The sequence below is a fragment of the Heptranchias perlo genome, chromosome 33 (assembly GCF_035084215.1).
Source record: "Heptranchias perlo isolate sHepPer1 chromosome 33, sHepPer1.hap1, whole genome shotgun sequence".
Classification (NCBI taxonomy): Eukaryota; Metazoa; Chordata; class Chondrichthyes; order Hexanchiformes; family Hexanchidae; genus Heptranchias; species Heptranchias perlo.
The window spans coordinates 25,081,851-25,142,798 of record NC_090357.1 but is presented as its reverse complement, the minus strand read 5'-3'; the positions used below and the strand labels follow the sequence as shown (position 1 = coordinate 25,142,798).

The 60,948-nt window shown below is 44.6% G+C and overlaps 2 protein-coding genes across 6 annotated transcripts; both read right to left on the bottom strand.

Moving 5' to 3' along the window:
* Positions 1-1,055: 1,055 nt before the first annotated feature.
* On the bottom strand, positions 1,056-24,022 carry LOC137301536 (plectin-like). 3 transcript variants are annotated; one of them, XM_067971073.1, is made up of 12 exons: positions 23,902-24,022; positions 22,839-23,023; positions 20,994-21,188; positions 20,233-20,374; positions 16,422-16,676; positions 13,746-13,789; positions 11,767-11,902; positions 8,305-8,561; positions 6,674-6,836; positions 4,295-4,378; positions 3,014-3,124; positions 1,056-1,328 (listed from the first exon to the last, which is right to left on the bottom strand). In XM_067971073.1, the coding sequence occupies exons 5-12, from the start codon at positions 16,596-16,598 to the stop codon at positions 1,206-1,208; spliced, it is 1,095 nt and encodes a 364-aa protein (XP_067827174.1). In that variant the 5' UTR covers positions 16,599-16,676; positions 20,233-20,374; positions 20,994-21,188; positions 22,839-23,023; positions 23,902-24,022; the 3' UTR covers positions 1,056-1,205. The 3 variants fall into 3 exon arrangements, with proteins under 3 accessions (XP_067827174.1, XP_067827176.1, XP_067827175.1); XM_067971075.1 differs by lacking the exons at positions 16,422-16,676; positions 20,233-20,374 and having other exon boundaries at positions 23,902-23,997; XM_067971074.1 differs by lacking the exons at positions 20,233-20,374; positions 20,994-21,188; positions 22,839-23,023; positions 23,902-24,022 and adding an exon at positions 17,564-17,699.
* A 96-nt stretch (positions 24,023-24,118) lies between these two features.
* Positions 24,119-57,115, bottom strand: chek1 (checkpoint kinase 1). Of its 3 annotated transcripts, none has more exons than XM_067971070.1 (13): positions 57,020-57,115; positions 54,984-55,068; positions 54,495-54,718; positions 52,816-52,880; positions 51,927-51,996; positions 48,214-48,402; positions 44,798-44,902; positions 41,014-41,109; positions 38,572-38,683; positions 35,863-36,040; positions 33,596-33,727; positions 32,397-32,498; positions 24,119-28,535 (listed from the first exon to the last, which is right to left on the bottom strand). In XM_067971070.1, exons 2-13 carry the CDS (start codon positions 55,046-55,048, stop codon positions 28,440-28,442), a joined length of 1,434 nt encoding a protein of 477 aa, XP_067827171.1. In that variant the 5' UTR covers positions 55,049-55,068; positions 57,020-57,115; the 3' UTR covers positions 24,119-28,439. The 3 variants fall into 3 exon arrangements, with proteins under 3 accessions (XP_067827171.1, XP_067827172.1, XP_067827173.1); XM_067971071.1 differs by having other exon boundaries at positions 57,016-57,113; XM_067971072.1 differs by having other exon boundaries at positions 57,010-57,109.
* Between the last annotated feature and the right edge of the window lie 3,833 nt (positions 57,116-60,948).

The following is a 60,948-nucleotide window of genomic DNA, read 5'->3' as shown; positions in this document are numbered from 1 at the left end:
CTCACTGCGGGGGAATCGCGGACCCTCACCCCCTCACTGCGGGGGAATCGCGGACCCTCACCCCCTCACTGCGGGGGAATCGCGGACCCTCACCCCCTCACTGCGGGGGAATCGCGGACCCTCACCCCCTCACTGCGGGGGAATCGCGGACCCTCACCCCCTCACTGCGGGGGAATCGCGGACCCTCACCCCCTCACTGCGGGGGAATCGCGGACCCTCACCCCCTCACTGCGGGGGAATCGCGGACCCTCACCCCCTCACTGCGGGGGAATCGCGGACCCTCACCCCCTCACTGCGGGGGAATCGCGGACCCTCACCCCCTCACTGCGGGGGAATCGCGGACCCTCACCCCCTCACTGCGGGGGAAATCACAGACAGAGACCCCCTCACTGCGGGGGAAATCACAGACAGAGACCCCCTCACTGCGGGGGAAATCACAGACAGAGACCCCCTCACTGTGGGGAAATCACAGACAGAGACCCCCTCACTGTGGGGAAATCACAGACAGAGACCCCCTCACTGTGGGGAAATCACAGACAGAGACCCCCTCACTGTGGGGAAATCACAGACAGAGACCCCCTCACTGTGGGGAAATCACAGACAGAGACCCCCTCACTGTGGGGAAATCACAGACAGAGACCCCCTCACTGTGGGGAAATCACAGACAGAGACCCCCTCACTGTGGGGAAATCACAGACACAGACCCCCTCACTGTGGGGAAATCACAGACACAGACCCCCTCACTGTGGGGAAATCACAGACACAGACCCCCTCACTGTGGGGGAATCACAGACACAGACCCCCTCACTGTGGGGAAATCACAGACACAGACTATAATGGGATTTGCTTCCTTTTTCCATTTCTGATGAACAGCTTTCCACAGAATCATTAACCTCTCTTTCCCCTCTCCAGATGCTGACTGCCCTGCAGAATTTTTCTCTATCTGTATTCCTGTTGTGCCACACCTTCCGAGGGAAATTGTGTCTGCTCTGCGGCTGCATTTAACTCGTATTGTCTCGATGATGGGATTTGTTGTCTGTCTTATTTGCAAACTCTTTGAAAATGAACCAAAATTTTATTATAAAGTGCAGTACAGTGTTTCACAGCTGGGGGGCACAGTCGCGCTGCAGAATCCATGGATGGAGCTCTGGTCCCAGGAGCCTCTCTCAGAGGAGAGCTGTCAGTCCCACTCTCTGTCTCTGACGCTAAGGATTCCTCATGGTGAAGGGACACCGTCTGCGCCTCATCCTCAGCAGGTCCCGCAGGTGCGTCACAAAGCACCGTGTTAGTCTCACCAGGATGATGAATCGCTGCCTCAAATCAGTAAACTGCAGGCAACGAGCACAACAAAGTCACACGTCAGACACCGACAACCATAAAGAAAGAACTTGCATTTATATAGCGCCTTTCACGACCTCAGGACATCAAAGCCCTTTACATCCAATGAAGTACAGTCACTATTGTAATGTAGGAAACACAACAGCCAAATTGGGCACAGCAAGATCCCACCAACTGCAATGTGATAATGACCAGATAATCTGTTTTAGTGATGCTGGTTGAGGGATAAATATTGGCCAAGACGCTGGGGAGAACTCCCCTGCTCTTCTTCGAATAATGCCATGGGATCATTTACGTCAACCCGAGAGGACAAATGGGGCCTCGGTTTAAAGTCTCATCTGAAAGACGGCACCTCTGACAGTGCAGCACTCCCTCAGTACTGCTCTGGAATATCAGCTTAGATTTTGTGCTCAAGCCTCTGGCGTGGGGCTCGGACCCACAACCTTCTGAATCGGAGGCTGGAATGCTACCAACTGAGCCACGGCTGACATACAGGTCAAGATGAGACATAAGATGGAAGAAGGACATCATTGCAGCCCATGCAGCTCACGGCATCAATCACCTCCACAAAGGCCCCACTCAGACCATTCCTGCCTCTGTCCTGCCCCAATATTCAGTCTCTTTCCCTTTACTCATGGTGGATGTCTCTTTGTTCACAGGTTCCACGGGCACCAGACACCCTCTGGTATCTCACCCGAGCGACCATTCAGAATCGCAGCCGATGACAGTCCTGTCCTCATGGGAGCTCCACACACAGGCACTTTCCACCAGGGGTCAGTACAGAGCAACCAGGGACAGGAAGCCTGGTTTCTTCATCTGCCCGGCCCAGGGTCACTGAAACCAGCCCTAGGGCCTCAACCATGGGCCTGCTGGGATGAGCTAACACCGAGGTCCTTGCTGGAGAGCCGAGAGATTTTAGCTGGTGAAACTCTGGCTGTATCTGGCACACATTCTAGTTTGGTTTGGAGACCGGAACGTGGAGATGGATTTACACGTGTCAGACACTCAGTGAATCCCCCCCAAAAATCTGAGGCTGGAGGTTTAGGCGCATAGAACCTTACAGCACAGATGGAGGCCATTCGGCCCATCGTGCCTGTGCTGGCTCTTTGAAAGAGTTGTCCATTTAGTCCCACTCCCCCTGCTCTTTCCCCATCGCCCTGCAATTTTTTTCCTTTTCAAGTATTTATCCAATTCCCTTTTGAAAGTTATTATTGAATCCGCTTCCACCGCCCTTTCAGGCCGTGCATTCTAGATCATAACAACTCGCTGCATAAAAAAGATTCTCCTCATCTCCCCTCTGGTTCTTTTACCAATCGTATTAAATCCGTGTCCTCTGGTTACCGACCCTCCTGCCAGTGGAAACAGTTTCTCCTTATTTACTCTATCAAAACACTTCATAATTTTGAACACCTCTATTAAATCTCCCCTTAACCTTCTCTGCTCTAAGGAGAACAATCCCAGCTTCTCTGCCCATTGAGAACAGTCATCTTTCCAATGGTAACCCGTGCTGCACCTGCCCCATGTGCTTGACGCTGACACTGGCTGTCAAAAGAAGGTAAGCAGCCCACTCCCCAGTGCTGATATCCCTCGCCGTGAATAACACACAAAACAAAAATCATCTAAAAGAATTTAAATTTAAGAACAGAAGAGAAACTGAGAGGGTGGTGAAAGTTACCTCCTGGTGTAGGGAGCTGGGGAAGGTGCTGGGCTGCGTCAGCTCCACCTCAGGGAGATGCTCGTCCGGTTTGAGGTTCGGTTTAAACGAGGCAGCCTGAAGCTCGATTTGCTGCAATGAAAGAATTAGAATGTAAAGCAACTAAAGGAAGCATCAAATAAAGGAAGCTCTGAACCTGGGGCATAGGGGGATTACACAGAGGGGAGGGGAGAGAGGTTAAAGCGGGGGAGGGAGGGGAAAGAGATTGAACTGTGGATAAGTAGGGAATTGAACCAGTGAGGGCCGGGGGTGGGTGAGGGGGTAGGTTGCACTGAAAAAAGAGGGAATTGAACCTGGTGCAGTCGGAGCCCAAACCAGGAGCAGTTTAGTCATAAAAATGTTGTTGTTTGGACACTTTTCTGACACACCCCAAATTCAGCATTAGACATCCCGGGCTCGAGTGAAACAACATCCTTTATTCCCCCCTTACTCTCCAATAGGTGTCACTCAGACTGGGATACAGTTCCTCACCCGAGTGGCCATCATGCACACAGGGGCCGAGATAATGAGCGTCAGCAGACTATGCGACAATCACCTGCATCATGTGCCTGATTTGCCTCTCCCTACCCTGCACACTGAGGCTGACTGTACTGCCCCAGAGTTGCTCTAAGAGCAGTTAACTTCTTACGAACCAGGGATTGAACCCGACGCCTTTTCCAGAGACTCCACTCCCAGCAGGGAGTCTCACTCAAGGGGAGCACTGAGTGAAGAATCAATGCCCACGATTCGAGCTGCTCCCGATTTTTCCAGTCATCAATGGATTTGGTTATTAACACAGCATCTAAAAAAAATGGTAGGAAGCAGCTTAGGACTAACCACAGGTTCAGGCTCCAAGCCCAGGCCCCAGGCCCAGTAAAGCCTTCAAATAAAAGCTGTCAATTGGAATTGGAATCCTGGTAGGGAGGGGGAGGTAATCAGTGGTCAGCCAACCTTACAGCTCCGGAGTTGGATGCGTTTCCCAAGAGTAGGGACCCTACTCCCCCCTCACTCCTCTACGTTACCCCCTCCTCCTTTGGTAGGAGATGCTGTAGGCCATAGGGCACCTTAAGGAGGAAAACAACTAGGGAGGAGGAACGCAGATAAAAACACTTAATTATGTCAAATAAACGACTTAAAATCTCCATGAGATCAGACTGCCTCAGACACACCCTGCCTGCACTGGTACCTGTGATATTAGGGCAGCTTCACTCTGAGTGTAGAAAGCTTGGACCCCTCCTTCACCCCACCCACACCATTTCTTACCTTGAAGACCCTGAGGCATTCGCTCACGATCCTCTGACAGTGGCCCAGGTGAGGGACTCTCTCTTCAATTTCCTCCACTATTCTCTAAAGATGAGAAAAAACAAGTGGTTCAAAATTACTGTACCCAAACCAAATAATTTTACACAGCATTACTGATCTAGAACACTGCACTACGCTGTAAGGCACCACGCTGATCAACAACTGTATATTACCTTGTACGGTGTCACACTGATCTGAACAGTTTGCTATGCTGCAATGCATCACAGCGATCTAGAATAGACGTTACATTGTACAGCAAGACACTGATCTAGAACAGTGCCACACTATATCGCATCATGCTGACCTAGAATGGTGTAGTACACTGTGCAGTGCCACATTGATCTAGAACAGTATGTAATACCATGCAGTGGTGCTCTAGAACGGGACACTGCACTGTGCAACATCACACTGATCTAGAACAGTATGTAACACCATGCCGCATTACTGATCTAGAACAGTTCATTACAATGTTGGCAGCACACTTACCTGGAACAATTTGTTAATAATTCATTGATTTTGCACTTTTGTTTCAGTGAGCCCAGTTTACAAGAACAGAAAGAAAGTGAGATTGTTTTCTCTCACTCTGTCTGCCTTCCTCTCTCTTGTCTATCCGTTAAATCGATGGTCCAAAATCAATAAACTATTAACAAAGGAGACGACTTTAGGACAGGCGACCAAAAGCTTGGTCAAAGAGGTAGGTTTTATGGAGCATCTTAAAGGAGGAGAGAGAGGTAGAGAGGTTTAGGGAGGGAATTCCAGAATTTAGGGCCTAGGCAGCTGAAGGCACGGCCGCCAATGGTGGGGCGAAGGAAATCGGGGATGCGCAAGAGGCCAAAATTGGAGGAGCGCAGAGATCTCAGAGGGTCGTGGGGCTAGAGGAGGTTACAGAGATGGGGGGGGGGGGCGCATGGAGGGATTTGAAAACAAGGACGAGAATTTTGAAATCATTGGTGGATTCAACAAAACAATAAATAAATCAATAAAACAAAATGCTAGAAATCTGAAATAAAAACACAAAATTGTTGGAAAGACTCTGTGGGTCAGTCGGTATTTGTGGCGATACCACCTGAACTGCTGACATTTTCTGTTCTTATAATAAATGTGACTGTTGGCAACACTGAAATTAGCACCAAGTGCTCACTGCACCATGTTCCCAACACAAACATTCATGGAACTCTCCCCTTGTAAAGACATCTCCAGGCACTTTATAAAGGAGGGAGGTGGGCACAGGGAGCAGGGAGCGAGGGAATTGGGGAGCAGATCATCAAGATGGGGGTTTTGAGGAGTCCTTTTGAAGGTGGTTGGTTGGAAGACGCATGCGAGTGAATTTGGGTGAGGGAGAGAGAAGGGGGGTGCGCGGGGACTTGGTGTAGGAGCAGACGTGGACTACGGAGTTCTGGAGTAGCTGGAGCTTAAGAGGAGTGAGGGCAGGGAGGCTGGTGAGGAGCACTTTAGAGAAAAGGCACTGACTGGTGCTGGGAGGGTGGGTACCATTCCCAAGGGCCCATTTGTTGAATGTGAACCTAATGGCCCCCCGTCCAATGTACCTCCAAGTCCCCTCTTGCTGTCAGGGTTCTGAGACCCCACCCTCACCCCAAGTGTGTGATGTGCTCTTGGGCCGTCTCCAAACCCACACTGTGCTGCCACGTTCTCCCCATCCTGCCTCCCAGATATCCCATCAAGTGTCCGGTCACTGCTGCCTGGGGTCACAATGTGGAGCCGTTCCTTCCTGTTCGGACAACAAGGCGGCGACACCCCAGCTTCTGAAACTCTGAAACTGGCCCATTGTCACCCAAGGTTTGGGACTGGGGCCAGCATGGGTATACCTGCCCTGGTGCAGGACTGGGGCCAGCATGGGTATACCTGCCCTGGTGCAGGACTGGGGCCAGCATGGGTATACCTGCCCTGGTGCAGGACTGGGGCCAGCATGGGTATACCTGCCCTGGTGCAGGACTGGGGCCAGCATGGGTATACCTGCCCTGGTGCAGGACTGGGGCCAGCATGGGTATACCTGCCCTGGTGCAGGACTGGGGCCAGCATGGGTATACCTGCCCTGGTGCAGGACTGGGGCCAGCATGGGTATACCTGCCCTGGTGCAGGACTGGGGCCAGCATGGGTATACCTGCCCTGGTGCAGGACTGGGGCCAGCATGGGTATACCTGCCCTGGTGCAGGACTGGGGCCAGCATGGGTATACCTGCCTCAGGTTCCTGGTTTATGGGGTGTTTATATGCTCGGTATATGTTCTACATGTAAGAACCCTGTGACAGAGGAGGCCATGACTAAAACCTCAGGCTGTCCCTCACCTTCTGCAGGTGACTGCTTCGGAAAGGATCCTCACCTTCTGGTGACTGAGGTTCTTTATGATCAGAGACTCGTTGTCGCACTCCACTGAGTGAATCCATTCCTGGAACTTGCTGGTCTTTACCACCCACTTGTGGAGCTGATAGTACGATACTTGGTAAGATTCATAACAACGTGCAAAGCTGTTCAATAACTGCAGCCTGAAATTCAGAACAGTGGGATAGAATGAACGGGGCCGGGAGCAGCCAGTCAGGGCCAGGGTTACTCTGAACAAGCAGGGTTGAAGCAGTCAGTCACAGTGAACAAGTCCAGAGCAGCGAGTAATCATTCACATTGTAGGAAGTCAACTGAGAGAAAATTGGTCCAGAATTTACTTTGGATCAATTCATACTGGCTCCTCGAAATCCTAATCTTACTTTCAGGGTTTAAACATCGATGGTGACTGCTGGTGTGAGTGTGTCATTACGTGTACATGATGGCAAAACGATGCACAGATTCAGGACAGTCAATTATATTTCCCAGTAATTGAAAAGAGTTTTTTTTATTAGTTCCGTGAGGGAAAGTCATCGCTACTGAGCTTTATCCTTCAATGTCCATTTTCTCCTGCCTTACTAGTAAACTTCCAGCCTTGCTCTCACACTACTCTGCACCTCTGAATCCAAACCGCACAATGTGATAAATGACCAGACGATCTGTTTTTGTGACATTGGTTGAGGGATAAATATTGGCCAGGACACCGGGGAGGACTCCCCTGCTCTTTGAAATAGTGCCATGTGATCTTTTACATCCACCCGAGATGCCCTGAGCTGAGCTCTGTGCCCTGCAACAGTAACATCCCAAGACCCACATCTGCCACATGCCAGCGATTAGGAGCAGGAGTCCTGATTGATTTCCCTTCTCCCCCCCTCCCCACTTCCTTTGCAAAGGGGACTGAGATTAATTGTAGAATCGTAACCCCAAGCCCGCTCAGTATTCACCACGGGGCAACACAGTTACAGCCAGAGATAGACGGAAGATTTAGCTCTTAAGCAGCAAGCTTCAGTCCATGAAATTATTCACAGAGGAAAGCCTCTGCCCCAGACCGGCTCAGCCCACTCAGCACAGACCGAGTGAAAACCCCTGCCCCAGACCGGCTCAGCCCACTCAGCACAGACCAAGTGAAAACCCCTGCCCCAGACCGGCTCAGCCCACTCAGCACAGACCGAGTGAAAACCCCTGCCCCAGACCGGCTCAGCCCACTCAGCACAGACCGAGTGAAAACCCCTGCCCCAGACCGGCTCAGCCCACTCAGCACAGACTGGGGACAGAACCTGCCTCAGCAAAAGCGAAATACTGCGGATGCTGGAATCTGCAATAAAAACAGAAAATGCTAGAAATCACTCAGCAGGTCAGGCAGCATCTGTGGAGAGAGAAACTCAGTTCACGTTTCAGGTCGATGACCTTTCATCAAAACTGCCTCGTCTGCTCGTCTAAGAGGGATTCAATCTCAGAAAGGAATTTCCCCCAACATTTGCTATAGGTGAGGTGTTGAGTCAGTAAAAGCTGCAGCAGTTACAAATGGCTTAAACACAGCAGCAAAAAGTAAATTGGATATGGAGCAAAAAAGATGAGGGTTTTTTCTTCCATTTGCCTTGCCAGGGCTGGAGAGAGACCCACAAATAGACGCACCTTTCCTCCGTGTATATTTTCATGGACTGAAGTTTGCTGCTTAAGAGCTGAATCTTCCGTCTGTCTCTGGCTGTTATCATATCGCCCAGCCTAGTGTTATTCTGTTGTGTGTTGCCCCCTGGTGAATACTGAAGGCCCTTGGTGCCTGTGTTTAATTCACAGTTTAGGGGAGTGTCGCAGTCTTCCTCGGCCACAGTGCACTGACTCCCAAGTCTCTGCAGCACGTGATCCACTTGCTTAATCGCTCGGTGCAGCTTCTGAAAATAAAGATGACAAGGGGTTTGTCCCGTGAGCTGGCGTCACACTCGTGAAATGTTAAACCACGGCATTGAACAACGGTTTCAGAGCAACTGGAGGAGGCCATTCAGCCCCTCGAGCCTCCTCCATCTTTCACTGCCTGAAAGGGTGGTACAGACAGAAACAGTCATCGCAATTAAAAAGTACTTGGATGTGCACTTGAAGTGTCATAACCTACAGGGCTACGGACCAAGTGCTGGAAAGTGGGATCAAGCTGGGTGGCTCTTTTTCAGCCGGCACGGACACGCTGGGCCGAATGGCCTCCTTCTGTGCTGCAAATTTCTACAATTGTATGATTCTATAATCAGATTGTAGCTGATCTGTACCTCAACCCTCTCTACCCACCTTTGCTCCATAGCCTTGATATCCTTACCCAACAAAATTCTACCGATCTCAGTCTTGAAAATTTCAATTGTCCTCCAGCACCCTCAGCCTTTTGGGGGAGAGAATTCCAGATTTCCACTACCCTTTGCGTGAAAAAGAGCTTCCTGATTTTGCTCCTGAATGACCTGGCTGTTGTTCTGGAATCTCCCACCAGAGGAAATCGTTTCTCTGTATCTACCCTCCCAATTAGCAATGATTTGTTACTGTAGTGACCTTGATCGCCCATTGGCAGGCCATGGTATGTGGCACTGGAGGTCCCTCGGGGAAAGCAGTGTATGAGGCAATGGAAATTCATCCAAATATCTACAGCTGGTTGGGTTGTCAGAGAAAAAAAAAATTGTGTTCCTCAAGGTGAGGGATGTTAGTGCTGAGGAATGGAACCGTTCCCCATTTCAGCATCAAGCACACTCAGGACAGGTGCAGCAGAGCCAGGAGTAGAGTAAAGCTCCATCTTCTCTGCCCCCAACAACATGGCTCAGTGCCTACCTTGGAAAAGGACCATGTGGCACTTTTCCCCATTTCCTACACTTACCATCCTGTGGCCTCTCTGAGTGAAAGTGCCAATTAGTACCAAATTAAGGATCGTTTTGTGCTGTAAGCCACTTGGAGCTGAATTGAGACTGTCCCAGACTCATTTCCCATAGAACCCTTACAGCCAGCAGATGGAGGAGATTTGGATTTGAACTCCAGGATCAGAGGTGAAAGGTCATTAACCTATTAGGCCCTCCAATATCAATTTCTTTACACAGTCCTGAAATATCATCTCTAGTTCAGTCCCCTCTTCCCAGAAATACACGGATCACTCAGCATCTAGCCAACACTTTGGATGTAAACATTCAACAAAATTAGCCAGAAAATTAACTTGTCTTTTTTCCAACAACAAATTGCCTTTAAGGTGGCAAAACATCCCAAGACGCTTCACAGGAGTATATTCAGATAAAAACTGACACCAAGACAAGGAAAGAGATACTAAGACAGGTGACTAGAAGCTTGGTCAAAGAGATAGGTTTTAAGGAGCGTTTTAAAAGTCGGGAGAGAGGCAGAGAGGTTTAAGGAAGGAATTCCAGAGCTTAGGGCCTAGACGGCTGAAGGCACGGCCGCCAATCGTGGGGCGAAGGAAGTGGGGGATGCACAAGAGGCCAGAGTTGGAGGAACGCAAAGACCTCGGAGGGCTATAGGCCTGGAGAAGGTTAGAGACGGAGAGGGCCGAGGCCACGAGGGATTTGAACGCGAGGATGCTGATTATTTCCAATGTTTTCTCTTATTTTAGATTTCTGTTTTTTTTTCTTCTTTTACCTTAGTTTCTGCTCATTTTAAGTTCTGGTTGAACGTTGCTGTATCATTACAACAATTATTTTACTAAAATTGTTACTGAATTCCATTTGTTTGTGGGGGAGGGGGTGGGGTGGTTAAGCTGCTTCCAAAAATGTTAAAGGCACCATTAATGGTGAACGCGGAGGTATGGGTCAGGGTAGCAGAGTGCTACAGGAAGCTGGCTTGTACCTGCAGTCCCCCACGTGGTGACTTTCACCACCCTCACCGGGTGAGGTAGCGAGACTCTCAGAGAGAGAAAGGTCGTCGGAGGCCAGTCCCCTCGGCCTACTCTCATACATTAGGGGAGCCTCGGCCCAGGTTTCCAGCCAGTTCTCTCCATCAGAGAAGGAGCCAGAATGGGAAAACAGCAAGGCAAAGAAAGCCCAAAGAATAATCAACTTACGTTAACCTCACACATTCAGAACGGATAGTGGGGCTCCTGAGAGATGCACAAGGCAAGTGATATGTTATCCCTTAGATTCGCTCAGAACCCAGGACATTTGATGCAAAACTGTGTTGAGTGGCAAATCCAGCGTGGGGATTTATTGTGGTACATTGGACCAAATCACTTGCCATGGAGATAGATACTTGTTTTTTTATTCATTCTCGAGATGTGGCCGTCGCTGGCAAGGCCAGCATTTGTTGCCCATTCCTATTTGCCACAACTGAGGGGCTTGCTAGGCCACTACAGAGGGCTGTTAAGAGTCAACCACGTTGGTGTGGGGACTGGAGTCACATATAGGCCTAGACCAGGTAAGGACGGCAGGTTTCCTTCCCTAAAGGGCATTCGTGAACCAATTGGGTTTTTATGACAATCTGACAACTTCTCGGTCACTTTTATTGATACCAGATATTCAAATTCTCAAACTCTCATTACAGGAAACCGAAATGCAATTGGGACTGTCCCAGGTCCACTGAACAGCCTTTTGTTGCAGGTTTCAAACGTTGATATTGTCATCAATATACTGAAGCATTCTGCTTTTAGCCCCTGCCTATCTCTGTAACCTCCTCCAGCCCTACACCCCTCCGAGATCTCTAAATTCCTCCAATTCTCGGCTCTTGCGCATCCCCGATTTTTATCGCTCCACCATCGGCAGCCGTGCCTTCAGCTGTCTAGGCCCCAAGCTCTGGAATTCCCTCCCTAAACCTCTTCCATCTCTCTCCCTTCCTTTAAGAAGCTCCTTAAAACCTACCTCTTTGACCAAAGTTTTGGTCACCTGTCCTAATAACTATGTGGCTCGTTGTTAAATTTTATCTGATAACTCTCTTGTGAAGTGCCTTGGGATGTTTTACTATGTTAAAGCCGCTATATAAATGAAGTTACATTTGAAGGAAAGGGGAACAACCAACCACCAGGTTAGTCAGAATGAGATCACTCAAAACCTCAACAAGAAAACACACTGTAGCACTAAGGTAGTTTTCAGGGTATCAGGGTGATTTGAAGAGATACAAATCTCACTAACTTACCTCAAAAGACTTTCTATATAGAGGATCGTTACAGTGATCAGTGTCATCTGTGTACAGATCAGACTCCAGCAGCATCACCCTCTCTGCAGCTGAGCAAAGAGTTTTGACGGGACCCTCCCTCTTGGCATCAGAGTAACTAGGAAACAGAAGAAGACTCAGCAAAGCAACTGCAGAAAAAAAAGTTTCAAAGAAACGCACATTTGATGCAAGATCAAATCTCCCACCCGTTTCTGTTTCTTGACCCAGTTTAAAGAAACTAAGCCTGTTCTTTGGGGTTGTAGGAGTCATAGTTTTCAGTTCACGTAGCAATCAAGGCTTTCACTGCTGATCAAGCCCCGCTTCTGTCTCCCTTTAATATCCACAAAAGTGATTTCCTATCATTGTCTAATATTGCATGTTACACGGTAGAGCTAGAGAATCACAATCAATTTATGAGTGAAAATACTTGTAAAATATCAGGGCTGGCTACAGTAGATTCTGTTTATCTTCTACTGTCTGCAATGGGTTTTCAAATTTAAAAATTAAAACAATATGAAGGAGTTTTGTTCCAGTTATTTTACAGCTCAATAAATCATTTCAAATTAGTTTAGTGACATCACTTTTTCTCCGCTCTGCTCCTCTCCTCTTCTGAACGAGTTAACTCCTTATTGAGATATGGATAGGTCAGCAGCCCTTTAGTACCTTTTCCCAAAGTAGTACTTGTGGGTGACTCGCGACAGTCCCAGTAGGCTATTCGACTGAGGGGGTGTCGCTGCACAGCACTATTCTGTCCTCGTCTGGCGTGCAGACAAGGGCTGCTCCACAGCCGTCACAAAAATTATCCCCCTCCCTAACCTGCTCCGGCCAACAGTAACATCCCAGGCAATGCACCAGCTGCACTGGCTCAGCACAGTCCGAAACTTTGGGACACGTCCAGAGCAGAGTAGCTGCCACATTTACTTGCCCTTCTGTAACCCTCCTCCATTCCTTTAATTAGAGTCAGCAACAAATCGGGGAAATCTAACCGTTGCTGTGTGACATTTTTCATCAGTGTTTGGATGTTAGCCTGGGTTACTGAATGAATGATTACACAGGCTGTCGTAGGAACATTTATTAACCATCTCTGTTTTAACTGCAGTGAATTGAAATTCTGATCCAAGCCTGGAATTTCTCAGAATCATATGGCACGGAAGGAGGCCGTTCGGCCCATCGTGTCTGTGCCAACTCTGAGAGCGCTACCAATTAGTCCTCTGCTCTTTCCACACAGCCCTGCAAATTTTTCCTTTTCAAGTATATATCCAATTCCCTTTTGAAAGTTACTATTGAATCTGCTTCCACCGCCCTTTCAGGCAGTGAATTCCAGATCATAACAACTCACCGCATCAAAAAAAAATTCTCCTCGTCTCCCCTCTGGCTTTTTTGACAATTATCTTAAATCTGTGTCCTCTGGTTACCGACCCTCCTGCCAGTGGAAACAGTTTCTCCTTATTTACTCTATCAAAACCCCTCATAATTTTGAACACCTCTATTAAATCCCCCCTTAATCTTCTCTGCTCTAAGGAGAACAATCCCAGCTTCTCCGGTCTCTCCACATAACTGAAGCTGTTCTGCCAAGATCCGATTCTGTTTAAACAATAACTTACATTTGTGCAGTGCCTTTAACGTGGAAAAACCACCCTAAGGCGCTTCTCAGAGCCATAATCAGACAAAAATCGACACTGAGCCAATGGAGGGGATATTAGGAGAAGTGACCAAAAGCTCAGTCAAGCCCCGATTTCAGGTTGGAAGTACATTGCAGGTCAGTCAGCATCTATAAAGAAAAAAGGTACACATCCAAAACACCATAGCCTGTCTACCCTTTACACGTGTGACTGACCCACTGTGAATTTTATGTTTTTATTTCACATTTCCTAGCATTTTCTTATTTCACCGATCTCAGTTCCTATCTTGATCAATAATTTTAACACAAACCATGAGGTGTGAACAGTTTCAATACTCACAGCCCTGTTTCTGTCATCACATCATTGCCCTCTGGAGTACGCTTCTAGTAAAAAAAAACACATTTTATTTCAAGCAGCTATTTCTCCCCCCCCGCCCCGATTTTTAATCCCTCTCCCTACCCCGGAGACAGTGAGGCCATTTGTAAAACTCGTAACCACCCTACAATCAATCAGCTAATGGGAATGTTTCTGGCAACCTCTTGATCCACAGGTTGCACTGCACTGAGCAGTGAATTCTCTCACTGAGCCATCGGGGCAGTGAGCAGTGATTCTGAAGATAAGTCACTGTATTGTTGAGACTTTTAAAAATTCAGATTAGGAGTACTGATAAACAAACGTGTAACTCACCCCGTTAGATATCAAAACCACCCAAGGTTGTTTGCAGAGCTCAACGATCAGCACTATTCTATTTATAGAGCCCTTAATCCATGTGTGAAATGTTGCAGGAAACTCATTCGTGAGGTTGAGGATTTACATGTAGCACAAACCATCACACAAGAGCAAACTCCTGCGCACCCTCCCGTGACCATAGAATTACATAGAATGTACAGCACAGAAACAGGCCGTTCGGCCCAACTGGTCTATGCCAGTGTTTATGGTCCAAACGAGCCTCCTCCCTCCCTACTTCATCTAACCCTATCAACATATCCTTCTATTCCTTTCTCCCTCATGTGTTTATCTAGCTTCCCCTTAAATGTATCTATGCTAGTTGCCTCAAATACTCCTTGTGGTAGCGAATTCCACATTCTAACCATTCTTTGGGTAAATAAGTTTTTCCTAAATTCTCTATTGGATTTATTAGTGACTATCTTATATTTATGGCCCTAGTTCTGGTCTCCCCTGTAAGTGGAAACATCTTCTCTACGTCTACCATATCAAACCCTTTCATAATGTTAAAGACCTCTATCAGGTCACCCCTCAGTCTTCCCTTTTCTAGACAAAAGAGCCCCAGCCTGCTCAATCTTTCCTGATTGGTATAACCTCTCAGTTCTGGTATCATCCTAGTAAATCTTTTTTTGCACCTTCTCCAGTGCCTCTATATCCTTTTTATAATATGGAAACCAGAACTGTTCACAGTATTCCAAGTGTGGTCTAACCCAAGGTTCTATAAGAGTTTAACATAATTACATTGAATGTACAGCACAGAAACAGGCCATTTGGCCCAACAGGTCCATGCCGATGTTTATGCTCCACATGAGCCTCCTCCCTTCCTTCTCTGCTTTTCAATTGTACCCCTCTAGAAATGAACCCCAGTGCTTTGTTTGCTTTCCTTATGGCCTTAATAACTTGCGTTGTTACTTTTAGTGATTTGTGTATCAGTATCCCCAGATCCCTCTGCTTGTCTACCCCATTTAGACTCTTATTTTCCAAGGAGTATGTGGCTTCCTTATTCTTCAAAATGTACCACCTCACACTTATCTATATTGAAATTCATTTGCCAATTATACACCCATTCTGCAAGTTTATTAATGTCTTCCTGTATTTTGTCGCAGTCCTCCTCAGTATTAACTATACCCCCCATTTTGGTGTTGTCCACAAATTTTGAAATTGTACTTCCGATTCCTGAGTCCAAATCGTTTATGTAAATGGTGAACAACAGTGATCCCAGCACCGATCCTTGTGGAACACCACTTCCCACCTTTTGCCAGTCTGAGTAGCTACCCTTAACCTCTCCTCTCTGTTTTATGTTTTGTAGTCAGCTTGCTATCCATTCTGCTACCTGTCCCGACTCCACATGCTCTGACCTTAGTCATGAGTCTACAATACGGTACCTTATCAAAGGCCTTTTGAAAATCCAAATATATTACATTGATTGCATTGCACTTGTCTACTCTTTCTGTCACTTCTTCAAAGAATTCAATAAAGTTGGTCAAGCACGACCTTCCCTTTTGAAATCCGTGCTGACTATTCGTCATTATATTTTCAGTTTCTAGATGTTTTTCTATTACATCTTTGAGTGAAGATTCCATTATCATTGTCACTGACATTAATCTAACTGGTCTATAGTTCCCTGGACTGGTTCTATCTCCCTTGTTAAATATAGGAACAACATTAGCTGTCCGCCAGTCCTCTGGCACTATTCCCTTTTCTAATCAATTTTTATATATATGTAACAGTGCCTCTGCTATCTCTTCCCTAACTTCTTTTAATATGCACGGATGCAATCCATCCAGACCAGGGTTTTTATCCTATCTAAGTTTGATTAGTTTATCAATTATCTCCCCCCTTTCTATCTAAAAGGGGGCTTGGTCAACCTCTGCCAAGATTCATTCTTTACAATATTAGACTCAGTGTAAGCAGGAACATTAAAAGTGAGCCAGAAGCTGTCAGATTATCATTAAAAACCTAACTGGTTCACTAAAGTCCTTTAGGGAAGGAAACCTGCTGTCCTTACCCAGTCTGGCCTATATGTGACTCCAGTCCCATACTAACGTGTTTGACTCTTAACTGTCCTCTGAAGTGGCCTAGCAAGCCTCTCAGTTGGGCAACTGGGGAGGGGCAATAAATGATGGCCTTGCCAGCGACCCCCACATCCTGAGAATTAATTTTTAAAAAAGGAACATCAGACACGGTGCCTCCACCACTCTCTGGAGCTGGGGGGGGGGGGGGGGGGGGGCGGGGACACGCACATTAGCGGTAAACAACTTCAAACTAAATTATAGAATTTGGCTTTACCTTGTACAAAGTCCCCATCTTGAAGAGCCAATGGAACAGACTGAAACTCTCGAGGACATCAAAGTAGGTTAGGAGGCTGATGACAGACAGTAGACTGAAGGTGAAGGCGGACACGCAGAATTCAGCTACAATTCCAAATAAACCTTGTTGGGACACCAGATACTCCAACATATCCATGGCAAGAGAGCGGAGCAGTCACGCAGACTGGGAACTCTGTTCGTGCTTCAAAACCTCTAACTAGTTTTATCCGAGTGTCTTTAACAAAAGAATGTTCTTGTTAAGTTTATTTTTCAATCTTTGTCAGGTCTTTTTCCATTAACAACCCCCTATTTTGCCTCTTTCTCTCTGCCCCTCTCCACTTACACTATCTCACTCTGCCCTTTTCTATCTCAGTCTTTCTCTGTTAGTCCTTCTCTTCCTGTCTTTCACTTTGATAATTTATTTTCCTGCTTCTCATTCTCTTTTGTTTGCCTTTTTCTCCCTGCCCATCTACTTTCCTGTTTCTCTCTGCCAGTTTATCTTACTGCCTCTCAGTATTCTTGGCTCTATAGTCTTTCTCTCCTTCTCACTCTGTTTCTCTCTGCCAGTCTTGGTCTCTCTCTGTGTCCCTCTCTTTGTCTCCCCCTTGACCATTAAGCTACTTTGCTTTCTCTTTCTCTGAGACTGCCTGCTCGTTCCTTCTGTCTGGCTACATCACTAACCTTTTTTTTGTTCTCTTGGTTTCTATCTGCGATCCTGGATACATTTCCAGCCTACCCACATTCACTTATAACCCAAAACTATTGGTTTTCTGCAGTGGCTCAGCCTGTGAGACAGGTTTTCAGAAATGTGAATGTCAGGAATGTGGTGAGTCTGAAAACATTCCCACCCCTGAAAACAAGGTCAAATCCACTGGTCAAACTAAAGTTGACAAGAGGAAAATAAATCAAAATCTTGATTAATTATTCGTTTTATATATGGGTTTACAAAACTTGGGTGAACTTGAGATTTGAAAACAGCTGAAAATCCCAAATCCTTTTCTGTTTATCTACACCCACATTGCTTTCATTCACGGTAGCTAGGGTGTACTCTCTTGTTCTCTTTAAGCTCCAAATATGTTGACCTACACCTTCTTTCTCACTGTGTTGAAATCAACTCATTACCAGGTCTCCCATTCAACTGGTTCTTTCCCAGGAACTACACGCTGTGGAACTCGTCACCTCCCCTGGTCTGCTCTCCCTCCTACAAACTCTCAACCTTTAAGATCCAAGCTTGCCATCTGCTAACCACCACTGGTTTATCTTGTTTTCTCTGCCCTGCACTAGGGGCTTTAGCTCTTTGGATAGGTTGCTCAGAAAATATATTTTTAAATAGTAATGCCCACTTTCAGCACACGCCACACCTGTGGAACTGGATTTGATGCCTGGATTTGTGGGCATTGCAGCCATTTTCATGGCATCCCAAACTTCAGACAAAAAAAAAGCGAGATAGAGATAAAGAGAGAGATTTAGAGATAGAGATAAAGATAGAGAGAGACAGATAACCACTGGTGACATTGGTGCTAAGCTAATGTTAGTTAGCAATGCTCTAGATGCACCAATGCATTAACCCCTGGTTTCTTTCCTACTGACTTAAACTCAATTCTCCAGTTTACAAACACCCCAGTTGTAAAGTGAATCGAGCATATGCAACAGTCTTCAAAGGAAAACTAATCTCTGTTCCAGTTTACACTTCAATTCTCAAAGCTATGGTGGCATAACCAAAACCAACCAAAGAATGGCTCAGAGACTAAGTGCTGAGGCCCACCCATATCTCATCAGTGATCGCTTAAACCAGTCTCTAATCTTGCACAAGCCATCCTGTATGTCCCACCCTGTGCTACTATGAATGCGAATGTGTGCTAATGTATTGCAATCAACTGCAAGTTAATAAACTTTATTCTATATTCATGCTTTATCATATTTGCAGTAAAACCACCTTTAGTGTACCACTTCCTTTGGAAGAGATTATTTTCCCCTATGCTTGTTGAAAGTGGATAATGTTATTGAGAAAAATGTTCCATTTTGCAACACTAAGTGCCAGCACCAAACACTCCCTGGTCAGGTACAGTACGAGTTAGGTCCAGGGTGGAGCCCCTGATATATTACCACATCAATGTGGCTTAAGTCCCAATCTCACTCTGTCAGTGTGACATTTCCATTTCACATGCCAACCCTATTCTATTATTTGTTAGCAACATAGTAAAGAATGCATTTATTAAAAAATAACCATTGAATTATTTCCCCTGTTGTCTTTTTTATTTGTACTGCTAATTTAGTGCCAATAACAGGGTGGTTTTGTGCTATGGACCCACCCCCATTATGAAATGGCTCCGGCTGCCCCAAATTTATTTTTATTTTGAGCACTTAGAGCCACCACCAATGATTGTGACATGCACAGATTAATATCTATCAGATATTAATTTAATAACTGATATTTATTGATTCACATCAATTCTTTATGTACTTATAAATAAAGGAGCTGATATATAGTAATTTCCTGATGATATCAAACTAGAAGTAACAAGCCCGAAAGAATGCAGGAGACAAAAGGAGGACATAAACTTGTGAGGGAAATGGGCAGATTAGTGGCAGATGCAGTTTAATACAGACAAATGGAAAATAATGTATTTTAGAAGAATAAAGAATGAAAATTATACCTGAAATAATACGTTTCTCAATGCAGGGGAGGAAGGGTGAAATTGCTCAGGGATTCTTCTGCTTGTTCGCTGTAACTTACGCGGAAATCCCGGGGAAAATGGCACAAATAACATTTGTCGTTTTTCTAGGGTTTTCACGGTTCTTCCGACGAAGCTACGACAGACGTGTGTGAGAATCCCCATGGAATTTCACTCCCATTAATCCTTAAAAAGGTGGTTGGACAGGTACAAAAAGCCACTAAGTCAGCAAATGGGATTTTCAACTTTATATGGAGTGGGATTGTATAGAAAAGTGAAGAGGTCATGATGAATCTGTACATAACAATGGTTAGACCACATATGGAATACTGTGTGCAGTTTTGTCTCCTCACCGTAGAGGGGAATAGAATAGCCCTGGAGAAAGTGCAGTGCAGACTTACCAGGATGACACCAGAAATGAGGGGTCTGAGTTAGCAGAAAGGCTACAGCAACTAGGGCTGCATTCTGCTGAACGGAGAGGATTGCAGGGGGGTACCGGATAGAGGTGTACAAAATGATAAAAGGACTACACAAGGTAAATATAGGCAGATTGCTTCTACTGGTAGGTGAATTGAAGACACAAGGGAACGAACTCAAGATAAGCACCTAAGGGAGAGATTAGAAGGAGCTTATCACACAAATCATCAGAATGTGGAACACTGCTACAAGTGGTGGTTGATGCAGAGTCAATTACAGCATTCAAAAAGATAACTACTTGAAAAGGAACATAAAATGGTATTGGGAGAAAACAGGAAAAAAAGACTTTGTAAACTCAGCTCCCGTGAGGGGTCAAAGTTCAGCGCAGGCGAGAAGGGTCAGATGGCCTCCTCCTGTGCTGAAATTTCTGTTTTAACTGAATACTTTTCCCAATTTGTAAGAGAAGACGCTCACAAGATCTTTCTAGCTACAGGATATTTGTTTTAATTAATCCTTTAATCTGTTCTATTATTAAAATTGCGATTATTTTCCCAATTTCTAGCCACTTAATGAGAGTCCTGTGATGGTGGGAGAGGGGAGGGGTAGTGGATAATTTGAGAGCTCAGGAAACATTTCAGGAAATGACAGAGTGGGAGTAAAGGTGTTATCGGGAATAAAAGTAGGATTAAAAGCACCCACCCCAATCCAAAAAGTGCAAATTATCCTTATGGTGGAATCCAGGCTCACGATGGGAATCGATGGATCATCAAGAGGCCCCAAATTTTGCTCTTACTCTTATGGTGCAGCAATACCCCGGCTCAGGAATGAAGGCATGTGCAACCTAAACAATAAAACAAACATTATATAGTGAGGCTAGAACCCACAACCTTTAACTCAGGTAAAAATACCACCACTGAGCCAAGCAGACACCCAGGCGAGTCAGGAGGTTGTGGGTTTAAGCCCTACTATAGGACTTCAGCACATAATCTAGACTGACTCTTCAGTGCACTGAAGGAGTGATGCATTGTCAGAGGTGCCATCTTTTGGATGAGATGTTAAATCAAGGCCTGTTCAGATGGACAGAAAAGATCCCATGGAACTTTTTCAAAGAGGAGAAAGGAAGCTCTCCTGGTATCCCTCAACCAACCTCCAAAACAGTTTAATAGGTCATTCATCCCATTGCTGTTTTTGGGACCTTACCGTGCGCAAAATGGCTATTGTGTTTGACTACAGACCTAACTACACTTCAGAAAGTAACTCAATAGCTTGAAGCACTTTGGAATGAAAGACACGACAAAAATGCAAGTCTTACTCTTTTCCACCAAGAAAAGGAGAAGGAATACAAATAAAAAGAGATGCTGTGCAATGAGGCAATGCCTTTCACAAGGCTTTATCTTGTAAAAATCCTAGCAGGTATTAAGATTATGGAGGCTCCACTTTAAAACACCCACAAATCCTACTTGATTTATTTTGTTGAAACTTTCCACTAGTTCAGCCGCACCCATCTGTTGTGCCACCAAGTGTTCTGCTGGAGGGTCCTGGCTACATGGTGAATCCCCAATCCCTGTTGGACAAATTGGGAGAGGGAGGAGGCAGAATCCATCTTGTCCTCTTCCTAGTGGGTGGTGCTACTGACAATAGCCTTCACTCAGGTCCTGTTGGCCAAGATTGGTACATAACAGTGAGATTCCTCAGTTACATAACCAGTGACCATTTACAAAAGAACAAGTCACTTCACAAAACAATTATAGTAACAAAAACGGGACGAACTTAGTTCGGCGGAGAGGGCAAGTGTCTGTTATTCAAAGAATAATGATGACTGCACCGAATGGTGAGTAATCTACACAGATACACCCAGTATTTCCCCTTTGATCTTGCTACTTGTAGATTGGTAGGCAATGCACATATTAGTCTTCAGTGTTTCTCAAAACTATCACTGGGAAACAGGCTAATGATTATTCACAGTATGTGAAATCTAGCGAAAGGAAGGAAGTAAATTACTCCATGCATGACTTGTATTAGTCTTAAGCCTTCTGGCATGCAACTTTTAAGCTTATTAATTTCCTGTTGGCAACTTCATAACAAATACTAACACTTTGCACCACAGGCAGCACATTGATAAAAATGTAAAGTGCCCAAGCAAGGTACACATCCAGAAAATGTGTTTTTTAAAATTATTTTTTTGTGGTCATGAAGGTGCCAGACGTTGATTCTGGAGAATGGAACTCTTCCCATTTCAGTCACCAATGTTAGCATCAAGTACTCCCAGTTCAGCTATAGCTGGTCCCTCGAACTCTGCTCCAATGTACCTCAGCTCCAACCTCAGAAAAACACTTCCTAGTGCATCAGAGTGACATTTCCCCATTTCCCACACTAGCTATCCTCTGGCCTCCGAGTGAGATTACCAATTGGCACTAAATTAGAGACAGTTTTGGACTGTCCACTGCCCACTAGGGCTGACACAACTCAAACTCATTTCACATAGGACCCTTACAACCGGGATATCAATCTAGGGTGAATTCAAACCCAGGTCAAAGACCAATATCTAAAATACAAAGCCACCTAATCCCAAATTATGCTTTTAATGAAATTCATCTCTCACTTTGCAGCCAACATATTTGTAACATGGCTTCCTTGGTCTCTGGGCAGTGCTGAGCTCAGAAATCAAAAGACATAAACCTCTCAAAACAGTTAATATCTGTAGTGGTATCCGAGGCTCAGTGGTAGCACTCTCGCCTCTGAATCAGAAGATCATGGGTTCAAGTTCCACTCCAAAAGACTTGAGCACAAAATCTAGGCTGACACTCCAGTGCAGTACCGTCAGAAGTGCCGTCTTTTGGATGAGTTAAACCAAGGCCACGCCTTCCCTCTCAGGTGGACATAAAAGATCCCACAGCACTATTTGACGAGGAACAGGGGAGTTCTCCCCGGTGTCCTGGCCAATATTTCTCCCTCAACCAACATCACTAAAAAAATGAACTGCTCATTTATTCCAGTGCTGTTTATAGAACCTTGCTGTGCGCAAATTGGCTGCCGCATTGCATACAACAGTGACTACACTCCAAAAGTACATCATTGGTTGTAAAGCACTTTAGGATGTCCTGAGGTGGTGAAAGGCGCTATATAAATGCAAGTTCTTTCTTTCTTGAACAAGCTACAAACCTGTTTACTCACAAGAATGTAACTTCAAAAATGCTTCACAACTCATTGTATAAAATGTATAGCACACACGCAGCCTCAGAACAGAGGTGTTAAAATATTTTCACACTGGCAAAGAAAGTAGTTTTAAAAATAATTTATTTTACCTGCATGACATGTGGATTATGTCATCATCAGCAACAAGATTACGGGAAACATCTGACTTGTGAGGCTCGCCTCATTGTTCAGGAATTACCCAGTTAGCCTCGCCCTGGAGTTTTCTCATTCCATCGGGGCAGATATACACAAACCCATGTAAACGTTAGAAAGTATTCACAAAATCACCAGGCAGCTGAAAAAAAATGCATAAAATGTTGCAACCTACTTTACACTTTATCTGATCGAGGTGTTTAAAATGTTAAAAGGATTCGATAGGGTAGATACAGCTAAAATATTTCCTCTGGTGGGAGAATCAAGAACGAGGGGACATAATTTTAAAGTTAAGGCTAGGCCATTTAGCACGGAAATCAGGAAGCACATTTTCACACAAAGGGTAGTAGAAATCTGGAACTCTCTTCCCCCAAAAGGATGTGGATGCTGGGGGACAACTGGGGCTTTCAAGACTGAGATCGATAGATTTTTGTTAGGTATCAAAGGATATGGAGTTGAGGTACAGCCATGTTCTAATTGAATGGCGGAGCAGACCTGAGGGGCTGAATGGCCTCCTCCTATTCCTATGAGTCTCTGATAAATTTCTCCCAAAAATATGTGTACTAATGCAGAAAATTTATTGGAAACTTTTAAAAATGTTTGCTTGAGGGAAGGCAGTGAAATCCCTTCTGAAGAGTGTGTCACTGTCACTAGAGACAGCTTTCCCCTCTCCGTGCTCATCTCCTTAAGGCAGCAATTCATGATGGAAAGATGTTTTACTGATCTTTAAAATGCCCATCCTCCAAGCAACCAAACAGAGCAGGCTTTCATCCCGTCAGTCTGAGTTGAATGCAAAGCCAAGTCCCTCAGGTCAAAGGCCAGGGTCCAGCCTACTAAACCACCAGTCCAAAAGAGTTATCAACTCCAATGGCACCAGGTGGAAAAGGAGAATTCTTTATGTGCTTTTTCCCTCAAATGCTTTGAATGAGGTACTGCCTTCATGTAAAAGTGTTTGGCAAACACTTCAACACCAATCATATCATGTAGATGTCAGCCGTGGCTCAGTGGTAGCGCTCTCACCTTGGAGACAGGAGGTCATGGGTTCAAGTCCTGCTCCAAAGACTTGAGCACAAAAATCTAGTGCAGTACTGAGGAGCTGCATTTCGGATGAGATGTTAAACCAAGGTCCATTCTGCCCCAGTGTGCTAGCCAATATTTATCCCTCAACCAGCTTGTGACCTGGTCTTGAATCCCACCACCATTCCCTGTGATAAGAGAAAATAAAGCAGCATACACATACAGAAAATCTCTTTATTCATTATTCCAAAATTTTCCTCACATTTTAAAGTTGTCTTAGAAACTCTTTCAGAATGACAAACAGTATCAGCACACAGGCTCTGTAACCAGTTAGTAAAACAAACCAACCAGAATTAACTTTGATAGATAAAACTAAGGAGGAAAAGTCAGTTAAGGTGTGCTCCTGAAAGTGGGTCAGGGCAAAAAGAGAGAGAGGGATAGAGAAAAGAAAAAGTGCTGGAAATCTAAAATCAAAATAGAAAATACCTAACGGGCTAGTCAGAATTAAAGAGAGATTAACCTATCCTTCCCCTTAAGGCACAGGCCAATTTGCTAAGCATCTCACATTTTACTTGTATTAGATAAGGTTACTACAAAGCTGCAGAGCTCAGTTTTTACCATACCATGCAATTATATTGCTACGTTCTTATCACATTATACATTAGTCATTATCTGTGCAAGTTGAGTTTGCTGTAGCCACAGCAGCCTAGGCATCCTTGCAGTGCAATGTCATTGTCACTACAGTAGCTCTGTGACACAAGGAAACATAGGTCAGTGGTGGTATTGGAAGAAGGGATTTGATTTTGTTTTGCAGTCAGACAATGGGTCATTCACTAACTTAAAAGTAGATCTAGAAATGGTAGCTTAAAAGCACAGTTAAAAAGGTATCCTGAATTCATCAATATTCAAGCAAACACTAGTTAGCTGTGGTAAAAAATAATAGGATCAAACTGGTAACTAGTTATGGGAAACGGTTAATGCTATGCACATTAGCCATTGAATCAGCTAGGAAACCTTGTCACATGCACTGTAAGCTATCCAATTAATCGGAAAGCCTTGCACGTCCATTGTAGGCTTTGGACTTAGGACTTAACCTGCAACAGTTTGAATTATAAAAAGGGAATGCTTTAGCATCTAAAGTGTCAGGGACATAAAGTTGAACCAAAGTTTTTGGTTGGAGAAGTGTGGGTATACAGGAGTACTGAAGTGAAAAAAATCTGAAGAGTAAGAATGCTTCTGACCTGAAGCAACAAAGTCGACCAAAGGCCATGTCCTTGCCAACAGCTGCCCCTTCTACAGAAGATCTGCTTTCATAAGCCTCAACATACCGAGCTATCTCAAACTCTACAATACCAAAGAAGAGTTAGAATTTCACATACACAAATAAATCTACAAATACAAACAGAAAACATGAAAAGTACAGACCAAACATTGGATTATTTGAAGATTTTATGGCTAATTATTTTGCTTGGTCTATTTCTTTTTTAAATCAAAAAGAAACATCGAGCCAGCATGGCATCTGGGGGAATCATTAAGAGCGAGAGTTACACTGCAACACTGAGAAAAGAAAGGGTGTTGGGGGCAACATTAGGGGAAAATAAAAGCCCAATCAGTTCAATTATCAACAAGGGCTCACAAACAGCAGCTTTTAAATTATAAAAGTATGGAATTATAGTTAATCTTAATCTGCAATTGACAGAAATCTAGAATAGCAGCAATTACTGGAAACACACAGCATGTTCATTAGCATCTGAAGAGACAGGAGACAGGTTAATGTCTTTTTTTGGGGGTGGGGGTCAAGACCCTTCAATGGAGCCCTTAGTTGAACCTGTCTATTTCCAGCACTTCCCAATTTTATGTAACATCCTTTTGGTTTGTAAGAGTCAATGGCTTTAAACAAGTGTTGATATTATCCAAGAAATTGCCCAGGAGGAATTTCAGAGCTGGAACGATAGGACATAACGTACACTTAAAAGGCGAGATTGTAGAATGACCCTGTGTGTCAATGACTGCAGTACCTATTGATGATAAATCCACTCTTTCACACTGCTGGGCTCAGTAACCCCTCCAAGTTCAAGTCCTGAAGAAGTAATCATTCATTGCTTAAAACAAATATAGGTTCTCCTCCCTCCAATAAAGAAGATACTGAGACATCTTTGTCATGATTTTATTTATACGGTCAAAGAAATGGGTACTCCAACCATAAAAAAACAGGCAATGTCTCACCCTTCTGCGCTCTGCAGAGAGAGAGAGAGAGAGAGAGAGAGAGGAGTCTCAAGGTACAAGCCTGGTGTGGGCTGCATGGAGCTCTCAGTTCAGCCGCTGCTGTTTCACTGTAACTGCCAAAGCTTCCAGCAGGTCACAAGGTTTGCTCCCCTGCCCAGTGCACTAGAGGGAGATTATGAAACTCTACATCACTCAAGGGTTTTAACATTGAATTGCTACTTTTTTGAAATGTGAACTGGAGTACAAATAATTTTTTAGAAAATATTCTCTGTTTTAACTTTATCTTTGAATCAAAAATTTGTATCTAAAGGCATATGCTATATTTCCCCTCTTCCCACAAATGAAACCGAGCTCTATTCACAGCAGTGAGTAGATCTAATTTGGGTTTTTTTGGCTGCGTTCAAAAAATTATTGAACATTTATGGTGCCCAGCGCCTTAAACTGAAACCACAGTTCATGGGCCCTTTACTAAGTCACAGATCTCCACTCGGAGTTCTTGAAACTTCCTCGCTGTGGTGCTCAGTGTTGCTTGTTACGTGTGGTAAAATAGCTGTAGCTGGTTATAGCCTTTAGTAGATTCTACTTTCTGCAATACTGCTCCCTTCCTCAGACAATGCTATAATCTTGTAATATGAAGCAGAAGGATATCTAGGATAAAGCGCAGGGCGGGCTATGAGTGCCCATGTACCGAACACACACACACACACACACACACACACACACACACGCTGCAATGCCCATATCCCCCTATTCATTTAAACCCAGTCTCAAATCATTCATAAAAATTAGCCTGGGGGGAAAAAATATTGCGAGTGTTAACTTCTGAACCTGAACTTTGGCTCAATCCTTCTGCCCCCTCGAGTCTAACTTAATCCTGAAAGGGCTAGGTTTTTTTTTTAAATTGTGAATGATTTACTACAATGTGCTTTATAATGTAACTGCTCATTCACAGTACACAGTCCAGAATATATAGGCTGTCAATCCCATGCAAGCTGGATATTTTCCTAAAAACTTAAAATAAAAGGAGCTGTCTCATTGGGCATCTGATTCACGAGTTAGAGAATCCCATTTGCAAAAACAATTGAGAGGATCTTCTGCCAATCCATGGTGCGTGATTGGACCATTGCACGCGGAGTGGGGCATCCAAAAGCCCACAGCTGATGCTTGTGAAGCTACAGCTCCTGCCAGCGCCTTCACCACAAGATCTCTCGATCAGACTGCACAGATGAGCATTCTAGCGATATCTAGATGTAGTACTCCACACACACACATGATCCTTTTATATATAATTTGAACAAAAAAAGCGTGAGGTAACTACTGCCCGATTTGTAAAAGGCTCAAATTTGAGTATTCTCAAAGTGAACACCAAATCTGTGATTGCAGCATTCTATAACCCCAATAGCTGACTCGCTCTCAGAGTGCGTGACTGGCGAGTCTCAAATTCCCGACAACTCAGCTCCTTCACTAATTTGTGCGTTTTTAATCAAACGCTCAGAATTCACCGTTGGGAGCGTTGCGCGTACAATATGATCTTAAAAGTGAACCCCCAACCTAAACAGCCCAACAACATCCCCCAATCTACAGGTTCTAAACTCTGCACCATACCTCCCCACCTCTTACAGATAAGGCACACCTCGTCTAAGCTGAATTTTTGCAGGACAGTACTTGAAAACTATTTTCTTTTTTAAAAAGAACAAAAAAAGCATGACACTTCCTGAACATTTTGGAAGCCGACCGGTCCACAGGTTGGGATATGCCGCAATATTTTACAGGCCCACGGGGGAAAGATTCTGCTGTCCCCTTCACTCTCATCTTTCAGCGGATAACAATCACACATTTTCCCCCACAAGCTGCATTTTGACAAGGGAATTACTGAAGCTTCACTGAAAAGTCGGGTGACCAGATGAATTTCATCCAAGTGTTACACATAATTGGAGACGCCTACGAAATTTAGCAAACATTGTTGAAAAAAAAATGCAACTGGACAAAGCTCCCGATTGTCGAGCCTGGCAGATTTAAGGAATGACTGGAAGTCAGAGTTGGGGTGAGGGAGGGAGGAAAGAGAGAAGCATTAGATTTGATGGGTGCATTTGCTCAGCTTTTAAGCACAGCAATTTTAGTTGATGCTCCATTACTTAAAGTCTCTCTATTAACTACAGTTGGGGATTAACTTTTAACACTCAAACATACACACAAGCTCACAGCCTTAGTGTCCACCAGCTGGGTGGAAAAAGGTATCCCAGCCGATATCCCGCACAGTTCCTACTAGCAGCCTTGACCAGGCAGAGACGCGATGCAGTGCAAGGGCTCAAAGATCAGGTTACAGGCATGAGGATCTTCTGAGTGTAGATGATGTCATTCAGTTTGTGCTTGATGGTCAGAAAGTGCCTCTTGAACTCAAGACCATCTCCCTGCAAGGAAAAAAAAATCAGTGCAAACCCATGGATTAAGAGGCAATGCTGGAGAGAACTGGACTGCAAAGTATTAAAACACTCACCCCGCAAGTCTTCACATACAAAACTAGAAACTTATGCTCCTATTTGGGGCTAAAACTGGGGATGCGGCGGTCATTTTATACAGGAATAATATGCTCCCTCAGGTCCCCCCCCGCAGAGCAACAGTTTTTCCTAAGACAGCAGGCCCAGCAGCAGCACTATTCAACTGATCATCTGGTCATTATCACATCGCTTTGTGATGTCCCGAGGTCATAAAAGGCGCTATATAAATGCAAGTCTTTCTTTCCTTTTTTTCTCCCCCAGGACTGTGATATTTAAAAGGCAACATTTGCTCCTCTCCAGGCTCCTGCTGCTGATTTAAGCTCAGAAAAAGCTTTTTTTTTTTATTCGTTCACGGGACGTGGGCGTCGCTGGCGAGGCCGGCATTTATTGCTCATCCCTAATTGCCCTCGAGAAGGTGGTGGTGAGCCGCCTTCTTGAACCGCTGCAGTCCGTGTGGTGAAGGTTCTCCCACAGTGCTGTTAGGAAGGGAGTTCCAGGATTTTGACCCAGCGACAATGAAGGAACGGCGATATATTTCCAAGTCGGGATGGTGTGTGACTTGGAGGGGAAAGTGCAGGTGGTGTTGTTTCCATGTGCCTGCTGCTCTTGTCCTTCTAGGTGGTAGAGGTCGCGGGTTTGGGAGGTGCTGTCGAAGAAGCCTTGGCGAGTTGCTGCAGTGCATCCTGTGGATGGTACACACTGCAGCCACAGTGCGCCGGTGGTGAAGGGAGTGAATGTTTAGGGTGGTGGATGGGGTGCCAATCAAGCGGGCTGCTTTATCTTGGATGGTGTCGAGCTTCTTGAGTGTTGTTGGAGCTGCACTCATCCAAGCAAGTGGAGAGTATTCCATCACACTCCTGACTTGTGCCTTGTAGATGGTGGAAAGGCTTTGGGGAGTCAGAAGGTGAGTCACTCGCCGCAGAATACCCAGCCTCTGACCTGCTCTCGTAGCCACAGTATTTATATGGCTGGTCCAGTTCAGTTTCTGGTCAATGGTGACCCCCAGAATGTTGATGGTGGGGGATTCGGTGATGGTAATGCCGTTGAATGTCAGGGGGAGGTGGTTAGACTGTCTCTTGTTGGAGATGGTCATTGCCTGGCACTTATCTGGCGCGAATGTTACTTGCCACTTATGAGCCCAAGCCTGGATGTTGTCCAGGTCTTGCTGCATGCGGGCTCGGACTGCTTCATTATTTGAGGGGCTGCGAATGGAACTGAACACTGTGCAATCATCAGCGAACATCCCCATTTCTGACCTTATGATGGAGGGAAGGTCATTGATGAAGCAGCTGAAGATGGTTGGGCCTAGGACACTACCCTGGATAGATACAGGGAGAGGCGATTTAGAAGCACCAGCGAGAGCTAGGACCGAAGCCAAGAGGAAGACTTGTCGTTAAATGTCACCACGCTGGAGGAGCGAAGCGACAGGCGATAGGAACAGACTGGTTGAACTGAGAATCTGTGGAAACTTGCCAACATGAAGGTGAGAGATCTGGTCGGTAGCGGCTTTGTAACACTAGCCTTCATCTTATACTAGGGTGGTGTTTTTCTCCAGTTTGGGGTTTCAGTGTGTAATTTTGTTAGGGGTTACCTTATCTAGATTGCCGTATACACAAATATACACAATAGGTTAACTACTGGTGAAACACCAGCACTAAATTTAGTAAACGTGTAATTTGAAGCTCCCAATTCCTCGCTCTTGGATGACAATTTGCCCAGCAGACCCGACAAAACATTTGTACTGAGGGAAGGGATTGCACCGCACTCGGCATCACTGCTGCTGTCAGCTTGTGAAACTGTCTTTATGTTACAACAGTGACTTCACTTCCAAAGTGCTTTACAACCAATGAAGTACTGTGGGACGTCCTACGGTTGTGAAAGGAGCTATATAAATACAAGTCTTTCTTCCTTTGTATGACTGACTGCAATTGGGAAAAACTGATGACTCCTGGTATTGACTTCTCCCATCCCCCACTCTGCCTGTTGGAGCTATTATACAGGGGCCAGCTAAAGAGCTCTGGAACAAGTATGAGAAAGTTGCTAAACGCTGCACCTACTTACACACGCAAGTGCTTGCAAAATTGCTGGATTTTTGTGTTTAAAAGCTTTTGTTTTTGGGCTGCCTGATAGTTCAATGGTTAAATGCACCATACAAGGAAAATTACAAGTTGAATTGCTGGTGTGTGCTGAGTTAGCGTTGGCAGTGGAGACACAACTGTTCCGGAGGCTTTACTTTGGTTAAGAAAGGGAGAAGAGAAAACAGAGGCGGGGGGGTGAAATGTAGACATAGCCAGGATTCCCATTACTGGTAAAGGCATGTGTGTGGGTGTCAGGTGAGGGCAGATTAGACTCACTCGGCTCTGGCTTGAGGGCACTGGAGCAAACAGTCACATGAAGAATGGTCATTTTGGTGAGGTGCCCCCTGCTAGTGCCCGTGGGATTATACCCCAGCACGTCAGTGCCTCGAGGAGAAAAGGGATTTTTTTTAAAAAACGCAAAACAAAACATTTTTATTCGTGAGTTCAGCCAACCCCCACGTCACAGCAAGGCACAGGGGTTTTGGACATGAAGCCAATTGGCCTTTCACTCCCCGAGGCTCATGACTAGGTCTGGATTTCAGACATAAATCTGCAGATGGACTTGGGCCAATTCAGAGTTCAATAGTTTACATGGTCTAGTTTACAAACTAGACATCAGATTCAACCAAATTAGCATCCAAAGTCATTGGGGACACTAATGTTCCTTTTCTAACTGTTTTCAGTAATTGTGTTGGTTCCTACTGATGCCAAATCTCCTTGTTTACGTTGCGGAACCAATTTAACAATGGGAAAACTGCACACGCACAAGGTTCATGCACTTGCAGTTGCTCCAAAGTTGCAACGGCGATTTTACGGCAACTGTTCATGGTGCGTCGGGCCATTCCCAGATGTCAGGTGGATGTGTCTGCGCAGGTTTAATGTGGAAAAACACCATGGTGGTCTGTATGGGCAACCTGGCACCAAGTGTTGCTGGCATAAGCTGTTTATCTTGGACTCCAACAGCACTTTCGGTCAGTGATGCCAGGCAAAACCCCCCAGGAAGATTTCACCATCTTCAACAGCAAGAATACTGGGTCATTGCATTACAGCGCTCTTGGTATTAGAGGCAATCTTGTACAGAGGAGACATTAATGAGATATTTGACCGTACTGTAGCTACTGGTTCAAAACTTGCAACCTTTTGCAGAGAACCAATGCATGCCCATTTGGAGGATGCCATCATTTTACCCCAGTCCCAAGTACAGCTAATAATCAGGGCTCGCCATTTTTAATAAGCTTCTTAACTTCTTACTAGACTTTCAGTTCAACTAAATCCAGTTGAAAATCAGGACAAAAAAAAATGAACACCCAGGTTAAAACTGGAGAGATTGAATATCAACACATTTGGATTTACTTACGGAGTCTTCTGCTGGCTGCACAATTTAATGCTTTTACTACATTTTTTTATTTGGATTGTATAGTGGGGAAGGGGCATTATCTTAGGTGGAAGATACAGAAGCAAAAACATTGTGAAATTGAAAACTGGTGAGACTTCAGGGTCATGTAGGTTGGCAACTCTCTGCTTTTGGATGGAGTAAAGGTTGATTAGAAAAAAAATATAGTAATCCTGTCAATTTAAAAATCAGTGAAAAAGGCTAAAAGCCAAAAGAAAAAAGGAAACACTTAGTAATATTCTACAATTCAACTAAATCTGCATGTCCCCAGCATAAAAAGAGTGACTGACAAATAATTTTTACCTTGGACAGTCTGAAGTCCACCAGAATCCTCTCGTTCATCTCGATCAGATTCACCTTAAATATCAGCTTGTTGTTCCGTCTGTCCATTGTTGATATGGTCACCTAGGAAACCAGCACAGTTGTACGTTAATCTTTTAACCTTCAGGGCTCCACATTAATCATACCACCAGCTCATCACCCAGATGCCAGGCTTTTTTACTCCCATTTGGAGAGAATGAGCTGCGCACACTGCTCTCCCCATTCTTACATTAGTGACCTGCGCACACTGCTCTCCCCATTCCTACATTAGTGACCTGCGCACACTGCTCTCCCCATTCCTACATTAGTGACCTGCGCACACTGCTCTCCCCATTCCTACATTAGTGACCTGCGCACACTGCTCTCCCCATTCCTACATTGGGCTTCAGGAGCTGGTCGCCATACGCATGCTGGGCTCCACCGTGTACTGCCGAGAGCAAGACTGCAAACCAGCTGCCTGTGCTTACTTTCCTTCAACAATGGCAGATTTAAACACCTACATGTTTGTGATATTATGATGCCATCAATTTACACTACAGAGTGTAGCTGGTGGAAGGAGCACTGCGTGTCTGCCATTGGCTGCACCCCTATAATGTGAATGCATCTTTATACTGCTAAAAACAAAGATTCATAGTGGGAGTAGCTCTTTAAGGCATAGGTGTTAAAATTGTAGTCCCTAGATCCTGAGCATTCTATGAAAAAATCCCAGGAAATTTGAGGTTAAGCAGATTTCTGTTAGTCTGACAATTTTGAGAACGTTCCTGTGTTTGCTGACATACTAGCGCATTATTACTAACGGCAATGTTGTTTTTCTTTGGGTAGCTAACATTGTCTTTTGGAAGTTAGGACAGGGAATTTCTCCACACAGAAAAGTTTGTAAACCACTGGTTTAAGTGAAGCATTCCGGCACACACAAAATCCAGAAGTGAGGGGATCGGCAAGAATCTATATGGGGGGGGGGGGTGGGGGGGGGAGGAGGAGTGATTCAAATATACAAGCTTTATCTAAAAGTGCAAAGACTGCACCTGTGGAACTTTTCAGATAGTAGCAGCTGTTGATAAAAAGAGGAATCCACACTTAAGACAGTGAAATGCAGCAAAATGTTAACTTAAATGCCCAGTCAAATTTTGACCCAAGTTTCTTGCTTAACCTGTTAACTGTTGAGATGGTGACCATCCTACCTGGTTGTTGCAGTTCTTCTTCCAAGTGTAGCCCAGTTTCTCACAAACTTCCTTCAGGCTCAAGTAGGACTGTTCCGCGTCCAACTTTGTGAAGAACCGAGTCATTCGTTTCACTAACCGTTGCCAAGGATTCTGTAAATCACGTGGTGTGTGGTTAGCACAGAGCACTCTGACACAGTGCACAAACCATACATTAACTTGCTCTTTAGAACAGTTTTAAAAATACATTTTCTATAGGATGCCCAGCTACAAGCATCTGAAGATCATATAGAACCAGTGACAGAAAACTCTATTTAGCTAGCTACAAATGCAATCAGCACAATGAAACTCAGACTTCTCACTAAAACACACGCAGGTCCCAGCAACTGTGTACACAGTTCACTACTGGGCTGAGCCTGAATTAGAAGAGAATGCTTTCTATAGAGAAAGTTCTCAAGAACAGCCTGGAGAACACTTTGCACTCAATCTTGAGAAATGTTTTTAAAGAATAAATCTCAGCGTTTCAGCTACTGCAAGTAGTTAGAGCTCGCATGAGCTCCTATATAATTAGACTTACATATTAAACCTACTGACATTTTTAAACTTATAACACTAAGAGGTTTAGTAGTTGCAGTGTCCAAGTTTTTAAACGTAGTTTAAATGTCAATATTTACTTTCCAAAATTTAACGGAAGCAATCCCATGAAACAAGAGAATCAGCTAACAATCAAGCCTTTCTTAATCTTTGAAATTCACCCCCACATTCAGTAGGCTGCGAGCCATCTCTCACAGGGGAAACCACTTTTGGGCACTGTCTTCTGTAAGATAATCATGTCTATTGCACTTCCTACAACAGCACAGCTGGGAACAGTAGATCACTGTCGCAGCAAGTGAACTAACAGCCAACCACAAAAGTATTCCGCAGTACAAGTACACAACAGTACAGAAGGATGATTTAAACTTGCTAGATGGGATTCAGCCGATCAATCAGACAGTCACCATCCAGTTAGGGCACCAGTATTGTACAGCGTGCAATGTCTGAAGGATATGGAGGGAGCGGTCATCGAATCATACAGCACAAGAGGCCCCATCGTGCCTGTGCCAGCTCTTTGAAAGAGCTATCCAATTAGTCCCACTCCCCTGCTCTTTCCCCATAGCCTTACAAATTTTTCATTTACAAGTATATATCCAATTTCCCTTTGAAAGTGAAGCTGCTTCCACCAATCTTTCAGGCAATGCATTCCAGATCATAAAAATTTGCTGCGTTAAAAAAAATTCTCATCTCCCCTTGGGTTCTTTTGCCAATTACCTTAAATCTGTGTCCTCTGGTTCTCGACCCTCTTGCCAGTAGAAAGAGTTTCCCCTTATTTACTCTATCAAAACCCCTCATAATTTTGAGCACCTCTATTAAATCTCCCCTTAACCTTCTCTGCTCTAAGGGGAACAATCCCAGCTTCTCTGGTCTCTCCACGTAACTGAAGTCCCTCACTCCTGGTATCATTCTAAATCGATTAAATGCTTCTCTACTCCTTTCCTGAAGGCTCTAAATATAGCTGGGATACACTCCATGGGCAGTGACAGCCCTCAGACACCTTGGTGACATGGCCATTCTTCACTGCAGGCTATTCAACAATGAGCTGAGCCTGATCCTACCCTCACCAGGTGCCATAACGTGCACTTTCCAACAGGAGTCACCGGAGGGTGATCAGGAGCAAGAATCTGGGCTCATTTTCCTTCCTTATAGCCCAGACGCACGAAGGCCAATGGTTGCCCTGCTGCTGCTTTGGTTGAGATGAACCAACTCAACAAAGACCAGGGATCAAATGGGGGATCGTCTAGGTCTGTATGGATCAACACCACACAGGACACTGCCTCTACCTATGAGGTCAAAGGGGGAACTCTCATTAATCATCTCTATGAATTTTGCTCTCAACCCCATCGCTGTAACCTCCTCCAGGCCTACAAACCGTTGAGATCTCTGCGTTCCTCCAATTCTGGGCTCTTGCACATCCCCAATTTTCACTGCTCCACCATTGGCGGCCGTGCCTTCAGTTGCTTAGACCCTAAGCTCTGGAATTCCCTCCCTAAACCTCCCGCTCTCTTCCTTTAAGACGCTCCTTAAAACCTATCTCACTTGTCCTAACATCTCCTTATGTGGTGCAGTGTCAAATTTTGTTTGATAACACTCTTGTGAAGCCCCTTGGGACATTTTACTACATTAAAGACGCTATTTAAATGCAAGTTGTTGTTGCAATCACTTGATAAGGGTTAGTAAATGAATCAGCTTACCTGCGATGATCCAGGTGTGCTTTGCAATTGGCTGCCGACAAGCATGTGATCTGTGCAGGTAGGCTGGGAGAAGCTAATGCCCTGTACAAGATTATCAATACTGGAGTGATTGGAATCCCACGACGACACAGCCATCCGAGGCTCCGGCTGGGAGCTCGAGTACCTGGTTTGGTCCTCACTACAATACATAAAAAGTATCACAAGTGGCAGAAAATAGAGACTGGAATTTAGAAATTACATCAGGAAGAAATTGTGGTTAAAATGTTTTGGACAGCAACATATACAAATTGCTGGGAATGTGGGAGGCAGTGTGTCTTGGGACATGTACACAGATAAGCTGGGGCTTTACAATGCACAGACACATTTGGAGCACAGTAGTCACCACAACATATAGAGCATTTACAAACACTGAAGAGGGTGCAGAGAAGAGCAACAAGCCTCACTCCAGGGGATTAGCTATAAGGAAATATTACGGTGTCAGCCGTGGCTCAGTGACAGCACTTTAGCCTCCAAGTCAGTAGATTGTGGGTTCAAGTCCCACTCCAGAGACTTGAGCACATAATCTAGGCTGACACTCCAGTGCAGTACTGAGGGAGTGCTGTACTATCGGAGGTTACATAGAACTACATAAAGTCTACAGCACAGAAACAAGCCATTCGGCCCAAATGGTCCATGCCGGCATTTATGCTCCACACGAGCCTCCTCCCACCCCTCTTCATGTAACCCCATCAGCATATCCTTCTATTTCTTTCTCCCTCGTGTGTTTATCTAGCTTCCCCTTGAATGCATCTATGCTATTCATCTCAACTATTCCATGTGGTAGCAAGTTCCACATTCTAACCACTCTGAGTAAAGAAGTTTCTTCTGAATTCCTTATTGGATTTATTGGTGACTATCTTCTATTTATGACCCCTAGTTTTGGGGAATCATCTCTACATTTACCTTATCAAACCCCTTCATAATTTTAAAGACCTCTATCAAATCACCTCTCAGCCTTCTACTTTCTAGAGAAAAGAGCCCTAGCCTGTTCAGCCTTTCCTGATAAAGATATCCTCTCAGTTCTGGTATCTCCAGTGCCTCTATATTTTTTTATAATATGGAGACCAGAACATGCACTCTATTCCAAGTGTGGTCTAACCAAGGTTCTATACAAGTTTAATGTAACTTCTCTACTTTTCAATTCTATCCTTTACAAATGAATCCCAGTGCTTGTTTTGTTTTTATGGCCTTATTAACCTGTGCCACTACTTTTAGTGATGTGTATCTGTACCCCCAACTCCCTCTGCTCCTCTATCCCATTTAGACTCTTATTATCCAAGCAGTATGTGGCTTCCTTATTCTTCCTAAAAATGTAATAGCTCACACTTTTCTATATTGAAATTCATTTGCGAATTATACGCCCATTCTGCAAGTTTATTAACGTCTTCTTGCAGTTTGTCGCAGTCTCCCTCAGTATTTACTATACCCCCAATATGGTGTCATCTTTCGGATGAGCGTTAAACCGAGGCCCTGTCTGCCCTCTCAGGTGGACATAAAAGATCCCATGACACAATTTTGAAGAAGAGCAAGGGAGTTCTCCCTGTTGTCCTGGCCAATATTTATCCCTAAACCAACGTCACTAAAACAGATTATCTGATCATTATCACATTGCTGTTTGTGGGACCTTGCTGTGCGCAAATTGGCTGCTGAGTGGTCTACACTACAACACTGACTACGTTTCAAAAAACTACTTCATTGGGATAATCTGAGGTCATGAAATGTGCTCTAAAAATGCAAGTTATTTCCTTCTTTCACGCCAAAGTAAAGGGGATTAGCCATGAGAAAATATTGGGGAATTCCAAACTTTACAGTGTAGAAAGGGGAAAAACCTCATGGAGGTATATCAAATATATGTTATAGATAAGGTGAAGCCAGATTGCTACTTCAAATTAAGCCATGAAAATGGACAAATATAAATTGATAGAAGTAAATTTGAAATAGATATTAAAAAGGGGGGTCTTTCCTTAAAAAGTAATAAATGTTTTAATCTGTCGGGAGACTACTAGAGATAAAAACATTAGGGGCATTTAAAAGGCAGCTGGATGTTATAATGAGAGAGTTAATGCACTAGAGGGATAAATTGTGACGGGCCGAAGTATCTTGTCACATCCTACGTAATTGTGCATATATAATAATAGCAGCATGTATCCCAATCCAGCTAGGTCTGCATTGATAGGCCTGTTGTGTGGTCATTTCCCCAGCCCCAACGGTGCTGTACGTATTTTTTTGAACACAAGATTTGATTTGAAATTTTTTTGAAAACCCAATACAACCTAGAAAGTGATTTGCGACTGTGGGATATTGCCTGAATCAGACAGTGATTGAGCAGCGAGAGACCCTGGACTCCTGACCCCACCCCACAGCCTCCGCACAATCCACACAAGTCAAGACTCGCCCTGAATCGAGAGATTGGGCAAGCACCGAATACTGATGTGATCTGTCACAAGGAAACCAAAACGTCTTATTTTTAGTTTGGGGTAGTGTAAGCAGGAACATTCGCTCATTATTGCTGCCCTGTCACTCTCGGTACTGTGAGGGTTAACACATTCCACCAACCCATTCATAAAAAAATAAACCTTCAATTGTTGGGTTTACTGCTAGCAGCATTTGTCCAAATGCACAATCTCTCAGATTAAGAGTGTTAGGATTCACTGTCCCACACGCAGTTACCTCCAGGGTGCACCACTGACAGGGGACAGATCCATGTTAGAATGAATGTGTTTGGAGAAAGGTCCCTGAGTGTCGTTGGGGCTGCCAGAGGACAATCGAGCTCTCTTCACACCTGGAAAAAAGGAACAGAAGAAACTGAAGACCAACCAAAAGGTTTTATAACATTGCACAGAATGTAACTCCTGCCCCTCACAAAGTGGACCACTCCTCTCAGGATACAGCTCATCACCGCCTGATCAGGTTTCAGTCTCACAACAAGTGTACCAGCTTTTGGTTCCAACAGGAAAAAATATCAGCAAGTGGTCAGATCTCAGTCCTCTTTCGGACTACTGGCTTCATTCCCGGTCACTGGTGCCATGAAAACATATAGAAGCACTGGAGAGTGTGCAGGGAAGAGCAAGAAAACCAATCCCAAGTATAATGGGGATGAGCTACGATAGTCACAGAAGCTTAAAATCTACAGTATAGAAAGCAAGAGGGGGGGCCTTATTAGGGATATAAAGTATTAAATGATAGATAGGGCATAGCCAGAATACTACTTCGAATTAATGCATGAAGGTAGGACCCAATGATATAAAATTTAATTTGGTGAGAAATGGTTTAAGAACGGATATTGGGGAGAGCTTTTTTTTTTTAAAACTGAAGTGCTAAATGTTTAGAACAGTTGGATTAGTACAGACAAGCATCAGGGGTGTTCAAAGTGAGAACGACTGCTCTCATGGGACAGTAGAGGTACTGGAGGAATGAGCTTTGATGGGCTGACTGGCCTTATATTATGAGTTTTAAATACTGTACTTCCCAGCAGCGACTGAATGTCAAATAAACATTTCCAAAATGCCTCAATAATACTATGACTGAATACTTTTCCCCTTCCCACACCTCTCCAGAAGAGTATGACATGAGTGCAGCCCAATTCCTTTTGTGCAGGAGTATAATTGCTGAGTGTACTACCTGTGTCAGGATAGTAGAGTACTTAAAGCAATTCTATACCAAAGTAAACCAGTCACTGAGTTATTCCCACCCTCCCCCGTCACTGGAAACACCAGTGCAGTTTGCAAACCCCACCATCCCCCAATCCTTCTCTTTCCCAACTGAATTTACGAATCTCTTCAAAAATTCCCAACCATACAATATCATAAAACAGAAAATTCTGGAAATACACAATGGATCAGTCAACATATGAGAGGGGGAGGGGGGGAAAAAAAAGACAGGTTAAGATTTCAGATGGGTTCAGAAGAGATTTACTACAATGATTCCAGGGATGAGAGACATTAATTACGTGGTGGAGAAGCTGGGGTTGTTCTCCTTGGAACAGAGAAGGTTGCGAGGAGATTTGATTAGAGGTATTCAAAATCATGATGGGTCTAGACAGAGTAGATAGAGAGAAACTGTTTCCATTGGCGGAAGGGTCAAGAACCAGAGGACACAGATGTAAGGTGACTGGCAAAGGAACCAAAGGTGACATGAGGAAAAACTTTTTTATTTTACACAATGAGTGGTCAGGGTCTGGAATGCACTGTCCCAGGGGGAGTGGTGGAGGCAGATTCAATCATGGCCTTCAAAAGCAAACTGGACAAATACTTGAAAGGAAAAAATTTGCAGGGCTACGGGGATAGGGTGAGGCAGTGGGACTAGCTGGATTGCTCTTGCATAGAACTGGCATGGATTCGATGGGCCGAATAGCCTCCTGACGTGCTGTAACCTTTCTATGATTCTATGTGGATTGTTCAGAGGCTGCAGACCTGGGATGAGAGTCCAGGGTCCCTCATTATTCAACCAGCTGCACTGTCTAATTTAGACAGCATCCCCACCCCAACACAAACCATTTTCTAGGTTGAATTGGGTTTTTACATTTTTGTCAAAACACTTGAAACATTAACCTGTCTTTTCTCTCTCAGATGCTGACTGACCTGCTGTGAATTTCCAGCGTTTCCTGTTTTAATCTCAGATTTCCAGACTTTTTACTTTCATTTGCACAAAATCCTAATCCAGCTGGGGGAGGGGAGGGGAGGGAGTGGAAGGGATTCGAGAAAAATCATCCATACTGTTGCTTACTAGAGGAGAATTCAGGTACAGATCAGTGTGAGATGAAGCACACTCTCAGAAACAGCCCACATACAAAACACAACAGACAAGAAAAAGATAGGGCATGAGAACATTGCATCAAGTCTTGCACATATTGCAATTCAGAAGCCAGCTGGACTATTTCAGATATCTCACCTCTTTTCCCAAAAAAACTAGCAGGAGGAGAGGAATGGCCTGAGTCCTTGTCTAGAATCTCAAATGCATCCATTTCCCAAACAAACTAATACATCAAATATTTTCTCAGTTAAGGTTTCATAAAGGAACTGCACTTCCTTTGTGATCGGCATTAAATCTACCTCACTTACAGTTTAGGCAATGAACACTCTTGGACACAATTACTGCGTTAAATTAACTTACCCCTTTTAAATTGGTTACTGAACCACCTGTCCTTTTTAATGTCTGAAATTGTGGCTCTGTTCTTGGCACCTTCCATCAGAATCTTGTTCAGCAGACCTGCACAAACCACATAGATAGTCATACAGCGGGCAGTGCTAGAAAGGAGTTACACTGTGCCGTTAATGTACAGCACGGTGTAAAGGTCTCCGACCTGCCCCTCTCCATCTGTAGAAAGGTACCTGTCATGACAGTACAGGGTAGAACACTCAAGCTTTGTAACATTAGAAGCTAGCTTAAAAACAGGATGATAATGCGCCCCAGCTGTACCAACGGGGCAGATAGGAAAAGGCAGCAAGTACATAGGAAGAGCAGTAGGCCATTCAGCCCCTCGAGCCTGTTCCACCATTCAATTAGATCACGGCTGATCGGTATCTTAACACCATTTACCCGCCTTGGTTCCATATTCCTTAATACCCTTGCCTTACAAAAAAAAAAACTATTGATCTCAGTTTTTACATTTTCAATTGACCTAGCCTCTTTTGTGTGTGTGTGTGTGTGTGTGTGTGTGTGTGTGTGGGGGGGGGGGGGGAGGGTGGAGAAAGAGAGTTCCAGATTTCCACTACCCTTTGTGTGAAGTGCTTCTTGACATCACCCCTGAACAGCCTAGCTCTAATTTTAAGGTTATGCCCCTTTGTTCTGGACTCCCCCGCCAGAGGAAATAGTTTCACTCCATTTACCATATCAAATCTTTTAATCATCTTAAACACTTCAATTAGATCACTCCCTAATCTTCTATACTCAATGACAATTGTGTGCCATTAGTTAGCCACAGCCGGTCTTGGGATTTCCAGCAGCCAACTCAAGCAATGGTGTAGTTGCCTGAAAATAAGTCACCTATCCGTGCTCCACAGTACACATCACAGGGAGTCCCAAGGAAACATAATGCATATATTTGGGAATGATTACAAGTAAGGGAGACAAAAAGATCAAAGCTTGGAGTCATTACTCATCTCAACCCAAAGTTCTGAGATTTAGTTATGCCCCTGGAATCACTTCCTATTAGACACAGAGTTATGAAATGGACATTGGGGATATATTCTCTTTGGATCCGGCGTTCAAAGTGAGAATGGCTGCTCTAATGGGACAGTAGGGGTGCCAGAGGAATGAGCTTTGATGGGCTGACTGACCTTTTATCATGAGCTTTAAATACTGTACTTCCCAGCAGCGGCTGAACAACAAGTAAACATTCCCAATATGTCTCAACAAGACTACAACGAAATACATTTCCCCTTCCCCCATCTGATACAATGACAGTCACACAGTTGGATTAATGATCCTTACATACTGTTGTAAATGTATCCAATTAAAAATAGCAAATTCTACACATGTATTTTGGATTTTAACGTTTTTTTTTTGGACATGACGAAAAGCTTGAAAACTCAGCTCAGCATAAGGCAAGTCTGGTGTTGTGTTTTAGAGCTTCACTGACTATTTCACTTGTGCTCAGCATCAAGCACCACTTACAAAAGCAAGCCTTTGCTCCCTACAAATTAAATGACCTTACACGCACAGTACCTGGTCATGTAGGGGTTAAACACAAACCTTTTACTGTAATGAGCTCACCAGAATGGAAATCTCATGTTCTCCTAGCCTTCAGATAATGGAAGATAAACACTCTACCAAACCATGCAATTTAGGTTATAAACTATGAATCAGCTTTACTGAAAGTAAAAATTAAACATTAGGCGAAAGTCAATACCACAGATTTCACTTTATTACAGACCTATCTTACACATCTTTGGGTACGTGATACTTGACTAACTGTCTTAATGATACTGAAGTTGGGCCGGTGCCCGTGATCAAACTTATACGTAGGGTGTAGTCTATACGCATGGAGTCTCCATGTATCCACCTCCACGTCAGCTGCAGTGCAATGGAACAGGAAGAACTGAAGAGCTAGCAGAAAGCAGCCAAACATCTCTCTCTCTCTGCCTAATGAGGAGCTGTCAAACAAGCCCTGCCCACCGATACAGTGTGGGACCTCCTCCATTGGCAGAACCACGTTATTTAGCTCCTGGACAGTCCTTCAGAGACGTCCATGTACAATAGCAGCTGGCTGACTGTTGTCTGGAACAAAGCCCAACAGTTGAATGTGAATTTTCTCCCAAACCAGAAAATCTAAGCCGTTCACAAAATTAAAGTGACAACCAAACTTCCATACACTTCCAGAAAGGAGTTTTTCTTTGACTTCAGATACGACAGATCTCCCAGTCACATGTATTTATTTTGGTGTTAACGACTATAACACACAATTACTGTCATTACCACAGGGTTAGCAAGAATAATCAGCAGTCAATTACTGGAAAACTCCAAGTACTGATTATAAACCACAACCCTGTAATATAGTAAGTATCAACTTCAAAAGTAACTAATTGGCTGTGAAATACTTAGAGATCGCACCCCATCCAAAAAAACAAAACAAGTTTATTTTTCCCCCTCTTTCTATAACGAGTCTAATTATCGTATAATACAGAAAACGAATACTTGGAATGAGTTACAACGCTGTAATGGTGGGGTTCAGAGTGTCACATTCGATTAAAGCTGAAGGTGTGATGAGACTCAATGGCTCAAATGGTTAAGATACACAGACCAGAAAGGTCTCAAGTCTGATCCCCCAGTCTGCACTGAGCTGGTTAATCTCAGGCAGGATAGCACAAATGGCCTCAGCACCCCCAGGTGGGGGAGGGGGAGGGGGAGGGGGAGGGGGAGGGGGAGGGGGAGGGGGAGGGGGAGGGGAGAGAAAGGAAAACAGCCACACTCTACTGCCAATGGCCGCTGCTAGAAGTAAACATGTGGACATCAGGTGAGGACAGGACTCAGGCGGTTGTGATGCACACTACGTTTGAATAGCCTGCCTTCTCTCTGGACTCACAGGAGAACAGCCACTTGAGGTACTGGAGGCTGGCCACGTTACTCACGCTACCATGCCCCAGCCAGCAGTGGCTAACTTAAAGAGTAGAGGATAGAAACTAAGAGAAATAAAGGCTGCAATTGTGATTTAGGAAATCATCTGAACCCCTCAAATAAATCCAGCCTTGTAACTCTTTACATTAAGCACTTTATCCAAGAGTATTGTTGGCACAAGTCTGCTATTGCTGCTCACTTTGTGAATTGGTCTGCTATCTGTACCCAGCTCCAGCTACCTTAATACCAATAATGTCAGAGGAGTAGGCCATTCAGCCCCTTGGGCCTGCTCCACTATTCAATTAGATAATAAAACAGATAGCACCTCCGACAGTGCAGCACTCCCTCAGTACCACACTGAAGTGTCATGCTAGATTATGTGCTCGAGGTAACAAGAGGACACAGATTTAAAAGTGACTGACAAAAGAAACAGAGGTGACATGAGGAAACATTTTTTTTTTAAACGCAGCGAGTTGTTATGATCTGGAATGCACGGCCTGAAAGGGTGGTGGAAACAGATTCAATAATAACTTTCAAAAGGGAATTGGATAAATACTTGAAAGGAAAAAAACTACAGAGCTATGGGGGGGGGGGGGGGGGGAAAGAGTGGGACTAATTGGATAGCTCTTTCAAAGAGCAGGCACGATCAGCCGAATGGCCTCCTTCTGTGCTGTACCATACTATGAAGTCTTTGGAGTGCGTCTTGAACTCACAACCTTCTGACTCAGAGGCGAGTCCTACCCACTGAGCCACGGCAGCGTTTCCTCCCATTTGTAAATTTGCCAACAGCTACTCTCAGTGCTGGACTGGCCAAGGAGATGACCCTGTATCATTTCCTTACTCAGTGGGACAGCATCGATCTTCTTCCATGGCGTCAGGTATAATTTCTTCTCATTCCAATCACAGTACTCCTGGCAACTCTCCGCAGGCTGGTCCCAGGGTAGCTCTGCAACACAGAATCATCCATCAGTAAAGAAGGCAAACACAGTCTGTGTTCTAAAGATGTGTCCTGGCATTTGAAACGGTCTCCCCGTCTATTCCCCACTCTCCTCCCCTTTTTAAAAAAAAACATTAAAATGAATGAAATTTTAAAACTTTACACATATATTTTGAGAGCACCCATCACACGTTGAAGCGTCAAAAGTTTAGAAAAAATACAAAGAAAGCCAGAATGTCAAAGTGAAAGTTATTTCACGTTGCTGAAATCTGCACTAAGGCATACTGCTAAAACTGCAACAGCAAGGCTATTGAAGCACCTGGGTAAATCACTGTGTCTGCTCCTGTTAAAGAACAGTGCTCTTTGGGGATGGAAGAAAGCAGTTGGGAAAGAAACAAATCTTTTTGCAAGTAGTAAAAAAACAAGAGTCCAATACTATAGGTCATAAATATAAGATAGTCACTAATAAATACAATAAGGAATTCAGGAGAAACTTCTTTACCCAGAGAGTGGTTAGAATGTGGAACTTGCTACCACAAGGAGTAGTTGGGGCAAATAGCAGAGATATATTTAAGGGGAAGCTAGATAAGTACATGAAGGAGAATGGAATAGAAGAATATGCAGATAGGGCTAGATGAATTAGGGTGGGAGGAGGCTTGTGTGGAGCATAAACACTGGCATAGACCAGTTGGGGCCAAATAACCTGTTTCTGTGCTGTAAATTCCATGTAATAGTATAGTTTCAGAATTTCTCTTACGCAGGTGTAGAAATTCTAACTTTCGGTAAAGAGAGAGCAATTGTTGTGAGCAAACCAAGATAAGTCTCCTGTCAAGGTACTTGCCAAGGAGCAAGGTTTAGGTGCACCTTCATTTCCTTGAGCAGGGAGTCAACAACTCACATTTGTGTAGCACCTCTCACACAAAATCTGCAAGCTGCTCTCCAGGGAGGTAGGACACCGGGTGGGAAGCAAATAAAAGCACAGTCAAAGTGATAACTTGGCATCTATTCAGTTTAAACAAAATTCAAAGTTGTTCATCTACAGCATATTCACACCATTTGTTGCACTAGTTCAGCCCCATAGCAAATAAAGCCTTAATACAGTCAAGTCTGCCAATCCCGGACACTCTACACAGTACTTTTTTACTACAGTTAAGCCTACCAATCCCTGACACGGTACACAGTACCTTTTTACTACAGTTAAGCCTACCAATCCCAGACACGGTACACAGTATCTTTTTACTATGGTCATGCCTGCCAATCCAACACTGTACACAGTAACTTTTCACTACGGTTAAATGGCAAAACTGTACTCTGTAAACTCCAACAGCCTCTAGTGGCAGCCCACTGTTATGGTACTCTCCCTTCTCCAAAGGGCAACAATTTCACACAGTGTTGAATTCAAATCTGCCACAAATAAATTCTGGAAATGTTCATCTCAGCTCTGAAAAGCTCTACATGTATAATATTAACAAGGGCCAATACAGATTCTCAATGCTGGACAAAGCAGACCGCTTAATCGGCAGCCCATCCACTGACTTAAACATCGATTCCCTCCACCACCGGCGTACCGTCGCTGCAGTGTGTACTAAATACAGGATGCAATGCACCAACTCACCAAGGATTCTTTGGCAGCACCTCCCAAACCTGTGACCTCCACCACCTAGAAGGACAAGGGCAGCAGGTGCATGGGAACACCATCACCTCCAAGTTCCCCTCCAAGTCACAAACCATCCTGACTTGGAAATATATCGCCGTTCCTTCATCGTCGCTGGGTCAAAATCCTGGAACTCTCATCCTAACAGCACTGTGGGATCACCATCACCACATGGACCGCAGGGGTTCAAGAAGACGGCTCACCACCACCTTCTCAAGGTGCAACTGGGGATGGGCAATAAATGACAGCCTTGCCAGCGATGCCCACATCCCAAGAATAAATAGAAAATAAAGCTGCAGCGTAACAAATTTTAAACAGACACAAATGCTGCTCTGTATTTTTCCCAAACTGAAAATTGCTCGAGGTAAAGTAAGAGGGCATTGTTCTCAATGACATAAATGCCGGCCTTGCCAGCGACGCCCACATCCCGTGAACGAATATAAAAAAAAAGAAAAAAAAAAATCAGCAGTTCAGAAACTGCTGCTTGCTTCTGGTGTTAGAAAAGACATGCAGCAAAATCATTTATCAAGGCCTCTATGACTTCAAGTTTGGACCTTGAAGGCTCATTGTTTGACGTTATATATTCTGTGCGCAAATTTAAGCATATTCCTGCACTTCATTATTACATTAGAAAGGTACTGTCTACAATTAAGTTGGGGGAGAGAAACACGAGTATTAATTTCATCAACAGGAGAAATCTTGGCTGTCCAAGTTGCTTAAATTGCTCTTTGATGCGCAGCACACTACATGCACTTACAAACTTCACTACTGAGTGGCGGAACCTGCAATGCTCCCCTGCAATTCCCCAAAAAGCAATCTGGGGGAACACGAGCAGAGGGCTAACAGAGGCAAGGTAATCCGTAAAGTTTAACAGCAGCTTTGACAAAAGCCAGGGAGGAGGCTGTCTGCCCAATTTATGAACATACGAAATTGACGGGCAGGAAAAAAACCAGCTGGTCCATCAAGCCTGCCCCACACCACGATGGCCGGAGCATCACGACTAGACACTGCCCACCTTTCCCTCCCCCCACAGCCATGTAATCTCCTGGGAGTGGCCAAAAAAGAGAAAAAAACTCAAGGACAATAAAAGGGAAAAAATACACTGGAAAGTTCCTCTCCGACCCTAATTTCTCAACAAGAGGATACAGGGCTTGGTATTAACTTGCATATAGATGGCAAAAGAATATTGTTAGGGATGCATGTTATGTGCAAATTGATTTCCCTGGGGAGCCACAGAAAAAGCTAGGGAGGAAGGGAAATAGGAAAGGATAAAAAGTTATTCTTTGAACATGTAGCCAGTATTGTTCTATTACAATTGTTCAACCTCTATTTCTGTTTAACTAATAACACAGCTCTGCAATTGCTTAGAACCACCCCTGGCATATAAGAGAATATTCCACGCTCCTTCACAGTCATTACTTGCATTAAAACTCAGTCCACTTTCAATTTTTTAACACCACAAAAATGTATTGATAGACATAGAAAATTTAATTTAGTGGCCTATAGGAAACCCTGGGTGTGATTGCTGTATTGATGTGCATGTAGGCTACAGACCCTTTTCAAACTGAGAGACAGACACACAATTAGTACAGTATGATAAACCATGCCATCTTAAACAATCCCTGGAGTATCACTCAGCATATTACTGCTTAAAAGCTGAACAAACCTCCAGCCAGCATTGCAACAAGCACAATGCCACACGACCAGATATCCACAGGCTCCGCACGGAACTCCTTCCTCTTCAGCAGCTCTGGAGCAACATAGGGCAGAGTGCCACACATTTTATTCAGTAACCTCTCACGGCTATTGTGTCTGAATACTGTTGCCAAGCCAAAATCAGAGATCTTCAGGTTATCTAGAGGGGGGTGAAAAAAACACAGGGCCGAGGACATCAGCACAATTACAGTCAAGTATTTCACACTGTTTCTATATTGATGGACTGACAGTGGCAGGTTCACAGGATTCCCTCCACTACAGGCACAGCATCAATAAGGAGCTAACTCCACTCCACTGACGATGCCCAGGGCTCTACTTTCTATGGTCACAAGAGCTGCATCTGTTGGCCCTCCTATAGGAATGGAAAGAAAAAACTGAAACACTTGCAGGGTACTGATCTGTGCAACAGGGCTGCTCTCGGAGAAATACAGGCAATCTATTCTAGATCATAACATGCCGCGCAAAAAAAATTCTCCTCATCTCTCCCCCCCACCCCCCACTTCTTTTGCCAATTATCTTAACACCTTCAACACTCACTTCAATTCCCACTACAGGAAAGTTTGCTCAATTCCTGTGCACCTCCTACAAGGCAATTTGACATGCTGAAGTAGGCCCAAGAACAGAGGCCTGACTGATTATCAATTTGTGCACATCCTTTTTTCAGATGGGGAGCACAGGAAAGGGTAATAAAGTTTTAAATGTTAAGCCAAGATGAGCCCTCCTTTCCACCATGGTCTTACTGTCTGCTCAGAGTTACATAGAAGATATATATTGGGGGCACGTTAAATAGTGTTCAGTCCCAGGACATAACTACAGACATAATCAATTGAGATCAATCGCAATCAATCAGATTTTAAAGGGTTTCTATTAAAAACTCAGTTTAATTTTAAAGATTAGGTGTGAATATAAAAGCCAGAGGGTCAGCCTGAAGGTGCAGGCAGTAGCACCATGCTCAGGGCCATAGTCACTGTCTTCCTCCTTCATCAATTTGCAGGAAAACTGGGAAATGCCTCAAGTTATAACAAGGCAACAATACCAGGGGATGGAGAGACCAGCAATGAACAGATCATTGCTGGTATAGATACAAAGGGATTTCACAGAACCTCTCAGTTCAGATAATAATTGATTTTCCGTCCACTGAATAAAAAAAAAATGTTTGCAAATTGATCAGTGAACTCAGCTACTGCCTGATGCATTCATGGTAATTTACAGAAGATTGCATCCCTCACAGCAATCTCACCCAGGCACAACCACCTTCAGGAGAGAGTAGAGATGAAAAGGGGTGAAACATAAAAAATAGGGGCAAGAGTAGGCCATTTGGCCCTTTGGGTCTACTCCGCCATTCAAAATGATCATGGCTGATCGTCTAACTCAGTACCCTGTTCCCGCTTTCTCCCTTTAGCATTAAGAAGTATATCTATCTCCTTCTTGAATACATCTAATGACTTGGCCTCCACAGCCTTCTGTGGTAGAGAATTCCACAGGTTCACCATCCTCTGAGTGAAGAAATTTCTCCTCATCTCGGTTCTAAATGGCATACCCCGTATCCTGAGACTGTGACCCCTGGTTCTGGACTCCCCAGCCATCGGGAACATCCTCCCTACATCTAGTCTGTCTAGTCCCGTTAGAATTTTATATGTTTCGATGAGATCACCTCTCATTCTTCTAAACTCTAGTGAATATAGGCCCAGTCGACCCAATCTCTCCTCATACGTCAGTCCTGCCATCCCAGGAATCAATCTGGTAAACCTTCATTGCACTCCCTCCATGGCAAGGACATCCTCCCTCACATAAGGAGACCAAAACTGCACACAATACTCCAGATGTAGTCTCACCAAGGCCCTGTACAACTGCAGTAAGACATCCCTGCTCCTGTACTCAAATCCTCTTGCAATGAACGCCAACGTACCATTTGCCTTCCTAACTGCTTGCTGCACCTGAATGCTCACTTTCAGCGACTGGTGTACAAGGACACCCAGGTCTCGTTGCCCTTTTCCCAATCTATCACCATTCAGATAATAATCTGTCTTTCTGTTTTTACAACCAAAGTGGATAACCTCACATTTTTCCACATTATATTGCATCTGCCATGTTCTTGCCCACTCACCCAACTTGTCTAAATCACATTGGAGCATCTTTGCATCCTCCTCACAGCTCACATTCCACCCCAGCTTTGTCATCTGCAAACTTGGAAATGTTACATTCCGTTCCCTCATCCAAATCATTGATATATATTGTGAATAGCTGGGGCCCAAGCACTGATCCCTGCGATACCCCACTAGTCACTGCCTGCCACCCGGAAAAAGACCCATTTATTCCTGTCTGTCTACCAATTCTCAATCCATTCCAGTATATTCCCCCCAATCCCATGTGCTTTAATTTTGCACACTAACCTCTTGTGTGGGACCTTATCAAAAGCCTTCTGAAAATCCAAATACACCACTACCACTGGTTCTCCCCTATCTATTCTACTAGTTACCTCCTCAAAAAATTATCAAAAAGGAAATTATTCCCATCCTTTTCCTCGAATGCTGTGATTTCTTTTATTCCGAGTTACTGCACGCCAACAAAAAAAACCTTTAAATCATTTGAGTTCCCTTCCAATTCTCTATCCCCACCTTCTGAAAGCTGGGTACAGGCACTGGACGGCCTTCAGTTCCTTATTAAAGTGGCCGTTCTGCACATCGAGATACACAAGTGTTGGTAAGCTCGACAACTAAAGTGGGTGCCATAGCTGAGCCCAATCCTTTGCTCACCGAACACATGCCCGCAAGCACTTTGCACGCAACAGAAATCAACGGATGGTAATGAGGGGTGGGAACATTGCTTGATTTTGCCCTCCCTAGCTCAGAGGCACTGAGTGCCACTGCTTAACTCTAAATGAGATCTGCTAACTCAGCACAGATCGGAGATTGAACCTGGGCTCTTCAAGGTCTGCATACCTCACAACCACACCAGGTGGTTCAAGTACCAGCTTTGACTGGGTTAACTCATCATTCTTTAAGTGAAAATTATATCATCCACATACAAAATCAAGGCAAGGTACACAAGTGGGAAGGGAGGAAAAAAAATGTTCAGCTGGAATCATCGTCACGTTCCCCGTAAGGAGCAAGACTTTGGCTCAGTGGCAGAATTCCCACCTTCGAGTCAGAAGGTGCAGGATCCGTTGCCCGCTCCAGACAGTCCCGGCGAGTGGAGACCGGAGCACCGGCTCTGAATGTTGGGTTGACATCCAGCCGTGTCCGGTGGGTGTGAGTGGGTCCCCCTCATCACATGGGTTGTGGGAGCTCATAAAACCCTCCCGCCGCATAGGACTAACCAATCCTATCTACTGGTTTAAAGATGGTTACAGCCATGGAAGGAGTGCTCAGACTGCAAATCCTTCCACTACTTCACACTATTCTCCAAGGGAAGAGTGTAAAGATACAAAAAGAACCACATATACGTGGCAGCTCTTCTCTTTCACGATATCTGTTGTGCTTTTCACCTCACCATCTGCACCAGTTACACTCCTGCCCACTACTCAAGGGATTTCTGTTGCAAAAATATAGCTCAAGCTTTCTCGGAAATTTTGGGAATTTGGCACATGGTGAACAACCGACTTTTTTGTGCTTTCTTCAACCCTAAAAATTAAAAGATCTATTTTGCTATTAGATACTGTACCTCGGTCATCGAGCAGCAGGTTCTCTGGCTTGATGTCCCTGTGTGTAATTCCAATGCTGTGAAGGTACTCCTGGAAGAGGGCAAAGGCAGAGTTTTATTTTGAATTAACTGATGGCTCTTTCCAAATCTCCAGGCCCACAAAATATATCCAGGACTCAGGCGCAAGTGAGAAATACATGTCCAAACAGAACAGAGTTGCCTTGGCTTTGTGGGCCGGACTGGCAGGGCTAACGGGCCAGATGTGGCTGCTGGGTTACAGTTTGGACACCCTGGTTTACAGTACATTTACTTTGCTCTGGGTTCAAACTGGACTTCCAACACTCATTTCATTGTTTCTGATTTGAAAGAGTGGAACACAGTAGTGTTTGTGCTTTACAACAACAACTTGCATTTACATAGCGCCTTTAACACAGTAAAACGTCCCAAGGTGCTTCACAGAAGCGGTATCAAACAAAAATTGACACGAGTCAAAGGAGGAGATATTAGGACAGGTGACTAAAAACTTGGTCAAAGAGGTATGTTTTAAGGAGAGTCTTAGAGGAGGAGAGAGAGGTGGAGGGAGTTCCAGAGCTTAGCGCCTAGCCTGAAGGCACAGCCACCACTATGGAGCAATTTAAAATCGAGGATGCACAAGAGGTCAGAATTGGAAAAGTGCACAGATCTCGGAGGGTTGTAGGTTATAGTATTAGTGGGCGTGCAAACTCAGTTCTGACATACAAAGCTCGTTGAGAATGCATGTGTAAGTAAATAAACATTCCACAATCCACCTATAGTTACACAGTGCAATGCTACATCGTATAAAGAAACTCCCTGTAGTACCCTGTACATCCCATACAACATGTCCAATTAAAAAACAGTAATCATAATGCAGAGAATGAGCAATACTCACCACTCCCGCTATCAACTGCTGGAAAAACCTATGAGCATCCACTTCAGGCATCCCCACGTCAGGTTCTGTGAGAATACAAATCAAATCAATCACAGCCTTAATCTAATATCATTTATTGAATAATTAAACATTTGTGTCTCTAAAATTATAGCATTTCACACCAGTTCAACTTTATTCCCATTTCCCAGCCCTTGCTTCGATCGGGCACCTGAGCACACATTGCCATACGGAAGGTCAACTGAGTCAGCTTATGCAACAAACTAAAATTCATCCCATGTTGTAATTGTAGAGTCAGGCTGTCCAAAGTGCGCAATACAGCAATGCCCTCCTTACCCATGGCTGATTTTATTCAATACAATGCAATGAGCAAAATCAACCAATTTATAAGGAGGGCTAATGGTTACAGATCATTAACAGCTTTTAAAGTAAAGCAATCAAATTGCTCCTAAAATAGGTGCAAGGTTGGTACCTGCTTAACGGCTAGATAGGCAATCTTTACTGTTCCTGCTATTTTAGAATAGACAAACTGATTGTGATTGAAAGCTCTCTATTGCTTGTGCGGGGTGTACATTACAGCAATGTGTCTTTCATAGTGGACTGTGGAAATTACATGATTATGGCTCAATTTAGCAGCCAGGACCCAACTCACTAAAGGATTCCTCAGGCCTCCGACTTCCTCCACTCTCTGTTTCTTCTTCATATTCATCATCCAACTCTATCCACTCTTTTACTGATGGTTTCATTCTACATTCAACTTCCTTCAGATTGCACGCCCATAGTGCAGGCAACCTCCAGTGCTCTTGCAATGCCACGACTCAATCACTGCATCTTGACCTACTCCGTGCTCTGGAAAGGCACAATGAAAAGTTGCCTTCTTTCAATTCTTAGAAGCGTTGCTTGCAAATCTACCCAACAGCCTCTTACTTTAGTTCTCCCACAGTCCTTCATTTATCGAAATTCTAGGCCTCAACAACTATAAAGTCCACATCTGTGCAATATCTGAATACTGCTCCCATGTCTGGGGAGGTGCAAAACACCTCACTTACACTCCTGGACAGGAGACTGATAGGTGATGTCTCTCTCTCTCTGCGATCGTTCTTGCTCTGAACTTTCCTCTCTCGTCTATCCAAGCTCCGAATATTCTGCCCTTCACACTATTCCTCCTCCCAACATCCTCACAGGAGATCGAGACTCATGACAGTCTCCTATTGTAACTCATTCTTTCCCAGGACCTGACAACTGTGGGACTCTTCGCCTCCTTCCCTTTCTCCTACAACCTACAGGCTTTTAGAAGTCAAAGACAGTTGTGCAAGTGGGGCATGTTATTCATTAGTGGGATCACACACCCACACACACACACACACACCCACAGCAGGAAACTAGGCCACAAGCATTGAACTCAATTGTGGTGCATCTCACTGCCCCAATTGAGATCAGCAACCCAGCACGGATCAGGGATTGATCCAGACTTGCACAGCTCAGTACCCAGTGGTGAATTTACCCACCGATTGATCCCAAGGAGGGGTTTCAACAAGTGAACCCTTACTGGGAGTGTCTGTAAAAGTGGCTCCAACAGTGTAAACAAACCATCATAAAATTAGCCAGTTTGGAATCAGCACGTAATGCGCTCAGTCTCCTTTGACCTTGCCTGCCCCCCAAGGATTATCTGAGGTTCCTACCTATTCTATCAAAGAGCTCCCCTCCACTGCAATACTCCAGAAACAAGTACTGAATGTTCGCCTCGCGCCGATGCCCATAAAAGCGGACCATGTTTGCGTGGTTTAACATCTTATTGATGCAGATCTCCTTCTTGATGTTCTCGGGACAGTCAAGAGCACGTGTGGTGTCCACTTTCTTCACTGCGACCGCCTCCTCCGTCCGCCGATTCACAGCCAATTGCACCCTACGGGCAAACAAACTGGCTTAAATATGATGTCAAACAGCTCCAAAGACATTCAATCTATTTAAGGAACTTTATGCCTTAAGCAGGATTTGTTAGTGGTAGAATCACAGGTAATTTTTCAGGAGAAAAAAAATGTAACCAATTTGAGAAGTACCAGAAGTGACTTTTATCTTAAAAGAGCTCCGATTCTGCAAAGTACTTCACAAGAGCGATACGTCTACAGAAAACCTCTCCTAATAGGCATGCATAAGCAGTTAAGACTCACTCGCCGTATGCCCCTTCACCCAACGTCTGCACCAGATCCCAATCTTCCACAAATGGAACCGCCATCTTCCCAGACACAAACCGTGCTGAAAAACAAACATTACTCATCAACACAAGAGAAAGTAATAATTAGGGTACACAAGAATGTTAACTTCATTTGAAAAACAATCTTCCCATCATTTGGGATGATCTAATTTTTCCTTTCCCATCCCCCTGAGCTAGTACGCTAACATCAGAAACCCAATCATGTCACATAAAGCTGAATACTGATGGCTGAAGATACAGGCTTCAAAGATAATGGAAAGTTTATCTGGGCCCATGTTCCAGATTAGTTTCCTGTCTCATTCCCCTGCACTCCAGCTGATGAGAGCAGAAGAAAAGATCCAAAGGGAAGGGCACACTGCATTTTGGGCGCACAATTTAAACTTTTAGTTTTCAGTTTTACAACAAAGTGCACAAAAGCCCATCATGTTTTTGAGATATATCCATGAAGTGCTTCAGAACAAACTGCTGTTTTCATCAATTTTAAGAAACTTTTTCTTTTAGCACCGGACATGCACAGTGTTTCTTGTTAAAGGTACACTGCCAGTCGCAGACCCAGGTTCTTTTGTCAAGACTTCCACTCCATTGCACAAACCCAGTTTAGTGAATGATGGGCAACAGCTGCCTCTCCTCCTCCTTCAAAAGCCTTCTCAAAACCTACCTCTTTCGGTCACCACCCCGAACCCTCCATTCCTTGGTGAAGTGCTTTGGTCATTTTATTACATTAAAGGCAGCATAAAGTGCAATTTATTGTTGTAATGTTATAAGCCGCACTGCATAAAATCTGCATTTGCTGCATCCCCAGAAAACTCCACTCGGCGCAAATCATCAATTGTAGAACGACAATGGTGGCAAAAGAGACGGACAGCAATTAACAGCATTGCAACTAGTCTGAGGCTGATCCAAAATGTTAAGCAGAGAAGACATTGCAAAATGGTTCACAATTCTTTGGTCTCTTTTGAATCTTCCTTCTTCTCCTGCCATCTCTATCCTTACCGATATACAGCGCTAAAGGTCTCGAGTGGGTAAACACCACAGACCCACTCCCCCCCCCTTTGTTGTGATAACACTGGTCAAAATCAAGAGAATGAGCAACAACTATATTGCAATTAAATCAAAGCTATATCCTCCAGTACTAAGTCCAGAATGCTCAGAGCAAATGTCCAAAATCAACCTTTGATGCCCCTCCCAATACAGAATTTTGTGCACCATCAAATTCTCATCAATAAAATCTTGGAAGGAGCTGCTTCTTCCTGATCAATGCAGCTTGTTTATCTTTCTTCCATTCTGTAGACAATATGTTAACGTCTGATGATTTGTTGGACTGAATAGTTTGGACTATTGAAGAGAAATTTCTCTCAGTCTAACGGGCTCCTGCATAATCTCAGACATGCTGTCTGCTACGACATGCCGGTGGTGTACGACATGCCGGTGGTGTACGACAGTTCTTGTTCTGCTCTCTTCCACTCTCCACCCTTCAATTCCAGCTCTTCCAACAATTTATGTGCCAAACAAACAAGTTCCTGTTGGAACTGCTACAATGAAGTTTAGAACATCCTTCTTTCCAGAATTTTTTTAAGGTATTGGTGTCTGTATGCTGCTCATCAAACCTACTCAACATTTTATCACCACCCCAGACACCACCCATTGTAACTCCTCCCCCCAAAACCAAGTCTCCCCCACAGACAGGACACCCCTGCCACCCCCCCAGACAGGACACCCATTACCCCTCCCCACCCCACAAACAAGAACCCCCCACCACAAACAGGACCCCCTGCCACCCCCCAGACAGGACACCCATTACCCCTCCCCACCCCACAAACAAGGCCCAACCCCCCCACAAATAGGACCCCTCCACCATCCACAAACAGGGCCCCCACTGCCATTTCCCCCCCCCAGACATAACACCCATCCCCACCACCCACAAACAGGACCTCCCTCCCCTACAAGATTCCCCCTCCCTCCCTCCGGGCGGCGCCTCCTACCTATACCTACTCCGCAGGCTCCCAGCGAGACTGTCTGAGGAGCGACCCTCAGCCTCTCACTCGGCCTCCCTCAACTTCTCCTCAGACAGCAGCCGAGTTTGGCGCCTTGCGTAACTGCACCACGTCCGCTCTACGTCATTACGCTCCAGACGACGTATATGCAAATATGACGTCTGCTCTGGCGGGAGATTCAAACCTGAGACTGCACTGGAACAGGACAGACAGCAGCAGAGGAGGTTCCAAGGGCTCTTTGTTTATTAGTTATTTTATAACGTGACGGACCTTGTTAATTGAATGGACTGAAAATTCAGCAGTTTTTTTTGTACTTTTGCATGTAAGATAACAAAGTACTCTAACTAAGTTTGTCAGTAGAAGAGGTTCCCAAACATTCTTTTGATGAGCCTCCCTTCGGAAATTCACGCCCCATGCACACCCCCTCTTTCTAAGAAACTGTATCTTTGCATGGAACAAGAGGATCTTATTTTCCCATGAATAAAACATGACATATTGCTTAAGACAGAAAGTAACATAAATAGCACAGTACTATTATAATACTGAATAAATTAGTACATCAAAGAACACCTTTTGTGGGTGAGTAGGATGAGCCTGTTTGCTGCCAGTGCACAATTTGTGGATTCTCGGTTTGATTTCAGAGAGTTTCAAACGCAAATCAGTCTCTCTGTTCAAGCAGCTTCTACAATTATTTCTGATGTAAGTAAGCGATGAAAATCCCACTATGGCTACAAGAGCAGGTCAGAGGCTGGGTATTCTGCGTCAAGTGAACTCCTGACTCCCCAAAGCCTTTCCACCATCTATAAGGCACAAGTCAGGAGTGTGATGGAATTCTCTCCACTTGCCTGGATGAGTGCAGCTCCTACAACACTCAAGAGGTTCGACACCATCCAGGATAAAGCAGCCCGCTTGATTGGCACCCCATCCACCACCCTAAACATTCACTCCCTTCACCACCAGTGCACAGTGGCTGCAGTGTGTACCATCCACAGGATGCACTGCAGTAACTCGCCAAGGCTTCTGCGACCGCACCTCCCAAACCTGCAACCTCTACCACCTAGAAGGACAAGAGCAGCAGCCACATGGGAATAACACCACCTGAACATTTCCCTCCAAGTCACACACCATTCCGACTTGGAAATATATCGCCATTCTTTCATCGTCGCTGGGTCAAAATCCTGGAACTCCCTAACAGCACTGTGGGAGAACCTTCACCAGACGGACTGCAGCGGTTCAAGAAGGCGGCTCACCGCCACCTTCTCAAGGGCAATTAGGGATGGGCAATAAATGCTGGCCTCGCCAGTGACGCCCACATCCCATGAACGAATAAAAAAAACACAGTTACGTTGAGGCAATGTCGTGGACAAGTATTTTAACTGCTCTTTGGGACAACTCAGGGAACTCTGAATTGAGAGCCAGCACTGTTTAATCAAATTCTCTTTTAGATTCATGACAATCTTGGTCTTTGCTACAAAATCTTCTAAAAAAACAGATTTCGAACCTAGACAAAATCCTGCAATTCATTTGCCTCTCTCTCAAAAAAATATTCGATGAATTTTATGTAAAGTTGAGACAAATGCTCCAGAATCACATCTTTAACTTCTAGGACCGACATTTCACAGTCCATAATAACAAGACAATGTCGGGAACATGGTTACATTGCCTTGCAGCTCATAGCTATTCCATAGTAAAAGTTGCTGTGGCAAATCTCTGTACTTTATTGTGCATGATGAAAATGTTACAGTCCTTGTCTTGCAAAGAAAGGTTGAGTTCTTTGACCTGTCAAATATGTCGGCGAAAATCGCCCAGTAAAACCTGGACGTGTTGGTCAAGGAAATGATGGTGAAATGGTGATTCACAGTCGAACAAAAACAGGCAGCACTCCTCCCTGACGTTGCAGATTCTTGCCATGTCTCACCATGAGACAGCCATCGAAGTTGTTCGATTACCTTCATCTGTCCATTCAGTTGGAAGATCTGACGTTTGAAAAATTCTTGTGGTTTACCTTTTGAGGGCTGGATGTTTGGTCTCCAAGTGGCGTTTTAGTTTCCTGGTTTCATTCTATCCTGAGCAAAAACTTCAGCACAAACGCATTGCAGTTGAGGACTTTCGTCAGAACCAGTAAATATGAATCGCAAATCCAAGTAGGAAGATTATGTTTGCTATTTTTCTCCTGCCTGGTTCTACTTGTTCCTTTCTCAGGATCAACATCCTCAACTTGACGCTTCAGAAAACGCTCCATTCATTCATAATTATTGAACACCAAATGTCACAGTTACTCAAAAGCAACAAAAACAGCTTGCATTCATATAGCGCCTTTAACGTAGTAAAACAGCCTAAGGTGCTTCACAGGAGCGATTATCAAACAAAATTTGACAGTAAGGAGATATTAGGACATGTGACCAAAAGCTTGGTCAAAGAGGTAGGTTTTAAGGAGCATCTTAAAGGAGGTAGAGAGAGGCAGAGAGGTTTAGGGAGGGAATTCCAGAGCTTAGAGCTGAGCCAGCTGAAGGCACAGCCGCCAATGATGGAGCGATTAAAATCAGGGATGCACAGGAAGCCAGAATTGGAGGAGCACAGAGATCTCGGAGGATTGTAGGGCTGGAGGAGGTTACAGACTTAGGGAGGGGCGAGGCCATGGAAGGATTTAAAAAACAAGGAAGAGAATTTTAAAATCACTATTCCAGGATCATTCAGGAATGCAAAGATAATGCAGCTTCTCTTCTCCACTACAAACTGTCTTCTTAAATCCCTCTCCGAGCGAGCACAGGGGTGATGGGTGAATGGGACTTGGTGCGAGTTAGGATAAGGGGAGCAGAGTTTTGGATGAGCTCAAGTTTATGGAGGGTGAAAGATGGGAGGCCGGCCAGGAGAGCATTGGAATAGTCAAGTCTAGAGGTAACAAAGGCGTGAATGAGTTTCAGCAGCAGATGAGCTGAGGCAGGGATGGAGACAGGTGATGTTACGGAGGTGGAAGTAGACGGTCTTGGTGATGGAGTGGATATGTGGTCGGAAGCTCATCTCAGAGTCAAATAGGATGCCAAAATAGCGAACGGTCTAGTTCAGCCTCAGATAGTGGCCAGGGAGAGGGATGGAGTCGATGGCTAGGGAACGGTGTTTGCGGCGGGGACCAAAGACAATGGCTTCGGTCTTCCCAGTATTTAATTGAAGGAAATTTGCTCATCCAGTATTGGATGTCGGACAAGCAGTGTGACAAATGAGAGACAGTGGAGGGGTCGAGGAGGTGTTGGTGAGGTAGAGCTGGGTGTCGTCAGTGCACATTTGGAATCTGATGTTGTATTTTCGGAAGATGTCACGGAAAGTATGTAGATGAGAAATAGGAGGGGGCCATGGATAGATCCTCGGGGGACTCCAGAGGTAACGGTGCGGGAGCAGGAAGAGAAGCCGTTGCAGGTGATTCTCTGGCTACGACTAGATAGATAAGAATGGAATCAGGCGAGCGCAGTCCCACCCAGCTGGAAGATAGAGGAGAAGCTTTGGAGAAGGATGGTGTGGTCAACTGTGTCAAAGGCTGCAGACAGGTCGAGAAGCATGAGGAGGGATAGTTCACCATGGTCACAGTCACATAGGATGTCATTTGTGACTTTGATAAGGAGCGTTTCCGAACTGTGGCAGGGGCGGAAACCTGATTGGAGGGATTCAAACATGAAGAGGCGGGGGGTGGGGTGAAGATGGCAAATTTGAAGGGGGTGGGGCAGTACCTGAGGAGAGGGAACTGTTAACAATATCATGGGGGCCAGGAAGAGAAGTTGGGTGGTCAGTATTTTGATGCGAATAGCGTCGAGGGAGCAGGAGGTGGATCTCATGGTCAAGATGAGCTCAGAGAGGGCATGAGGGGAGATAGGAGAGAAACTAAAGAAAGATGCGAGTTCAGGGCTAGGGCAAGGGGGAACTTTAGGGGAAGTT

Bases quoted from the DNA above. Each gene is read 5' to 3' on its own strand.
- LOC137301536 (XM_067971073.1), bottom strand. From the start codon at position 16,598: ATGGATATGTTGGAGTATCTGGTGTCCCAACAAGGTTTATTTGGAATT. The intron at 4,379-6,673 runs GTGAGGATCCTT...TCTCATCTTTAG, and splicing joins AGAACCTCAGTCACCAGAAG to AGAATAGTGGAGGAAATTGA. The intron at 1,329-3,013 runs GTAACTTTCACC...CGTTGCCTGCAG, and splicing joins CCAGCTCCCTACACCAGGAG to TTTACTGATTTGAGGCAGCG.
- chek1 (XM_067971070.1), bottom strand. From the start codon at position 55,048: ATGGCGGTTCCATTTGTGGAAGATTGGGATCTGGTGCAGACGTTGGGT. The intron at 48,403-51,926 runs GTACAGTATCTA...ACCCCCCTCTAG, and splicing joins CCTGCTGCTCGATGACCGAG to ATAACCTGAAGATCTCTGAT. The intron at 33,728-35,862 runs GTAAGCTGATTC...CGTGATTTACAG, and splicing joins GCACACCTGGATCATCGCAG to AATCCTTGGCAACGGTTAGT.